The sequence below is a fragment of the Amblyomma maculatum genome, chromosome 3 (genome assembly GCF_055883805.1).
Source record: "Amblyomma maculatum isolate TAMU_Amacu chromosome 3, ASM5588380v1, whole genome shotgun sequence".
Taxonomy (NCBI): Eukaryota; Metazoa; Arthropoda; class Arachnida; order Ixodida; family Ixodidae; genus Amblyomma; species Amblyomma maculatum.
In genome coordinates this window covers 212,922,865-212,985,063 of record NC_139346.1, presented here as the reverse complement: position 1 = coordinate 212,985,063, position 62,199 = coordinate 212,922,865, and the positions used below count along the sequence as shown (strand labels likewise).

Here is a 62,199-nt window from a genome sequence, read left to right as displayed (position 1 = left end):
CCGCAAGAAACCCGGCAACCGTGCTCGGTGGATTACGCACGAGACCAGCAAATAGTTGTTCCTTAACGCCGTGCATGAGGTGGCGCACCTTTTTGTCTTCAGGCATGGCCGGGTCTGATCGTCGGAAGATCCAGGTCATGTCCTCCACATATGTGCTTACAGACTCATTCGGCATCCGCATACGAGACTGTAAGGCCCTTTCTGCACGTTCTTGCCGATCCGCGCTGGTATAGGTCTCAAGGATGCGTCGGCAGAACTCGCGCCACGATGTTAGGGCGGCTTCTCGGTTCTCGTACCACGTACGAGCGCCATCTTCCAGGCTGAAGAAGACGTTTCTAAGCTTGGCGGCGTCGTCCCACTGATTGAATGAGGCGACCCGTTCAAACCGGACAAGCCAGTCTTCAACGTCTTCGGTTTGACTGCCGTGGAAGGGCTGAGGCTGTCGTGGGTTCTGCGAAGTGTAGTAAACTGGAGCTTGCATGGCAAGTCGAGGGCGGTTGCGGTGCTGGACACCGACGGCCCGTGCTCAGGAGGCAGGCCTTGATTCCTCCGGCTAGCACGGTGCATAGGGGTGTCGACTGGCACAAAAGTTGAGTCCTGGGTGTGCGGAGGTGTGCAGACAATAGGGCTAACGTGCCTAAAAAAACGGAGTGAAGCTGTACCAGCAGCCAGCGTTCCGCACAGAGCGCGCGAGCAGACTTATGCGTCTTTTTCTCCCAGGAGCCACCTAAAATCTCGGGAACACCAGGTGGCACATATATATATATATATATATATATATATATATATATATATATATATATATATACATGAGGGACGTTCCGCGTCCACCATAGCGGTGGACGTAGAACGTCCCTTATTTCCCCTTCATTTGTCTGCGTGTAGCTTACGGGCGTCTCGGTTCTGGCAGTCTTGAAGCCATAGGTGGAGTAAGAAAGAGGGTTCTAGCACAGCTTTCGCCCTCGCTTTTGATCACGTTATACGTTACGCTGGCGGTAACACAGGACGTTCCACGTCCACCGCTATGGTTGAGAGTGGCGCTGGTGAACACTCTCAAGGTTCGTATACAGGCAACATTAATACCCAAGAAAGTAGCAGGTGGAACAGCGGCCGATATGCTCTGTTGGAAGAGCACCGGACGCGATATTCGGAGGTCGTGGGTTCGGTTCCCACCATCGGCACGTTGTTTTTCCTTCTACTTTGTGTTTAATTATCTTTCCCCTAAACAGTGTACATTACTAATTTATGTGATTGCCGAAATAAAAATTAAAAAAAAAGACAAAGTACAATCGCTAATGCTTTCCTTGGCCTCGCCGACTGTTGGCTTCTTTCCTTCATGAACAATAAACGTAGAACGACTGCGAAGATGCAAGGAGCGCGATCTCGTCACTGCCAAGCAGAATTCACTAAATAAATGCACTCGCAGAATGTGAAAGAGTAGTCGCTCGCCTTACTCGTAGCAGCATCCATCGCTACATGCGCAACAGTCGCGTAGCAGAATACAGCACTCAGGCTTTCGCCTTTCATCACTTAAGTCGCCAAAGTGTCCTCGAATTTTTTATGCATATTAAGTGCCAAACTGAAGACCCCTATTAACTCTGTTTTAGTCATTATGTCCTCGGAAAATGGGCCCCATAATAAAAGTGGCTATTTGCACAGTAGCGAAAAAAAATGACCCCAAGCAGGTGCAATCATGCATACAGTAACGCAAAGTTCGGCACGCCTGGCGCCCGCTTTATCAGGGATGAATTGGTTTTACCGTCACTGGCTTCTGCAGATTTTGTTTTATATTTTCTTTTATGATTTTAGCTCAAATCTAATTTATTTTGTGTCTATTATTTCTTGCTGTTCTAAATTTTATTGTGCAATAAGGTGCAGATTGCGTTTCCCCATGGCGTACTGCAATATTGTATGGTACACTGCTTTAATTCTCCGGAATTGTAGCCATACTGATGCGGGGCGTTCAAAAATAACCATGATTGCAGAAAATGCTGACCGAATGTAAGTGCCTCTCTGGATCATTTTATGCTTCACTACGATAAAAAAACAAAAGGATAAAAGAAGTGGTGGACAGGATGTCCCGTCCTGTCTACCACTTCTTTTGTTTGTGTGTTTTTTAGCGGACTACCCCCCTTCGTGGAAAAGATGAACGTTAACCAACTAGTCGAGCTTACCGCTCTACATAATTGGTCACACGGTTTTGTAATGTAATGTTTCATGACAAAACCTGCGCTGCACTGTCGTCTTGTGATCTGGTATTGCAACTGCGGCCCCTTTGACAGCGCTTTCGTGCTCGCTGTTTTCTTTTGCGGGATAGACTGGGCGCTGACCACCACCTCCGGTGGCCCAGACGCTGCCAACAGTGCTTCAGGTAGCCATCGTGAATGACCGGTTAAGGCTGGGCCTGCCGTCCCTATAGAACAAAATGTCTATCACCACTGGAAGTGCGGCAAAAATTATACACTGTCGCTATCGAAAGAGCTGACGCCCGCCACTAGTGCGTCAGCGAGGATTTTTCAGCGACCACTTCTACTGTAGGTAGTTCCCGAAAACTATAAGTTCGGCCAGCCAATTGTAACACATTGAAGGTAGCGCAAAAAAAAAGGACCAAGAGTAGAAGGACACACATATATTGCAGTAATATTGTCATCTCATAAGGAACGACTTCAGCGTGAAATCACGGAGGCTTTGTACATATCAAGACAAGGGAGTACATGCATAAGCGCACCGTCCATTGCTCTAACACAAGAGTAACTGGCATATCTAGACCACACATGTGAAACTAATCCTCCCGCCGCTTCCTTCACCTTTTTTGGTAACTCTTGTTTGCTTTCGTGTCTATGAGGCTATTTGTTTTTGCTTTTGCATCTTATCTTAGTTAATAAGCACCCCCACCAGCTGTATCGTGCCCTACACTTTAACTGTACTTGATGCTATCATGTTTGTTTTCTTCTGTTTCGGTTTCGTGAGATGGGTATTTATTCCGCGTTTTCCAAGAAAAAGTTTACATGTGAGAAAGCGCTCGTGGTGTGTCCTTCTACTCTTGGTCCTTGATTTTTGCAATGAATTATATTCAACTCGCCCAACTTTCAACCTTACTACAGCCAATTGTAAATTTCTCAATTAATCCTGACTGCTTGAAGGGCGGGGGAACTGGGGACCAGACAACTGTTTTGCGAAGTGAGTTCCAGGACGATTCATTCAGCTGGCCATTTTTAGCTTTGCGGACGTTCTTTCCTAGAGGCCGCTTCCTCAGAGGCCTTTTCTTCCGGGGAAGTTTTTACCTACACCCGTTCTTCGGTTGAGCTTCCGATAAGCTGCGATGTTTTGGCAGTCCTGCGGCCTGATTTGGAAGCAAACCCAGGAGCTGATGCAGAAAACGATCGAATAAGAAATGTATAAATCATGTCTTAATGTTAGTGTTATCGTTTCTGGGTTATTGTCATTGCTACCATTTAAAATACAAAGCATAAACAATTGAATGGTGAACCCGGGGGCCTTTATATATATATATATATATATATATATATATATATATATATATATATATATATATATATATAGGGCAAGAGTGGGAACATCTTTCTAACTACTGCCTGTATAAGCCACCGCGAATGGTACGTTTGAGAACTTGTGGCACATAACCATTGGCATTTCAGGTGCTAGGCAGAACCAAACTGCCTACAAAAATAACAGAGAAAGATTCACTGCCGCACGCTCACGCACAAACCAAAAAAAGAGAAATGAAAAAGTTTTAGGCGGCTCTTTGAAAAGGAATGCCGCGTATAATTCATTTCACTTTTGCACTTCTAGTACTCTGTCCTGACGCGTCACACTAGAAATACTAGCATAGCTTACGTTTCACGACCGAAATGACAACCTCCTTTTGCGACAGCAGTGAAAGCCGGTCACTGAAAGTTCCAGTGTGTGAGGAATAAATGTCCCCCTCCCACCCCTATCCCTCCCAAGCGTCTGCTGTTCTGAATCATTGTCCAGGTATCCCCGCTCCCGATACGGTTCAGAATTCTGTTGTGCTTATGTATCACCTTTCCCCTTCTCCTACTTCTTAATGTCCCTTTTGTTAGTGAAGGCGGAATGGGAGCCATGACAAGCTGAACATGCTTCCTTTTCCGATGAGTGGGAGCGCCAACAAAAGAACAAAAGCAAGGAAAGGAATCTGATCACAATTTCAACTTTTTTCTTAAAAACGGCTTGCATGTGGCTACATGGAGCCACCGGTAGCTTGGTACCGCGTTTGCTCGCTTAGCTTGCCTGCTTTCGTCATCTGAACCCTGAATATGGCAGCCATCGTGGTGGCGGCAGAAACGAAAGTCACTTAAAGTCATTTTTCTGAAATACTTAATATGCGCCCACTGTTATGTGCGCTCATCTTCTGCGGAAAAAGTTTATTTTGAAATTTCGTTTTCGTACAGGAAAAAAAAAAACGTGTTCAACTCGGCAGGCATCATCATTTCCAGGTATGCAACAGAAAGTGGCCGTTGTAATTTTCTTTAGAAAAGCTACGCGCATATTCGTAGGATAAGTTTTCACATTCCGCCGCGTGAAACCCTTGTTCTCTCGTTTGGTCGAGATAACTTCGTTCGCGGAAGAACATGTGCGCAGATACAGCATGCCATGCGCAACAGCAGGCGAGGAGATTGTGCGCATGTGCAGGACGTTACAGGAAAAGGCACAGCTACGCATGCCGCCCAATTTTACGAAGAAAATCACTGTGCAGAGGGAAACCCGGGCCTATCAGACTGTATGCATGACTGTATGCGGTGGGACAATTGAATTCAGGAAATAGGATTTGACGTTTACCTGACCGCCCAAAACTGTGCAAGAACAGTACTAGTGTGCTGCACATAAGCGACACATATACCATGCCCGTATCAGTTCGATGTTAGTGGTCAATTCTAAGCCGACAGGTGAAACCGCTGTAATAAAGTTAACATGCATAATTCATCATTGCAGCTCGCACCGGGGAAACGTCTACGTCCTATACCGCATAACTTCAACCCCGTTCGGGGACATTCTTGCCTACTTCGCCAATAGGGACATTTTTGCCGGGGAAGTTTCTTCCGGGGACATTTTTTCCGGGGACATTTGCTCCGGGGACGTTTTTACCGGATCCTGGTTACGAGCGCTCTATGCCAAAAAACGGGCATACTAACTTTTGACCACGTTTGACCTTTGATTGCAGGCGTGGCTATAAGCAAGGACAGCACTGTCAGTTAAGAAAAAGAGCTCTCCACCGGGAATCGAGCCAGTATCCCTCCGATATCCAGCCGAGTGCGCAAACCACAACACCACGCCGGGCTCGTCAGAAACAGATCGGCATTATAGACCTTTTCACAAATCGTCGTTTCAGTAGCGCCATTGGCCGATACGGGCGACGTCTAGCGTCGGAACAGGCTATGCCGCCATTTTGGACTGTGCTTGTAAAAGCTGAGCTTGAGCCGGACGGCCGCGCATCTGTTTTGTGCCCTTCAAGACGCAGTATTCGTACTGCTTCTTCCTTTCATTTCACCTCTGTTGTGCCGCATGACCTAATACGCGATTCATATGCTCGCATGAACGATCAGTGTGTAATGGCCAACGCAAACCCAGCCAGCGGATCCGGCGCTTCGTCGTCGGTATTGGTGTCAAACGCGTCGGGTTCGTCGAGGCCTGGCGAGCTAGTCAGCTGTAGGTATGTTTTATTTATTAACGCGAAAGCGTTACTTTGCTATGCTCACAAATTTCTGTCCGCAGACCGTGTCCGCAAAATCGTGTCCGCAGCAGTTGCGAGTAATTGAGAAGAGGTAGAGGTTAATGAGTGGTGTCAATTGATGGAGGGTGACGTAATGATGTGTCCGAAATAATAATTAGTTCAGTAAAATAATTAGGTAATTAATTAGAGGCAAAACACGCAAAATCGTTTCCGCAGCAGTTGTGCGTAATTGAGAAGTCGTAGAGGTTAATGAGTGGTGTCAATCGATAGAGGGGGACGTATTATGTGCAAAAAAAAGTTCAGCCAATAGAAAAAGAAAGTTAAGCCAGAAGAAAAAGGGCCTAGGAAGGGATTGGCGCCCAATTTGAAAGTACTAAAGACTAAAATGAATTCAAATTGCGCGCCAATCCCTTCCTATACCCTTTTTTTCCCGACTTCAGGTTGCGTGACATCACATCTTTCACGTCACCCTAATTTACTGATTTAATTATTTTAGTATTTGAGACATTCAAATGTAGCATCAAGCCATTCGCTAATGAGGCCATTTTCACTTTTACTTTTTCATTTTTTACCTCTAAATTGCTACCTAATTGACTTATTGGCTTAAGTAATTTTTCGCACACATTACATCGCCATCTATCGATTGACACCACTCATTAACCTCTACTACTTCTCAATTACAACTGCTGCGGACACGATTTTGCAAATGGCGCGCTAATCCCTTCCTATGCCCTTTTCCGGCTATACTTCCGGTTGCGTGACCTCACATCATCTGCGCCACATAACTCACTTTTTGTTTATTCATTTTCGTCATTGGTACTTTCAAATTGCACGCCAATCCCTTCCTATGCCCTTTTTCTGCTCTACTTCCGGTTGCGTGACGTCACATCATTGACATCACATTAATTCACTTCTTGTTTACTCATTTTAGTCTTCGGTACTTTCAAATTGCGCGCCAATTCCTTCCTATGCCCTTTTTAGGCTCTACTTCCGGTTGTGTGACGTCACATTCTTGATGTCGTCCTAATTGACTGTCTTAATTATTTACGTTAGTCTTTGGTACTTTCAAATTGCTCGCCAATCCCATTCTATGCCCTTTTTTGGCTCGACTTCAGGTTGCGTGACGTCACATCTTTGACGTCACCCTAATTGAATGTTTAATTAACTGTTTTAGTATTTGATACATTCAAATGTGGCACCAAGCCATTATTTAATGAGACCATTTCCGCCTTTACTTTTTTCATTTTTTTGCCTTTAATTAATTACCTAATTACCCTTTCGGCTTAATTATTTTCCGCAGACATTAATTACCCTCCATCGATTTACATGACTCATTAACCTCTACCACTTCTCAATTACTCGCAACTGCTGCGGACACGATTTTATGGACGCGGTCTGCGGACACGGTCTGCGGACACGGTCTGCGGACAGAAATCTATGAACATAGCGAAGTAACGCTTTCGCGTTAATATGAAGGACTAGCCCGAAAAAAAATGAAAGCCCAAGTGCAGCGCTGGCACAGCGTTCACGTCAGTCTTTATTCCGCCGACGAAGTGTCGTGAGCAAACCCGTGACCACGAACTCACTGTAAAATATTTGCGGTTGACTGCAGCTACCCATTGTCTTCGCAGATCGGGTGATGCAGACAATCGGTGCAGCATAAACATATCACATCTGCAGTGCTTTCGCGGAGTGCTGTGTTGTGGGCCCACTTCAGTCCCCAAAATCGTTCTCTTCCGCTGGTTGTTCGTACACCCATACACAGCACAGTGCTGGCCTGTAGACTTTCGATTGGCGTATGCAATTATTTACGAGGGTAAGTCATTCGCGACGAAAATAAATGCAAACATCGATGGATATCTACCGCTTCACAATGCAAGCGCGAGGCAAGTCACAGTCCAGCTCAAACAGGCAACATTGATGCATATTCTCGACGCCAGAACGTCAGAAGCGCCCCGTGAAAATGATAGTAGTGATGACAGTGACTATGCATTTAGTAATGATGATAATAGCCATGACAATGACGGTGCATTTAGTTTATAATGGCGATATAGTAAAGACAATAAGTAACAAGAACTGCAACCGAGACTAATAAAGCTTTCGCTTCGTCTAGATTTAGTAGGGTTAAACCACAGCATTTTTTTCAAATTCCATCTTGATTATCAGTACCACCTATTTAGCTTTGAATAAATTTCTTTTTTTTTTTTCCTTCTGCCTCTGATACTTTAGCTTTAGCGGCGTGGAGAGTCTTCCTGAGACACATCTGCACTCTGTTTATATACTCCGTTTCACAAGACATTTATAGCGCTATATGAAAGGTAAGAGCAATCTGGACCAATCAGGGCAGCGTGTGCTGCATAACTATGCTCATTTGCTCCAGTGCTGCCGTTGGCGATAGGAGCATATGAGTACAATTATTTATTTTATTTATTTACACATACTTCATCCCTTACTGATGCTATTGCAGGAGTGGGGTTAATAAAACACACAAACGGCAAGTTGCAAACATAATATATTTGCGCCCATAGCCTATATATGATACAGACGTTGTGAAATGCAAAAGAAAATGAAGCAATACTCAATAAAAACAACATATAAGAAAAATCATGCGGCATCGATGGCTGTTAAAAAAGTGCATAATGAATGAGACCGCATTGTCGCAGGAATTTAGTTCCAATGTTCAATTGATATGCGTTGGGAACGTGTGTTTTAAATGATCAGTACCAGCGAAATTTGGCTTTATGTCACGGATATGAAGTCTCCTGGTTGATCTGGGGACAACGAGGGTAAGGTACACATAAGGTGTTATATGGCAAACTGATTTAAAGATACAATGCAATAACTTTTTTTTTTTTTTTATGGTCGATATTTATTGCCTCAGGGCATCAGTAGGGTATGTGATGAAGGATGAATAAATGATTAAATGAATGGAAAAAGGTTGGCTGATTTTATGAAATCGAGAAGTGAGCGATGATGGGGTCCCTGCGTCCAAGTGACGTATTAGGCAGGATTAGTTGCTGAAAGGCCAGCTATGCTCAGGTGCCGGATTCGTGTTGGCTTGAGTGCCGGACAGTCCCACAGCAAGTGGTGGATGTCGGCCTCGACATCTTCGCTTTTACAGATCGGGCATCCTGGGCGAGGATATAAGTGTTGGAAGTATGACCACGTCCTAGTTACAGCTGGTGTAAGGGCAACACCGACCCGGATCCTCCTAAGCGCAACCTCCTCTGCACGGGTCAGACCGCGGGGAATGGGATATCGCACACGGAGGGATAAGTGCACGTGTGCGGCTCCGGAGGTGCTCCTTTCTTGACAAAAGGAGGGTAGCGTCGTCGACTTCGAGAAGCCGTGGGGTTGATGCTTCTTGGTTCACGAGGCGGGTTGCAAAATCAGCTTGACTTTGGGAAGGCACCAGATCCCGTGGGATCCACTCAATGCGTATTGATTGTGGGATGCGCGCCGCAAGCTGGTGGATGTCCTGCAAATTTTAGGGCAGCGGCTGACACGTAGGAGCAGACGTGCTGCTTGAAGTGCGTCAGTGCGGATGACAACGTGGGCTGTAGGAAGCATGGTTATAGAAGTCACGGAGCAGAGTGCCTCCTGAACTGCCACAAGCTCAGCGCAGAAAGATGTAAGTGGTTCCGAAAGCTGAAACGTAGTTGTCTGATTCAGGCTAGGTCTCCGTGGACAGTAGATTGCCGTTTTGGCTTCACAGCCTTGCAGGCTTCCATCTACGTACACTACTATGGAATCTTGAGGCAGGTGAGTATCTTGCTCTTCAAATTTCTGGCGTAGCAACGATGAAATAACTTCAACAATGAAAGATGAATATGCAGACTGTTTTAGGGTGAAAGCCTTTAATGGCTCATGCTGTCGTGGGGGCGTTCTGATTGGCCGAGGCAGGATGTCGTCATATAGGTCTCGACCAATCAGAGCATCACCACCACAGTATGCACGAATTTGCGGCTTATATGTCCATATGTAAATTAATGATCAATTATTAATACCTTTTGAATTACAAATTAATGTATAATTAAGTAATTCTTTATATTAATTAATAGTAATTAGTACCAGTTGCATAGCAGAATGCGGCACTCAGGCATTCGCCTTTCACTACTTTAGTCGCTAAAGTTCCTCGTAATTTTTGACGAAACTGACTGCCAAAATTTGCGAGCATTGACCATTTTGGCCGAGTCGCAGACACGCGGATGCACTTTTCTGTAACAAAAAAAGATTAATGCGAAATTTTGCGAAATCGTAGTTAGATCTAAAACGCAAGCGATACAGTACTGCTGTAAAAGCCTCGCGCCCGCGCCTCGCGGACTTCAGGGAGCAATTCAAATCCAGCGCGCACTCTTCCTGGTCACGTGACAAGACTACTTTTCATGTCTTCTGACTGTACACTGTCCATCCACAGCATTCTCGTGTCCCTCGTAAGTTCCGTTGCTTTGTACTCCGTGCTACTGCTACCACTGCTACTACTGGCGTTATATTTCTCGTCCAAAGCACGCTGGTGTAACTAGCGCCACACACAGCATCTTGCAGCGGCTACAAAGACGTGAAAATAGCATGGTTGGCTATTTTACCACCCATAAAAACAAGGGACGGCACGTTGGCAGGAGTTCGGCGAATACTGCATCACGGTGTTTGCCAGCTCGTGGTATTGGCGAGCCTTAAAGCTTTTTAGCTAATATTTGCTAATCATCGCCAAGAGACGATGCCAACAGTTGGAGTGAAAGCGGCCTTGCTGTTCGAAGCTTTGGGAAAAACATACAGTGAGTGTGATGTGCGCTCATGGTTACTCACGCTGCCGGATGTATTGAAACTTGTGCGGTTTGACATCTTGCATCACGTGTTCTCATACACGCGCTATGTGATTTGTGGTTGTAAAGTTTAATTCGCTGCTAAACTTAAGAAATCGCATAGGCTCACAGTTGTTCATACCGATTGAGCTGTTGCCTTTATTAATCGCGTTCATTCATTCAGGTGTTAAGTTGCTTTCTGCTCTAACTGTTCACTGTGATTTATTTTTCCGAATGTTTTGTGTGCAGCCGAGGAAGAATTCGCGGATCTGTGTTTTGAATATGGATTGGAGCTGGACGAAGTGGTACGTGGTGACATTGACACTTTCTTTATACATCCTTTGACGTCCCGTTTCGAATTGTACACTTCACATTCATATGAATTCATATCAGTGCGTGCGCGCTTTCTACTGTCGAACATTTTACTTTAAAAGAGAAGTTTAGTTCAAAACAGTTATATTTCATGCTTTCAAGTGAGATATCGAAATATACTTTCGAAAAGCTAAGGTTTCAGTACGAAAACTGCCGGCTTTCTATTTTCTCTCTTTTTTGTTTGTTTGTTTGACAGACAAGTGAAAAGCAGATGCTCTCCAAAGAGCAAGGTAGTTCGAAGGCGGAGGGTGCATCGGAAGAAATTATTTTTCGTGTTGACATCCCAGCAAATAGGTGAGATTTGTGATATTGTTGCTGTTCTTTTTGCTTGGTAATTTTCACTAATTGTTTTTTTAACACAGGTATGACCTATTGTGTCTCGAGGGACTTGTTAGGGCGCTTCTCATCTTCAAAGGAAAGTAAGTATGGTTTTTATTGGAGCTGCTGGCAGAAAAAAAAAAAAAAAAGAAAGCATTCAGACTCTTCCTTGTGAGCTGCAACAAGTTGGCTGGGGCTGCCAATTATGCCAAAAGTGTGCAACTGTTGCAGGATTGAACCTCCCCGCTACCAAGCCCTGCAACCAGCTGCAGACATGCTGCAAAAGCTATATGTTAAACCCAGCACAGGAAAAGTGCGGCCATATGTTGTGGCTGCCATTCTGCGTGACGTGACTTTCACTCAGGACCGATACAACAGCTTCATTGACCTCCAAGACAAGCTACATCAAAACATTGGCAGGTACTGTCACTTATCATACAACTCTCCTAATGCTTGTGGCCAAAGCCCTTGGCTGCTTTGTCATGGAAGTTCATTATCTCAACTGGCAGTAGTTAGTGCTGACTGCTGTTTCAACAGGTTGAAGCGTGCCTTTTGACTTTTGCAATAAAAGTGAATGTCTTGTGCATTCTGCAGTCATACATATAATGCTGTTTAGGTTGCCTCTGCATTACTTGCAATTCAATTGGAATTTATTAAAAGAATACGGAGCATTCTAGCCAAAGACATAGCACTCCCGCCTGATTACCTCCACTTGCCAAAACTACCTCAGCTCGGAATATGGAGAGTGCATTAGGAGAAATATGATGACCCTTTTTATGTAAATGATGTTCTTTGCAGAAGAGACGTTTATGGAGGTACAGTGTTGCAAGGCCATTCTTTTGCCTTTGTGTAGCTGGTAGAGTACAGACTGCAGAACAGTCATTTCTTTTTTTTCTACTGGCTTTATATCTTGTCATAAGCTGCCATTGCCATATTTGCTCCTTACTTTCCTTCTCGCAGGAGACGTACAATTGTATCCATAGGAACCCATGACCTGGACACAGTACAGGGTCCGTTCGTCTATGATGCACGGGACCCGAAAGAGATTCGCTTTGTGCCTCTGAATGACACCGTTGAGCACACAGCTGAAGAGTTGATGGACCTCTATGCAGTATGTATTCTTCAGCTGCTCTTTTTTTCTACATTTTTTTTTCTCTCTCTCTTCTGACGTAGACATTTTCTAGAATGAGACTTTGGTCACAAAGTTTGGTTTGCATATGATGGCTAGGTGCATGCTACATGAGATGCAGTGCTAGAAGCATGGAAAATTTTAGACATTAGTTTCACCTGCAAGAGATATTCACTGAATTTTACCTCCTTGTCAAACTCTTTCTTGTAAAATGGTGGAATTAAGAATGAAGATTTAGGAGATCCATTTTAGCAGAAGTGCATTAGCTGTTGATGTCTGCTGTCAGTTTAATAGCCATATCTCATGGCAGAAGAATAAAGACAGCTGCATCGTTGGTGTTCTGGAGTTCTTCAACATAAGAGAATGCCAGACCCACAGTTGCTGATCGTTCAGCCAATGTACAATGCCACTGGTGTTGTAAACAGCTGCCTTCTTCTACCCTTGACAATTTGCAGAGACTGGAGCTCCAGTGGGAGAAGTGCACCGCTGCTTGTGTGAGCTGTATACAGAAAAGCAATGTGCACACAGGAGACACGTAATGCATGAACTCAGAAAAGGCAGTGTGCCAGACATCTGAATAAGAAGTTTTTCCTTCCACCACAGAATTGCTGTCCCGGAAGAAAAAAAGCATTGAAAGCCTCTCATAAATTCATTATGGAAAACTTGTTTTCCAACCTATAGAACTACTAAGGTAATGCCAAAGAACTGTGAGTTGAGCTAGTTGGTGCATCAGCGCTGTTCCCGTCTACTCGCTTGTCCTATGTTTGTTGCGCTGTGTATTTAAAAAAAAAAGATAAGGTATTGCCACAAGGTGTTCCAACCTAGCATCATTTCTAGTGCCTCAGTTTGCAAGGCTCACCTTCGTCCGTGGTTGCTCAGTATTGAATGAAAGCAAGTTTTTTTAGTGTGTGCTATGGCATGTTTCTTCACACCTGTGGACATTCATATTGTGGCCTGGTTGTAACTTTCACTAAAATTCATTGGCTTGTTGAAACTTTCCTTGTGCAGAAGGATAGTCACCTGCGACATTACCTGCACATCATAAAGGACAAGCCAGTGTATCCAGTCATTGAAGATGCCAATGGAACTGTGCTATCACTTCCTCCCATCATCAATGGTGAGACTTGCATCTTGTTTCTTGTATGCATTGAATCAAGTCTTTGGGAGGGGCTCTCTTAAAACTCAGGCTATTAAGAGACATCCACATTTTTAAAATTCAATTTTCCATAAGAGCTTCATTTAGGTGTTGCCTGCTAGCTAAGATTTATTGGTGGTAAACTCTATTTAGAATAAGCATGGTTTTAGATTGTAATTTCTGTTAAGCTAATGAGAAGTTCATCATAAGTGGAATGCTGTGAGTATTAGGTTGTGTAATGCTGCTGTCATACAGCAGAATTTATTGCATACTTACCAACCCTTCTGATTTGCCTCGGGGTCTCCTGGTTTCTTCTCTGAACTTTCTCATTGTACAATCACTACTCTGTGCCTCCCGATAAGTTGCCTCTGCTCACGCAAGAACGGCTTTTGCAAAACTGGCACTGCGGAACCTTCAGCTGTATCACCATCAGCGGCCGCACTAGCACGAATAGTGTTAGTGGCTTAGGAGCATATCTAGAACAAATCAAGCCAAAGTAGCAGTGGCTGGTTGCATTTCATCGTAGTAATTAGAATAGTTCTATGTTTGCTGTTGCAGCCATACGGTTTCTGGTTGCAGCTGCTTATGTGTATGTTTAGGGTTATCTAGGCCGTCTGTGTGCAGTGCACAGTGTAAAGTTAGAATTTTCTTGTGCTTGAACTCAGGGCTGTACCAAAGCTCAAGAAGGAGTATTTGCAGATTTTTTTTATTTTGGCTTTTAACTTGTGAATTTTCTTGCTTTGTGACGTCAAGAGAAACTGAACGTTTTGCATTTCGCACAACGTGCGGATGTGATGTCAGCATGTCTCATGATGGCAAATGTGATTTGAAACTGAAACTAGAACTGAATTCCACTCTTAAGTGTGCAACACAACCCTCCAACATTTGCTGCTGGTGAAAGGCTATCAGTTTCAACCATGCCTTGGGCAAAGCTATCCTGGCAGAGTTTTGGAGCTAGCAAAGTCTACTTCTGCAAGGTTACTGCCTGGTATTTTGGGTGAACTCCTCGTCTGCCCCTCGTCGTTGGCATGAATAAAACATCTCCCGATTTTTGATCTCGCCATGTTGGGAGGTATGTTATTTCCAGCTTCAGTGAGCGACACTTACCCGTACTCATTTGTGTGATGCAACGTGACAAACTTTACTGACATTCATTGCAAATGCACTGAGCTCAAAGTAAGTTCAGTCAACTCACTTCATTTGGCTTGAAAACAGTTCTCATTACCCATTCAGTGAAAATGCCTGCACATTGCTATTGTTGGAAAATTGTTTGGAGCAGTGCCTGCATCATCTAGCCCGATCATGAGCAGTAGCAGTTGGGCTTGATGCGCATACCTGTTGCTTCTGTGTGCTATCTTCACTGCACTTAATTCACTTAATCCCAGACTTGAGGCCACTGTTGAATCGCACCGCTCCTGCTTTCTGAGGCATGTCAGCATGAACGTTCCGTGCTGATCCATATTCCATAGAAGATGCCCACAGTCCACATAATGCAGGTGAACTTGGGTATATAGAACCCAGATATATTAAATTATTATTTATCTCCAACAATCTGAAAAAGTATGTCACTAGTGAATGCATTTGTTGAATTCTTGTAAACAAAACATTTGATATATCAAACAGTGCTCTGTACCCCTGCAAGTTGCGCTTCTCCTCGTGGTGCTCCTGCGATCACTTTTACATATGTGGAGCGGTGTCAGGTGTGGCCTTGGTGCTGACAGAACTGCGTGATGGTAGGAATGTGGCACATGATTGGTGATAGCCTTAGCTCTGTCAGTGCCAATTGTTACACAAAAATACTTCTGTGCAGCAAAGCCAGCATGTGGTACAACTCTGGCCATGATATGAAGCTAAACTAGCTGACTAAAAACTACCAGCGACTCTCACACCAGGCTTCTATTGCTTGCCTTGTTGCCAAAAGCGTCTAGTTCGCAAGTAAAATTCCCTCAATCGAGGAGACAGTTGAAAGCACCACGCTACCCCCTTTCCACCCATCCCCAACCAGAACATCACTCCTCCTCCTCCTCGTTATTCATTGCCATGCTTTACATATCAAACTATTTCGTGATTCCCTTTGAGTTAGACATATTAAGGATAGACTTTATATCATCCTGCATTTCATTGTTGCATTGCCTGAGGAAATGGCTGTCATCAATGCATTGATCAGGCATTCTGCCTTACCAACTGTATCTGCAAATCATGCACATAAGTTTCAGGACCTCCAAATACACACTTAAGGCTGCCTTATTGCCACTTGTCTCTGCACACAAGGTCACTTCATTTTACAGTGTTAGCTTTCATAGCTTGTTATGGTTTCATGTCCTTGTCGGCATCCACAGCGCATACCTTGGCAGCACACCAAGGTACTATGTACTATGTTCCGATCATGTAAGGACATATTTTATCTTTCGAGGGAAGTTTTTGCAGCATTTGCACGTTTGGGGCTGGGCTGCCCATCTGTAGTTAGAAAGCATTCGCACGCAAGAGCACCTTTTGTCCAGCCTGGCATTGTAGCGAACTCGTCGTGACTTCGCAACATTACGCTTCCGCATTGGCTCAAGTCTATTCGATGTCTTGCTGATGAGACACTTCAGATGCTTGCAAGACCTATCCGTGTCCACATCTGCAGCAGGCAATATCAATAATATTGTGGATAATATTGTAGCGTGTGCAACAGCAGCCGCTAGGCGGCAGCTCATCGAGAGTCTCGTGCGCGGACTGGAAGAAGTGGTCTCGTGGCGTTTTTGAGAAGAAGCTGAAGTCGGCTGCTGTCTCTCAGTGCTCTCTGGACCTACTCTTCTGTGCCTTCTAGGTCAACCCCCCTATTAAAACCAACCTTCTGGTTACGGGCCTAACGGCTACGTGACACTGGTGGAGGTGAGGCCTTGAATTACATGTCTCGGGCCTCTCGCAGCCGCTCATCGAGTCCCAACCGGCTTCCGCTCGTGTCGACACCCGTTCATCGCTGCAGCCGTCGCCTCCGAGGTCTGGCGCCGGAGTTCGCTCCTCTACCTGAACCGACGCCAGCTGATCAGCAGTTCGAGACTTCTGTAATGGCACAGGCAAGTCAGCACCAGTTGCTGCTTCAGCAGCCTCGTACGCCCCCCAGTTTCCATGGCGCTACTGGGGAAGATGTCGACGACTGGATCGACCAGTTCGAGCGAGTGGCGCAATTCAATCAGTGGAGCCCTGCTCAGAAGCTGCACAATGTGTATTTCGCCCTTGAGGACTGCGCAAAAACATGGTATGAGAATAGGGAAGCCAGTCTTCAAAGCTGGGATTCCTTTCGCCAGCAGCTGCGGGACACTTTTTCCAGCCATGACCGCCGTGATCGCGCACGCCGCCTCCTAGAAGCTCGTGTGCAACTACCAAACGAGAGCGTGGCCATGTTCGCTGAGGACGTGACGCGTCTTTGCCGACGGGCTGATCCCGACATGACGGAATCAGCGAAGTTGCGCCACCTGATGCAGGGCGTAAAAGAACCCCTCTTCGCTGGTCTGGTTCGGAGTCCACCTCAAACCGTCGCGGACTTCATCAATGAAGCTACCCTCATTGAGCGAGCCCTGCAGCAAAGATACCGGCGCACGGAGTCTGCCTGTGGTCAGCCCTTCAGCAGTGTGGCCACATTCAACGGATCCACTGACGATCACTCTCTGCGTGAGCTGATCCGCGAGGTAGTTCGCGAGGAGCTCCTCAAGTTCAACCTTGGATCACCTAACCCGACTGCCGTGGCTGTCACCGAAGCCGTGCGGGAAGAAATACGTCAGACATTGTCCCCGCCTGAGCCACCGTCGGAGCCACGTTCTATGAACTACGCAGCGGCTCTTCGTCGGCCTGCAGGGCCTCCTGCGCAACAGCTTCGATTCGAAGCACAGCCGCCACCCACTTTGCAGCCACCGTTCTACCAACCGTCCTTCCAGCCGCCATACCAGCAGAGCCTCGTCATACAGCCGTCCGCTCCTCAGCCACTATACTACCAGCCTTCCTACCAGCCACCGCCCCAGCAGAGCCCCGTCATGCAGCCACCGGTTCGGAAGGCAGACGTCTGGCGCACTCCTCGCCAACGGCCGCTGTGCTACCACTGTGGAGAACCCGGCCACTTGTACCGTCGTTGTCCATACCGTGAGCTCGGTCTTCGGGGTTTTTCTCGGGATTCCCCGCGTCCCCGGGTCGGCGAACGCCCTCCAGAAATCGAGGAATACCTCGCAACCCATGCAACCTCCTCAAGCAGCCGTACACAGTCTTCTCCCGCGCGCTACTCGTCACCTAGCCGCCGTGATTTTAATGATGCGCCGAGGCGCCGGTCGCCAAGCCCACACCGGGGAAACTGAAGGCGGCGACCTCAGGGGGGCAGGTTGCTGACGAACGGAACCGATATCCCGAAGACCCCCCCGTGACGACTCAGTCCGATGCTGTGACCAGGATGCCGCCGCCGTCACATGAATCCGAAACTCCCAATCAACCTCAAGCCGATCAAGTTGTTAGCGCCGACCTTTCCGTTCTCGTCGACGGACACCCAGTAACAGCTTTGGTAGACACCGGAGCAGACTTCTCAATAATAAGCAAAAATTTCGCAGATCGGCTCTCTAAGGTGAAAACTGAATGGCTGGGGCCGCAAATTCGTACTGCTGGCGGTCACCTTATGACGCCGATCGGACGATGCACTGCCCGAGTAACCATCGCCGATTCAGCCTTTGTAGCCGTTTTTGTTATCCTGCCACACTGCTGCAAGGATCTCATACTCGGCATGGACTTTTTACGTGAGCATGGGGCGATTATTAATGTTCCTCGCCGTACTGTAACGTTTTCGACGCCTGAAACGATGACCGCTGACTCAGAAAGACGCCACGCACCTTTACGCATCGTTGACGCGGATGTATTCATGCCGCCGCGTTCGTCTGCTCTCGTCGCAGTCAGGTGCGACGATCAGTCTTGTGCTGCCGGTGTTGCCGAACAGAACATAGAGCTTCTGTTACATCATGGAGTCTGTGTCGCACGCGGTATAGTTCATCTGACTAATGGTCTAGCTCACGTACTGATTACGAACTTCGGGAACGAACGGCAACGCATCGCTAAAGGCACCACGGTAGCTTACTTTGAAGGTGTCGCAGAAGCAGCCCACGGCTGCTTTGTTCTTGAGACCAACACGTCTGCCAGCCAAACGCCCAACTTCAACCCTGATGTGAATCCCGCTCTATCACCGGCAGAGAAGGACAGACTCGTTGGGCTACTCTTTCAGTTTCAAGACTGCTTCTCATCCGCCTCCGCGGTTAAACAGACGCCCTTGACCAAGCACCGCATAATAACCGACGACCGCACCCGACCAGTCAGACAGAACCCCTACCGAGTGTCACCGCGGGAACGCGAAGTCATTGCTCAACAGGTCGACGAGATGTTAAATGACGGTGTCATCCAGCCATCGAGGAGTCCCTGGGCTTCGCCTGTTGTCCTCGTTAAGAAGAAAGACGGAAGTTTAAGGTTCTGTGTGGACTACCGCAAGCTCAATCAGGTCACAAAAAAAGACGTCTACCCGCTGCCACGCATTGATGACTCATTAGACCGGTTGCGCCACGCGCGCTACTTTTCATCGCTTGATCTCAAGAGCGGTTACTGGCAGATCGAAGTCGATGAACGTGATCGCGAGAAGACAGCGTTTGTCACGCCCGATGGACTTTATGAATTCAAAGTCCTACCTTTCGGATTGTGCTCCGCTCCAGCGACATTTCAGCGAATGATGGACGCAGTTCTATCTGGTCTTAAATGGCAGATGTGTCTAGTCTACCTGGACGACGTTGTTGTGTTTTCACCAACGTTCGAGGAACACCTCCAACGTCTCTCCGCTGTGCTACGGGCTATCAGATCTGCCGGCCTCACGTTAAAACCACAAAAGTGTCACTTTGGCTATGAAGAGCTCATGTTCTTGGGCCACGTCGTCAGCCATCGAGGAGTTCGTCCCGATCCCGCTAAAACAGCTGCCGTCACCAAATTCCCTACTCCATGTAACAAGAAGACAGTTCGCCGTTTCTTGGGCCTCTGCGCCTATTACCGCAGATTTATTGAAAACTTTTCACGCATTGCCGCTCCGTTGACACGTCTCACCCGGGATGATGTCACCTTCACCTGAACGGACGAACAGCAAAAGGCATTTGACGAGTTACGGCACCGCTTGCAGACAACACCTGTACTTGCCCATTTCGATGCGAATGCCGAGACTCTGGTCCACACAGATGCCAGCAACGTGGGTCTAGGCGCTGTACTCGTCCAGTGGCAAGACGGTGCCGAGCGAGTTATCGCATACGCAAGCCGGACTTTGTCCCGTGCCGAATCAAACTATTCAACCACCGAAAAAGAATGTCTGGCCGTTGTATGGGCGGTGATGAAATTTCGACCCTATCTTTATGGCCGGCACTTTCGGGTTGTGAGTGACCACCACTCTCTGTGCTGGTTAACAAACTTGCGAGACCCCTCCGGACGCCTTGCACGATGGAGCTTACGGCTACAGGAGTTCGACATGACCATCGTGTATAAGTCTGGACGTCAGCACAACGACGCTGACTGCTTGTCCCGTTCACCTGTCGAGGCTGCGCGGGAAGACGAAGAACCAGACTTTCCCCTTATCGCAGCCGTCGACGCGCTCACTGTTTCGCAGCAGCAACGTAATGATCCGGCTCTCGCACCACTTATTGATTTTCTAGAAGAGCGCACTACAGAAATTCCCCGTCTCTTCGCCAGAACGCATTCGTCGTTTTGCATGCGAAACAATGTTTTATACAAGATCAACTTCGCTCCGGCGGGAAGAGATTATCTCCTCGTCGTACCAGAGTCTCTTCGCGAAGAAATCTTACAGGCATGTCATGACGAGCCCACCGCGGGTCACCTGGGGTATGCTCGAACTCTGGCCCGAATTAAGAAGAGTTATTATTGGCCAAACCTTGCGGCCGCAGTACGCCATTACGTGAGAACATGCCATGATTGCCAGCGACGAAAAACACCGCCTGTGAAACCGGCCGGTTTACTACATCCTGTTCAAGTGCCAAGATACCCATTCGAACAAGTTGGCATGGATTTGTTGGGTCCTTTTCCAATTTCTGATTCCGGCAACAGGTGGATAATTGTCGCTACAGATTACCTTACGCGTTACGCTGAAACGAAGGCCCTCCAGCGTGGTACGGCAATCGAGGCAGCGAAATTTTTCATCGAACGCATAGTCCTCAGGCACGGCGCCCCGAGAGTTATAATAACGGACCGAGGCACTGCTTTCACTGCCAAGCTACTGGAATCTGTCATGCAGCTAAGCGGCACTACCCATCGCAGGTCAACAGCCTACCATCCACAAACTAATGGCTTGACAGAACGTCTGAACAAAACTCTCGCCGACATGATGTCCATGTACGTGGATGTTGAACATCGGTCTTGGGATGACGTCCTCCCGTACGTCACGTTCGCGTACAACACGGCGCAGCAGGAAACAACGCAAATGACGCCTTTCTCCTTATTGTATGGCCGTGAAGTTTCGACAATGCTCGAAGCCATGTTGCCCCACGACGGCCGTGACCTCGAAGTTGGCGCCGAGGAGTTCACTCAACGCGCAGAACAAGCGCGACAGCTGGCGAGGGCACGCATCCGGAACCAGCAAGGTCGAGACGCCCAGCGGTACGATCACCGCCACCGTGTAGTGACTTTCGAACCGGGCGACAGGGTGTGGCTCTGGACTCCGATTCGACGTCGGGGACTATCTGAAAAACTTCTGAAACAGTACTTTGGCCCATACAAAGTGCTCCGTCAGCTGAGCGACGTGACTTACGAAGTGCTTCCGGACGGCTTTTCTTCTACTCGTCGTCAGCAGAAATCCGAGGTTGCTCATGTCGTGCGCATGAAACCGTACTTTTCGCGAGAAAATTAGCGCACCGCCTACCGCATGTTTCTTGCTTTATTTTTTTTTCTTTCTGCTTTTGAATTCATCAAACTCGCATTTATTTTTTTAGAGAGGGGGGTAATGTAGCGTGTGCAACAGCAGCCGCTAGGCGGCAGCTCATCGAGAGTCTCGTGCGCGGACTGGAAGAAGTGGTCTCGTGGCGTTTTTGAGAAGAAGCTGAAGTCGGCTGCTGTCTCTCAGTGCTCTCTGGACCTACTCTTCTGTGCCTTCTAGGTCAACCCCCCTATTAAAACCAACCTTCTGGTTACGGGCCTAACGGCTACGTGACAATATTGATGCACTAAGAATACCAAGCCATCATTTTATGAGGCTGATGGCAGTAGGGTGTTGTTGCTGTAGTTTCATTTTCATACTCAATTTTAAAGTGCATATTAATTTTAGGTAGCTTTTTCAGAAAAAGGACACTTTAGAAGCGGGTAAGTACAGTGCATAGATGGGATTAAAAAAACAGGGATTAAGGGCAGCCTAAAATTCACCAGATCTTGGCTACGCTCAAGTCTGCTGATGCAGAAATGAAGTGTGGAGGCATCTTGTGCAATAATAAATACAAGAAAGCAAAGGAAAGAATTTAGTATGCCTATCCTGTGCCACACAGAATTGTGACTATCACAGATAGCACCTGTAAGTACTGTCTTTATGTCCTTGTTTGCTTTTACATCATTAGCCCTTTTTATTTCTTTGAATGCTTCTTCAGAGACACAGTCCAAATGGCCACCTCTTATAGGACGTAATGTTTTATGCCTTCGCTAAGAAATGCTTTTAATGCCTGCACTGATGCACGCATACTGTTTGAGAGGCATTTTGAGATGCTTGGCAGCTTCCAGTTGCTTACCGTCATACATGCACTAAACCCGACCACTTTTTGCAAGCTGCCTTAGATTCATTTCCGCATTGATAAAATCCTTTTTAGAAAAAGGGAAATGATGTAGCACACTTCTTTTAAATATATTGGGCACAGTAGATTTTGAAGGCAGATGTGATAGCAGCCATAGTCAAAGTTCACAGGATGCGGCAGCTATGTTACTTCTCGAAGGATGAAAGAGTTGTACAAGCTAGAAAGGAGTTACAGTAGTAAAGGGTTTTAAAATAGAGCACAATGTTTTTACACTTTGCCTGCATTGAAATGCAGCTATGACAAGTGTGCGCGTGTGTGATGTAGAGAGAAAAAAGAAAGGAAAGAAGTGGAAGTGCACAAGCCTGTAGGCTGGTACGAAAAGCACTCATGTCACTGCCTTGTGCTGAGACAAAAAGATGGAAATCAAGTGCCGCAGCTACCTGTGCCTGAAAGACGATGACGGCTGTGATCAGCAAGATGTTGCCATGTTCACGACCCGAGTCATCTCAGCAACCATGCTGCTGCCGCTACTGATGCTGAGACCCAAGGCAGAAAGAAAGGAAAATGTGTGGACCTGTTGACTGACACCAACTGGTCTGCTATCATGGCTACATGCAGACAGATGGAGGCTGAGAGACCGCTGAAGGGAAGGACTTAAAGAAAAGATGTGTGTTGCTGCAACTGCATCCACCAAAGTGACATCAGAGCAGCAGATACCCCAATCTTTCTTTTCAGCCGAGCACACATGTTGAGCCACCGCAGTAGACACATCATTCGAGACTCAGCTTGACGACGGCAAAATGTCTTTGTGGAAAGCAGCATTTTTGCATCTTTGAAGCATGAAACCACTCAGTAGTACTGCTTGGCATCGAAGACTTATTTGTGTGAATACTGAAGTTTTCGAGTATGAATCGAATAGAAAACAAAATGCAATTGAATGTCAAATTCAGCATCGAATATCTGATCAGTGAAAAAAAAAATGGAACGCTCTCTAGCGGTGGCTGACTATTTCGGCGGTTTTGGTTTCACCACGCTGACCCTATGAGCGTGACCACCATGCCTGCAGCGCACAAAAGACTGGAAGCATGCTAAGCACGCCTCCCATGATCTCTCATCTCACACGGGTCTCTCACGGGCCTCTCCAACCATGCTGCCGTGCCCTGCAGCTGAATCGGGGACACTTGACCTGTATTCCCAAGGAGCACGTCAGTCGCACTTTCGAGAAATGCGGGATACCGAACATGTTTAGAAGTACTGAAAATTGTACAGAAAGCTGTGTCTAGCAGGGGACTCTGACAGACTATACATGTTCCAGGCATCGATGATTATGAAAACTCCGGTCTGAGAAGAGGCTCACACGCCGTGCACCTGCGTGCAGTACAGGCGCGAGCGCGGCGCATGATGGCCGGCTGCTCGTGTGCTGCGGTCCCCTGTCTGAGCTATAAGCGACCTACTAGTTTTAGAACAGCCGAGGGGCTCTTTGGCTTCTGCGATTGGCAGAGTGGATGTAAGGAGCTTTTCTCACGGAGGACGAAATTCTCCGATCAAGCGTGTTGGCATAAGAAGGGGAGCGAAATAGGATCGGCACATGAAGGCTCATGGCACTATTCAACGCCTACTGCGGGATTGCATTGGACACGAAGACGCGGTGCGTGTAAGTTTCGCGGGGCAAACGCGATATGTAGGGCAAAAAATACTTCTGCTCGTCTTTACCCGCTCGCTTTATATGCGCGACCTCATATTATATGTATGCGGGTTTTTACGATATTAAAAAATTTTGCCTAGTATATGCACCAGATGGATCGCTCACTGTAGGTTTTTGTCTTCCCTGTAATAATTTCTCGTTTGTCACATGAGGTAAAATCCTCCTCTGAAATAAAAATGGTCAGGTTCCTTTGCCTACACTAAGATATGACAAAAAAAAAAATTGGAGGGGGCGCTTTGGACCACTAAAGTGCCGTGAGACGACGTGCGGTAGAAGCGGCTGAAGTGGATTCGACGCACACGACCTTTCTAGGTCTTTTTTCCTATCACACCATCGCTCTCTCCCCACAACTTATCGCACCGCCGCCTTCTTTCATGCCGTCACGTTGTTGCTACGATGCGCCATGATGTCAGCTGTGACGGTCTCCATGGCAACTGCTTTGGCATGAGGCTAGACAAGGAGAACTAAGATATGTTTCTTGTGTGCCCGGCGGGGCTTTCTGTTAATGTACTTGGCTGGTGAACGTAGAGGTTAGGATTTCGATTCCCACTGGAGTACGATTTTTTTCTTAGTTTAAATGGCGCGGCGTTCGAGGAAGCATCAAAGGAAAGGCGTAGGATGATTAACAGCTATTGTGTGGCAGGTTTTGCCGATGAACAGACGATGAGCCTTAAAATGCTGTTAGCATGTACTGCCAATGGTTATTATGGTGCTGCATTACCCTGCTAGCTGTAAATAAAATAAAATTTCATGTTTTTGCATTATTGAAATAGAGAAAAGCATCAAATATCTGGTGCTTGTAGTTCTGTTTCATCATAAACTTTTTGTTAGTTGAGAAACACAGCTTCAATGGGGGACTGTTTCCTGATCATTGAGGAGCAGTGTGTACCATTCGCATATGTTGGTGGAACATCACAACAGAGCTTGGTTATATCCGATGATAGCGTGAACCTGGCATGAATGTTTTGATGCCAGATTCAGATAGCAGACTGTAGGCACTTTTGACGAGTCAGTCATTGAGAATCAGCATGGAAATGAGATTGACTTGTGACACACACAAAGAGGTGAGTGGCTGGCCAAAGGTTTGGTGACACAGACTTTCCTTCCAGGGAACCACTCAAAAATTACACTGTCAACACGGAATGTGCTCATTGAGGTGACAGCTACCGATCTCCACAAGTCCAAGGTGGTCCTGGACACCATGGTCACCATGTTCAGTGAATACTGCAAGGAGCCTTTCATGTGAGCACTACTTCATTAATGGCATTGTGGAGTTGCATATGAAAAAGGATCCCATAATGGGGCTCATGTGCCTGTCCATCTTTATAGTAAATAAATTTTTGGTAAAAATCTGTTATAGTAAAGTGCGCCTGGCCTCGGCAACGACTCCCACGATATGACATCGCCGCTCGCGCACTGCTTCGAATCGCGAAGAAATCTTTTTTGTATTTGAAAACAGAAAAAGAACACAGAGTGGTCCTTTTATGTGGCTTTACCACCAGACTTAGCAGTGCTCAGGAGAGGCCTACTTTACGGAGTCTTTGGAGCCGTGAGGAAAAGCACGCAGCGCGTAGGAAAAAAAAAAGTAAAGCTGCCTACAAACACGGAAAGGGGGCCGCAGTCCATTCAAAAAGTAAGGGAGAGTAAAAGTGCAGCAAGAAATAGGGAAGAAGAAGAAACAGGCGAATATTCACCGTATTATGCAGCACAAACCATGAGGCAGCGGAGGCAAGAAGTGGAGGTGCAGCATGTGCGATCTTGCAGCACTTGACTGCCATGTGCATTAATCATTTTTTGCCTTTTAATAGACAGAAACAGCAAAAAAAAACACCGTGATTATGCAAGGCTTCGCTTTTCACATGAACTCAAACTTGGTTGTATTCGTAGCCACGTTGCCTTCATGCATAAGAGGTACTTCCATTAGATATAAAAAAAATTTGTAAGTGAAAAGTATTGCACAAAGAGATGTAAGAGAGAGATGAAAGCTATATCAGAGTGTTGTTGTTTTTTTGTTTTTTTTTTTAATTAAGCAACAAGACTTGTTCAGTAAGTGGCTTCAACTACCAGACAGCATCTTCAGGACCAGGTCATCACTAACAATTGATATAGTAAAGACCCTGATATAGTAAAGATTCTTGCTGGTCCCAATGACTTTACCAGGGTGCGCACAAGTCCTTGAAAACCTTGAAAACCGTTGCATTTGAAAAATTCGTTTTCAAGGCCCGTGAAAATCCTGAAATTTTTTTCTGCTCCTTGAAAATCCTTGAATTCCTAGTGTACTGCATGCAAATGGTTATTAATCAGAACAAAATGCAGTTAAAATATTTGTATTTTCAATAATGTGTTTCAGTATCTGTGTTTCAGGCGTTAAAAATCAGTTTGTGCTAATATAGCCAACGTTGCGCAATGGTTAGCCACATTGGAACCACTCGCTCTGAAGCCAACTTGAACCGATTCAATCCAATCCGATTTAGGCGCTCTGTTATCGTGGTTGATGGCATTGTATTTTTACGTTGGTTCTGCACCCGACTTGTTGCAGCTGAAGCAACCGACTGCAAAGCTAATGCCTGGCAAATGCAAATTTCAAGGCACGTGCCTTCACAACGACGCTAAGACTGGATTGCACCAGATACGATGAGTGAGCACCGCGCAAGATGCAGGTCTTGCAGCAAGACCTTCGATATAACCACCATGGACGAGTCGGCATTAAAGAGCCATATAAAGAGTACTAAGCATACTAGTGTCATGAAGATTGCAGTCAATAGCTCGGTGCAAAAGTATTTAGTTCCAAGTACGAGCCAACAGTCAGCCGTCCCGTCTCCTTCGCAATCGGAAAAGCTAGATGATGCTTGCAAGGCACACGAGCTGGTGATGAACGCAGAGATTCTGTAACGCAGAGCGATAGCTGGAATTTTACTGTTGCGGCAGGTGGGGCATGCCAGGGAGCTACAGCATTCCAGGGTCGTCACACTTGATTGCACCATGACAATAGACTCTGTTTCTCAGGACCGTTGTGCATAGCAGGCTGCTTTGCATTCATATTTAGCAGCAACCCAGTGCTTCTTCATTGCAAGGTAGAAATGCTCCTTTTTTGTGCAAAAAAACGAGGTTGTAAGAAAATCGTTGTTTTGTGTATGGGTTTTATCACTATACGAGGTCTGTTAGAAAAGTATTCTACCTTATATTTTTTTGCGAGCGCCTGATGGATATGAAACAAGTGCGCTTGCATCAGACTACTGTGGCGAGCAAAAAATTTTCAACTAACCTAAGCGTTTGATACTGAGATTAGCCCTCTTGCCTCATTTGTTTTCGAGGTTATGAGTGTTGTTTTTTGTATACATTTCTTTTTCTTGTCATGCATATAGTTTTTTTTTTAACCCTGAATAAAAACTGTACACTCCTCAGCAAATCTTCTAGTCCAACTCCTGGGCATAGGTTACTTTGAATAGTGCTGGAATGGAAATTCGGACATATTGTTTACAATATTTTAGTTTGTAGGGGACCAGAATGAGAATCTAAGCTTGCCAGTTTCAAAAGCCAAAATTTTGCTACACTTCTCTTTTTTTGTGTCATAAGAGGCAAACTTTTTGATGAAAGAGGCAATTTTCTCTGCTGCAATAATTGAAGTGTCTGCAACAAAACACCATTTTTCCTGCTACAAAACCTGAAATGGCTGCTACGTATTGTGCTACAAAAGCAATTATAAAAATCTTATTATCAGTTTCACCTCTGCTGAAAGTCTACCTTCATGAAGTGACGGAGTGAATGCAAGGAGGTGGAAGTTTAAAAACCTTTAAAGCATGTCATGTGCATAGCTTTAATTTTTTTTTCTTATAATATGGTTATGAATTGTGAAATCTCTCATTTCTTGAAAAGATGAATGTTATTAAGCATGCAACAAAAAATTACAAGACAGCGGTTAAGTCTTCTTTAGAGCTGAAATGGCGAAAGCCACTTTACAGGACTGTTTTCACTAACAGCATTGTAATTATCATCCTTACTACCATTATTATCATTATCACTAACTACAGTGCTATTATCATTATCACCAACTGCATCTTCATTCTCATCACAACTATCATCCTCACGGTAGAAAAGGAGAATTACAATCATTTTCTCACAAGCCCACCATGGTGTATTGGCTAGCTTGCTCAGCTGGAAATCGTAGGAATAGTGGCTCGATTTATGATGGAGATATTTTTCTTTATCATTTTATGCAGCGGACACACCCAGGGGACATACCTATTTAGAGGACGGACGTGAATGTCACTGTGAGCCTAGAGCCTTAAAACACACGTTCACGTTTTGCCAGGAGCTTATCATTCAGCTGTTGCACGCTGAGCTTTTGCCATGCAAAGCTTTGGATTGCAAATGAAATATGCTCATGAAAGTGTTTTCAACTTCTAAAACTTTCTATCGATAATTCGGAGGTTTCTGTAAACGCATAGCAGTGGTTCCGTAGGAACTCCCATCAGTCAGAGAGTCGGAAAAGTATTAAAAACTCAAGAATGGCATAGCTTCTGCTGCATTCTCAGGCTGTAAGTGACTTTATTTAGCACTTAACTCTGCATGTCAAGCTTAACATGACTACCCTTTTTTTTTTGTGTCTGATGAACGTTTGTACCTCATATGTTTTGCAGTGCCGAGAAAGTTCAAGTCATCATGCCTGATGGAACAACAACATTATATCCTGCAAGTTTCTTTTAAAGCATCCGCTTTCTGCTTTTGTCCCGTTTTAAGATTGTGGTCATTGAATGTTCAGCGATGTAAATATTTTGCTCAGCTTTATTTGCTTTATTCATTAATGCATGATGAAATGCTTCTGCAGTGAAATCTGTTAGCTTGCTTGCCTGCATTCTTTTTCCACTACCTGCCCTCAGAAGTTAAAACAAATTCGTTCATAAGAGAAGTCCATTAGTTGCAGGCAGTGAATGTGGGTTCTTGCCTGGAATTGCTGGTATTGCAAAATTTGTTTCCACTAGCTCAGGAACTGGAGGCCTTTCATAACTTTTGCATTTCTTATTACAACCGTGCTATCACCGTTGTTCTTGTGCAGGAGCTGAAGTATTGGGAACTGGATGTCCGTGCCAAGGATATAAATGAGCTACTGGGACTAAGGTGAGCTTGGCACTTGGTCATGTTTCTGCCTCCTTGTTTTTTCACAGCCCTGGATGATGGTGCAGTAGTTTCTAACAAAGGTCGCTTTTCGTTTGGCCTAGGGAGGCCACTGGCCGGGTGTTTCTGCCATTCCATTTTCGCAGCTTGGTACGGGCCTTTGGCAGTAGAATCTCCATGATACTTATCTAGTGGGCCTGTGAAAAATGTTTGCTTCATTGAAAGCAAACCATGTAGAAGCATGGTAAATGCATCATACAGGTCTGTTTGGAGCTGACAGGATGTATGTAAAGTTGTACGCCACGGCTCACGATGTTTACCACACAGCCAGTGGTCACAGTTTCAGCAATGTGTGGACAGGGCTTAGTGAATGCTCGAGGGTGCATGAAATTCTGCGCATTGTATTCAGTGCACTCTGGCCAGGCACCTGTACTAATTCTTATCATCAAAATCAATTGTACCAGATCTGATCTTATCTTCAAAATTCTGACCTAGATGTCTTGCTGGATTCAGTTTGTAATGGTGTGTACACATAAAGAACCCCAGGTGGTCGAAACTTCCGGAGCCCTTCACTACGGCATCTTTCATAGCCTGAATTGCTTTGGGACCCCACAAACTAAACCAATATTCAGTAGGAAGAGAAACTCATTGATAATATGCATACCAGTGAGGTTTCCAATTTTTAGCATCTAATTAAGGAGTTCTCTTTCACAAAGTTATGTTTTACTGGTTGTTATTGATTTATGATGACATTGCCTTAACTTTCCTGAAAACAAGCACAGGGCACAGACAGATTTCAAAGATCTCTTCCTAAAGAAACAGTGAAGTCTCATTAACTTGGCCTTCAAGGTACGAGGAAAAAGGAAGCCAGCCTCTTTCTCTCTGTGTCTGTTTTTTCCTGTGTGCGTCTTCTTGGCTGGTTAGTGTTTGTTCATTCAAATTATCGTATGTCCCAAGAAAACTGCCGAAATCCATTTGTGTCGCAGTTATTTTATCTAACAGATTCCTTAAATATGGTTGTCTATACATTCGATGAAAACTAAGCTACAGCGACAATATTTTGCTGTTTTGCCAAGTGATTTGCTGTGAACACGTCTGCAATGTTGAAGAATTGCTTCAAAATCATAAGATCCTTTGTGGCCTATTTTGAAGTGCAACACAGTAGCAGTGGTGTCTGTCCACAAATGGCCCCTCCACGTTTTAAGGATGCTTTATCACATGGGCTGTACCGACTATGCAGTGATGCATCATTAAATACTGAGGATTCAACGTACTTGAAGAGCTGAGTAATCACGGAGATGCAAGAGGGAGAAATATGTGTAGGCATTATAACGGTGCGACACCATCCCAAAATAAAACTCATTTCCACTAATTACCACCACCAACTAATTACCACACTATTACAAACTGCAAAGCTGCTGGTCTATATTTTGGCAATGGGGGGGGGGGCTTCCGATCATCATCCTGCTTGCTGTAGCGTGCACATCTAAAGGTGTGCGGCCACCACTGTTCCATGCATTTCAAGTTCAGGGAGATCTGTGGATACTCACTGGCATTGTAGGTTTTTGACATAGCTCCCCTTCCGAATTAACTACTGTGAGTCCGCTCGTATACAATTTCATGAGAGTTCGATACCATTGATTTACATGAGCGTCGGCTGGGACTGCGCTTGTAGTTCAAAAGCCGAATTTACAAATGAACAGGGGTTAAATTAATATGATTTTACTGTATAAAGCTTTCATGAATTGACATTTCTTTGCAACCGAGATTGCTTCTTGAATGTCTTCAAGGAAGGCTTCAGCAGTCAAGCCGGTAATATATTTTTAATAGGGGAGCTGGGAGAAACATTTTTTTTGTTTATTTACTCATTTTATTTATTTTTGATATGCTTGCAAAGGACTCGTTTAGTCTTATGTCTTTTCTCGCTAGAGCACCTTTCTCAAAAGAGCTAAACCACTAAAAAACCAGGCTGGACTTTCACTTTAATCTGTCGCAAAAATAAAGTAAAATATTAGTTTTCATTCTGGGATGCACTGAGTGTTATTCTTGAGGTCTCTTGCAGCAAAAGTGAGCAAGAGCTTTGTGGCTTGCTGGGCCGGATGAGCCTGCAGGCCAAGGTCACTGAAGGCGATCGACTGCATGTGGAGGTGCCCCCGACACGCCACGACGTGCTCCATGCGGCCGATGTGTACGAGGACGTAGCTGTTTCATATGGCTATGACAACCTGCCCCGAGAGATGCCACCCACCTGCACCACTGGGCGGCAACTTCCCATCAACAAGCTCACTGAACAGCTTCGCTTTGAGATGGCACACGCAGGGTTCACCGAAGCTCTGACCTTTGCCCTGGTAAGAAGTCGACTTGTTCTGCTCAATGGATGTGCTGCAAAAATGGCTTATGAACACGACTGATGGGAGATGGTCAAGGTTACTCACAGGCATCAGTCTTACCAAAATTACCATTGATTTAATGTGATTTGTGCGTATATAATGGTGTAACTGAGCATGCCTGGAGGTGCTCTATGCTTTGTTATGCGTCTTAGTGTATCACACACTGTTGCTTTTTCCTGGAAATTTGGAGAAGAAATGGCTCAGTAGAAGTTTTGTTACAGTTAACTCATGCAAGCATGTGTGTCATTTGCTGTTATGACTCTCAGTGCGCAAGCATTACCATGTTGGAAACAACCATAGTCATAGAATTTCATTTCTTCACTGCTTTAGTACCATTCTTATGTCGATGTCTTAAACTCCGAGATGTAGGAGAACTGGTCTTTGAACAACTAGTCAAGCTAGTTATGCACCTGTGCACCGCGTTTCTGCTCTCACTCACTGAAGAAGTGTAAAATAGAAAACTAATGAAGTCGAACATTTGGGGGTGAATGTCAAGCCATGAGCCAAAATAAAAGCATAGATTAAGAGTATTTAACACCGTGGTAGAATTACATGGCCTAATACAGTGATCCAGAAGCTTACCTAGTTGTAATAATGCCCTTCAAGTTTACTTTGCAGATTCAAGTGTAACAGACAACCTGTTTTCTCAGCATGAGTGGAAGTTGTGCGCACATTATACATATTGTGACATCCTTTATGCTCGTCGACGTTACAATTCTGATAGCTACCACATCTATCAATATCACTGATAGTGAGTAATTTGGCACTTCGTGTTAGATGCTATGGATTTATGCACTTATGTGTTATAGGAATACAGGCGATAAAGGAATAGTCCATTTGAAGAAATGGATGGGTAAGAGAAGATGTGTTAAATGTGGTCATTGAAATGGAAGGTGCAAGTATAGAAAAGAAAGATAGAAAGTGCTGTTGCCTTTTGTCTTCAATTTGGTTATGCGCAGTTCTTGTACTTTAATTTTTTTTTTTACCTGGATAGATCTGCAATAGCAAAGCAACAGATTAAGTACAGTTGCAGAAATTTGCACATAGGTTCCACGGTTCTGAAAATACTGAAAATGTATGTGAACTTTGCTGCCTCTGCACTTATACAGCAAGAATTACAGCCGAGAAACCTGTGCAGTGTCTGTACTTTGACAGTCTTGCCCCTCATTGTATGACATTGCTTGCTGGTGTAGCATGTGGCATGGCTACATGCTGCTCTTGTTACGAGGTCACACATATTAAACTCCATTACAAAACATTTTTCATTGCGGCAACGAGTTTTAGTTTAAGTGTCTTATGAAATGTCTAAAATTAATATTTTTCAGTGCTCAGAGCAAGACATAGCTGAGAAGATCCGCAAGCCTAAAGGCTGTGAAATTGCGGTACATGTTTCCAATCCAAAGACGCTTGAATTTCAGGTTTGTACATGTTGAGTCTGTTCTTTCTGTCTGTTACTATTTCTTTGTAAGGCTTTTTCCAGCTATACTGCACGTTTCAAGTTTCATATCTGCCTTTGGAGAGACAGAGGAATACCAACTGATGTGTTTCTCAAAAAGGGGACCGTGTTTCTTGAGTTTTAAATAAATAAATTGGTTCACAGGAAAGGAAAGGCACAGTATCTGTCAAAATTTTTTCTGTGGAAATCTGAACCACGCCATAAGGAAAGGGAGGAAGTTGGGAGTGGAAGTGGAAAGAGAGAAAGGGGAGCGGTAGTGGAGGGCTACGGAGCAATTTCGACCACCTGGGGATCTTTAATGTGCACTGATATCGCACAGCACATAGACGCCTTTTTGTTTCGCCCCCATCAAAATGCAGCTGCCAATGTTTTACTTCTCAGGCTTCAAATTTCCTTGGTGTGTATGTGCACTAGAGATGTGAGAAAATTGGCAGATTAAATTCAAGTGGTTGTAGTGTAGTGGTGTTGCATATTGTGAAAATTTGTTCTCGATAACTCGTGTTTCGCACAGAACACTAGCAAGAAGAAATTTTCATCAAGGAAATTGTGCGTGGTGTTCTTACATGGCGTGTACAGCTGAACCGCTTTACAATGAAGAGGCAAAAATATCATAAAATAGTGGTACGATGTGGTGGAATTTTGTAACTCAAAATTTGTTAAAACAGATGTAAGAAAAGTACAGTTTATCAGTGAAGGGCAGGTAACTCAGGCACCCCTTACTAATGAGGAAGAGAGATCTTTTAAAATGGTCGTGGTGACTCCGGAGATCACAAGAACGGAAGCACCAAGAGTCTTTTAAGTTGGCTTTTCTGCAAAACAACACCAGCTCACACTGGCAGCAAGTCAAACTCCAGCTGGAGTGACTTCCCCACATCACAGCCGTGTTCCTTGGAAAGTAGTATGCCAGAGCTAAAGCTATCATTTTCAACTTCTCCATGATTAGCTGACACAACCATGGGATGGTTACTGCATGCTACAAGCATCCACACTGCTGGTTCCGGGGTGCAAGATGGGTGAATAATGACTGTGTTCTGGTCGTTTAGCCAGTCCGGCTGTAGTTGGATACTAGTTAAGAACGAAGTGCCAGAAGCACCTCAAAGGAGGACCTTCAGTTGATGGAATTAAGCATTAAGTGATTTTCATGACACCAAGGTTAATCTAGATAAGTTGTGGTGAATATCCTCTTATCCGCCACACCCTGCAATGTCATACTAGCAGGGCTGAAAGGATCATCATGGCATCAGGAGAATTGGTCTATGCCATCCACTGGAGGGCCTCCTTTGAGGGGAGTTCACTACTTTGTTCCAACTGTATCTGAACAGAGCTACTCATGATGCTTTCATATATTTTTCATTGCACTTTTGGTGAACATATGTTGTTTGTACTTGCTATCGTATTATGTACTAATTATTTCCCTACTAACCTGATAAAATCACCGTGTTGATATTGCACTAGTATTAATAAATTAAAGTAAAAAGGCTTAAACAGTGGCATAAATGCTTGCCACACCACCATTAGTTGTTAAGGTAGCGTGGCAAAGTGTGCAGCATGCCTTTCAAACGAATTGTTTAGTGACAGAAAGTTATACAATTGATCATGGTCATATGGAACCCGGATATACCGAAATATTTTTATATCGAACAGTCTAAGATTCCCCCTGATGAAGCTGTGTAAAAGTAGAGCTATTTAGCACTACTGGATGCATATGTCGAACTTTCGTAAACAAAACATCTGCTGATGTATGTATTGGACAGTGCGACATGCCCCTGCAAGTGGCGCTTTGCCTAATGGCATTCTGGCAATTTTTTTTTGTATGCGGAGTAGTATCAGGCACAGCCACGTGAAGGCAAGGTAAAACTCTGTGACGTGAGGAATGTGGCATATGATTTGTGGTAGCCTCGTGTCTGGCAGCAGCTTTTTCTACACCACACTGCTGCCATGTGAAGACGGCAATAATCAATATGATGCTGGCCATGCAGCGAAACTAACTTGGCTGTTTAAAGGGTGCTTGCAGCTCTTACTAGGCTTTCCCTGCTTGCCCTACTGCTGAAATCGCTGCAAAAACCAGCTATACATCAATGTTTATGGATGATTATTGAGCTTACAATAAAGTGGTGAAACCATTAAGCTTTTCATACCCTATGCAGTGGCTAGTCACAAAGCAGCACCTGGGCAACTTCGATGTGAAACAGGCTAGGACTAGCGACTCCAGTTGTACCTAGAAAATAAGCCGGTCGGTCGGTCGGTCGGTCGGTCGGTCGGTCGGTCGGTCGGTCGGGGCCAGGCCGGGCAGGTCTGGGCAGAGCAGGGCGACCTCACTGACTGCAGTGTCGTATATATATTGATTTATCAACTACAGTATTTCAAAATCTCGTTGGAGTTTGATATACGTAGAATCAATTATATGTCCTCTTTTTGGCCAACTGCATTTGGTACATGAAGCAAAAGCTGAATGTGTTGGATAAAGATGCTTCAGAAGAGTTGCATGCTGAGAGTAATGTGTAATATGTAGCTGTGCTCTGTATGTTGTGGTTCGCCTGTAAATGGCAGCACATTTCCAGCTATTTAAAGGGACACTAAAGACACCCAAATATGCCATCAAAATCTAATGAATGGCATTTCGTGACATTGTTGCTGCATATCTGGCAGCAAAAAAGTCGAATTACTGCTGAGATATTGCGATAAGAAGTTGAGGTTCTTTTTGTTCCCGCCGGTCGAATTCAAACTGTTTTCTCCTACTACGTAGTAAGGCAGAATGATGCACACTATGATGCAAGAGGAGACTCCGTGGTTGCTGGCGAGCTGGCGTGGCCCGCGGCGTCGACTGGTTAGCATCCCTCAGGGGCCAACATGACAACAGCGCACTCGCAATCGACCATCGGCTCACAATAAGTGACGGCCACAGCTGAAATAAATAAAACGATGAAAAGAGTAATTTACTGAGCGATGGGCCGATAAAGGAAGAAAAAAAACATAGAGCACTTGTAATGCATAATACTTTATGTATTTCTCAAGCTTTTGCACACCTTCTTGCACTGCCTATAAACAAACAGAGCCCTCGGTCATCGGAATGTTTTCCGAAATGTTTACATACAAACAATTTTTAGTTACCAGCAAAATAGTGTCCTCCCTGCTGCGCTTGCCAGTTTTGAAGCTTCGTCGCACTTTTTTCCTTCAAGGTTTGTGCTACAGCTCCGTGTTCAGCGAAAATTATGTCCATGGTAGCAGAGCATGACCGAAGAGCCGACGCCCCTAAATTTGGCAGCGCTGTGAAATTCCACATGTTAAAATGGTTGCAGTGCACAGTAGAGTGCACTTAGGCACCCAGAACATTAGTTGCAAGTCGTGAGAGCAGGCAGCATGCTTCGATGGTCAAGAAACATGAAGTTTGAAACATGAAGCTCCATTATAAATACGGCCGTGACATAATATGCAGAAATATTTCCCGCCTTCCTATGCCTTGGCGTGGCCGAGTGGTTAGCGCGGAACGTTATGGAGCAAGCAGTAGTGAGTTTGAATCCCGCTGGTATTATCGCTTTTTTTTTCTACAAATTAATTTTTTTAACCTTTTTTAATGTATTTGTGGTGCTTCATTATTTTTTAGTTTTTACTTTTTATCCGAGGCCCTTTTTTCGCCGGGTGACCAGCGCAGTAGGCAAGGATGCAATAGGGGAACTATGACATTTGGAATAAGACTGACGCTCTACTTGGTATGAGCGGCAGGTATGCCCCTTTTGTTTACGATGCCTGCAAATAGCATGTTAAAGCTTTTGTTGCCACAGTTTGTGGGTCGAATGAGCCATAATTTAGTGAACAATTGAATGATAATGCGTTTTTCTTTCGGCATGTAACATATGCATGCTTTTCGTGGCCTGCGTAGCTGCAGTCGAGCGGTCAGGTCAGGGTTAACGGGAGCTCGCAGTCGAAGCGGTGACGGCGGCACGCATGAAGTGCCTGAGCCGGAACATAATCGAAACTGAAGTGGGCGCCTGTGGCGCCTCCAAGTGTATTTTTGTATTTGCCTTGCAACGTTTACGTTGCCTTTTCGCCATCGTTTACGTATAATAAAAGCATGTTATCATATTTGAGACAAAACCTACTACTGCATTCAAACGGGCAACGTAATTCACATTTGTCAGCCTCCGGGATCTCTAGCGCGTCACGTGATTTGTAGTTGTGAGTCTCGGCCGTTTTAGCTGTAGTGGCGATACCTGTATTTCTGTTCTTCCTCTTTACTACCTTATAACAGCTCTGTTTTCAGTAAGAGTGGATTTTTTGAAATCAGGAATTGGCATTCTATCGATGCAAGCCCACTTCATTTTTCTCTTTAGCGTCCCTTTAATCTGTGTTTTCAATGTGTCTTTCTTCTATGCAGGTAGCCCGAACTACATTGTTGCCAGGACTATTGAAAACATTGAATGCAAACAAAAAGATGCCTCTTCCACTCAAGCTGTTTGAAATCTCGGATGTCGTGTTCAAGGATGACAATGATGGTATGATTTCACATGTTATGTTATGTTACAGTACAGCATGAATTATCTTGGTCCAGTGGTATTATAACATTCTGTGGCCCTAAGTATGCTACAAGTGCACGCGAATGGGCTAAGAAAGCAAAAAGAGCCAGCGTGCCCATTTGAGCTACTTCATTTGTTGCTATTGAAACATTGCCCTTGGCTTTCTCGTCAATACAAATAACATTAAAAATAGTTAAACCTGTGAGAAATAGCTGTAGAAGAGTGTCATATAAGTAGAACCCACATGATACATTCCTGGGGGCTCTGTTTTTCTTCCTGTAACATTTTCTTGAACCAATCCCATCCAAAGTTCCTCTAGAAACCGAAACCCATGCAATACACACTCGGCTGTCTTTACTGCATAATGACAGCATTCCCTCATGCTATATCTTGTGTGTCCTTTCATGATAGCACTTTACCTTGTGCCAGCATTCTGACAACATAGGTATAGTGCACCTGGAATGGTGACAGCTTGTCAGCCAATGCGAAACCCCATCAGTGCTTCGCTGCCATTGTTTCTTGCAGATTTTTATATACTCCACATACACCTTGGCCATGCACGCTTATAGGTGGTGTAAGCCTTGTTCGAGGTGTCAATGTAGTTTCATCACTGCTGTGGCACGAAGATAAAGAACCAAAGGCATGAAAACGAAGCCATGCCACGGTAAACACTGCGAGGTGGTGCTTTGTCTGGTGTAGTTGTGTGGGTTAGCTTCAAGGCATGTTTCTATCATGTACATTTCCCTTGTCTCCTGCAGCTTGAAAGCATACATCTTAGGTTCCTGTAGAACGAGGACAGTGTAGGGTTAAAGCAGTCATCGCAGAAATGGAGTTTTGTTTAAAGGGGGGTCACTACAGTCCAAGGGCTTTGCTTCTAAGCACTGTAACGGTGTTCCTGGAAGCACTCTTGTAATGCTGAAGCTCAAGGAGGGTGACGAGGAGATTTCTGACTACCTGCGAGGTTATGAATTATGAACGCTGGTGATGCGTAGCAAGCCGTTACAGAACTTAGAAGCAAACCCCCTTGGGCTGTATATTTTTGGCAAAGACTATACATATTTCCATGCTTTCTGGCAACTATGTTTTCTGTCCATTTTGTAAAACACACAACAGCTGGCTTTTTTACTCTATTGCTTCCTCAATTTAATAGCCATGCTGAACACGGTTTCTGCTGAAGAAAGTTTTTTACATTCATACAAAGTTTACTATGTGCTCCTGTTCATGAATGTTCTACACCTGTGTTTTCTTGTACTGAACTTCTGAGCGGCACTGTAAAGAATACAGGCCTCTTTGAAGTGAAATGTGGCTGTGGACTACCTTTGAGCTTCTCATTACCTACTACTTCTTCCGGTGGTGATGTTTCCTTGTTCAGAGATTGGAGCTGTGAACCAGCGCCACCTGTGTGCCCTGTACTGTGCCAAGACAACAGGCTTTGAGATTGTGCATGGCCTGCTTGACCGCACCATGCAACTTCTGAGTGTCCCCTTCGGCGATGGGCCTGAACAGTACCACCTGCGCCCCATAGAAGGTGAGGCCTATTTAGTCTTGCTAAACTGTGCAAAAGCCTACTTGAACCAACATACTTTCTGCTCTTGGGCATTTGGTGTGAAATGGTGAAGAACTGAGTGGTGTTTAGTGTTTCGATCCAGTCATAGAGGGCATCACATATCTGGCAAAGTTCGACCTCACAAGTCATAATGGGCTGCACTGCCTGAAACCTCGAGCCAAGGAATTTGTAAGCACAGAGTGAGGCAGCCCAGAGAGACAAGCGCAGACATTACAAGTAGCTTGTAGGAATGGTTGGTCTTCCTGTACACATGTAACCATGAAACCAGGTAGTGACAGAACTTATTAGGAGAACGTAAGGCAAAAGCAAAGTTGAAGGAAAACAGATCAAACTTTATACCTGTGCTCATGTTAAAGAAAGGTAAAGTAATAGCTTCAGGATGTTTTTTTTTTAATTATGAGATAGTGTTAGTAACAACTATAGTTTGTCATTAGCTATAGTAATTCAAGAGTAGCCATACGGTTTCAAAGGAAAGCCATGCGGCTCTCAGAAGTATTGCAGTGGAAGAAAAACTCCCTCCTGTGATTAAAGTGTACTCCACCTTGATGGATTCCCTTGAACACTTTGCACGGAAACAGTGTTATGCACACTTTCACTTGTACTTGCCAAACATGGGCAATACGACGAGCCAAATGATTTGTTAACCAGAACATAAACGTTGGAAGTTATTGATCGTGCTGCTTGTCACCTTTCAGCAGCTGCTGTGCTACAGATTACTAGCCATGTGCCAACAAGCAATTCTGCCTTTACCCATGAGGTGTTTTTGTTCAAGCAAAAGCCTGTTCCTTTTAGCTCATCATTTGCGGGTACATGATACGCAATGCCAAAAGGCTGATGCTTGACTTCTTCCTAGCACAAATGATTTGCAGTGAATGGGTGCTGTGATTGTAGAACACTCAATAGTAACTAACGTTTTACTAACGTTGGGCATCTATGCCTTAAGGATAACACTGGAGGTTTTTTTAATGTTTCGAATTGATAATCAGATCACATTCTTTAGACTCCCCTCTCACTGGTGCAAAAAGCATATTTAAATACAGACCTCTTGCGTGCTTGCAAACAAATAAGGTGGCACGGCAGTTGCTCAGAGCTCGTGGTAGGCAAGAGACCAGGGAGGCATTAAGAGAGTGTTTTGGAGGCTTACAGGCACATTACTTTCTTTTAATGGCACTGAATGTTTAGTGCTTTGAGCTTAGCAATTCTGCTTGAAGTAGACAGGGGCATGTTGACGATGGTATTGTATTTTGCAAAATGCTTCGACAATGTGTATTGGATGTTTAAAAATGAACAAAAATCATTTTCTCTCTTGTTAATCTTATCGGCAGAATCATGTAATCTTTCTGTGACAGGTCTAACTACAGTAGAGACCACTTACAACATAAACGCTATTATGCGGGACTGGATATAATAAGGTTTTTGCCAGCCACCGGTCCACCTCTCATAGAACTTAATGTGAAGTCCGCTTAAAACGTGATCGCACGAAGCAAAATATCAGTTTTAGTGCGGTTTCAAAATCTGCTCACTGATGGCACAGAACAGCAGGTGTACTTTCCTGCACGGCACTGGGCTTCTCTACGTGCCTCAGCGCATCACACATTGTGTTCAGAGTGCAACACACAAGTGCACACTTCACACGTGCGCACTCCTCATTTTTTTCTGTGGTCTCCACGCGTGTTGCACAATAGCTACACTTTTCCCTGTGTTGGTTTTCCACTTTTCTTATTTCCATGTGTCGGGGTGGCACCACATTTCCTTGCCATAACCCCTCAAATGCTTTCCTTCACTTGAACATCACCCTTTTCGTAAAAGAGTCAGCAAAACACTCATGGTTGCGTCTCCAGACAGCGCCATATTTCTTGTGTGGTGGCAAACTGTGAAATGTTGGGGCGCTGCTGGAACAGACGTTCAGCTAGCTTCCTGTGCACCAGACAATTGGCGCAAGGTGGTATTTTCACAATGACAAAAGCAGCCCTGCAAAAGAAAATGGAGGTACGATGTTGTAGGCTGCCACAGCAGTACGCGAAACGTGAATTGAGGATTCCTCTGTCAGCCTTACAGCAAGGTTTATGTCCAACCAAAAGGTCTCGTTCTGAGACACCTTGCCTTCTTTGCGGGAATGCAAAGAAGGTAATTATTATTATTTATTATTTTGTTTTACCAGCCACCTGTGGAAAAAACCTTGGCAGAGCTCTCTGTCACTAAGGACTGGGACTGCAAAGCATAGAAAGTGCGCGGGAGAAAAAAATGCTGCTCCAGTAAATGCCGAGGACAACTAAAATTACAAAAAATATTCTTAGCAAGGTGGTGCTATGGCATTAGCCATTTAGCACACTCCGCGCCTCCATTTGAAACCTGAGGAGGATGAGAAATTTCGCTTGTGGAGGACACTCGACCAGGTAGAGGAGAGAAAATTCCTAGAGAGGGTATGGAAAGTGAAGAAAGTAAGGCACTTGCTTGTGATCTGCTGTTATGCTGTTTATTGAGTGCTCTGAAAAAAGCTTGCAGTCACACACTCGGGGGATGGGGCCTCACACCAACTATAACATCATAAATTTTCAACTTGAGGGTGGTTAGGACCTCTTTAGGAACAAAATCTGAATAATAACAAACTCAGTCTGTGGTAATACTTATGCATTGCAGAAAACTTTAGCATTTGATCAAGGTAACTGGACAAACTTTTGTCTGCCATGTTGTCTTTATGATGGCTGCTGAAAATTCTAAGCCTGCTCATACCCTTGACAATGTAAATTGACTTGAACTCAGTTCTAAGGCACAGTAATCAATGCAGCCATAATTTCTACTTTGAGCATACTTTACATTCCTTGTGTGCTTTTCATAATGTCTTTGTGCCATGCTTAGTTCTGCTTCCAAGGCTCCAGAACTGCTGCAAGGTGTAAAGTTCATGATCTAAAATTTTCCTCACTTGAAATTTGAATTTTTTTTTTAATTTCACATCAAGCGCTGCTTTTTATGTTGGATCACTTTTCTTGAAACAGCTATGTGGTAATTGTCATTGTGGAAATGGGGCTAGTACTATGATAGAAGAGACATGTGAGCTAGTTGGTACGGTGACATAGTGAATAAAGAGCACTAAAGACGAGGACAAAGAGCAAAGAAGCAAACAGGATGTCCTTTAGTGCTGTTTATTCATTACGTCATTAGTACTATGACTAGTATGTACTGTGTACTTGCTTTCCTAATTCTTTAATTAACACTGAACTTTCATAACTCATTAGTGTTTGAGGATGCCGCATAAGCATATCGAGCAATATCGGTTGCCAAAGTAAGTTTTGCTTGCAACCTTCTGAATGTTTGACCATGGGAGCAGTGATTTATGTTGAGAAACACTGATTGTGAGCATGCTTTTCAGATGCCACCTTCTTCCCGGGCCGATGCGCCGAAGTTGTGGTGCGGGGCAAGGCTTTGGGCACCATTGGTGTGCTGCACCCAGAAGTAATAGCAGCCTTCGATCTTGCTCTTCCATGTTCGGCTCTAGAAATCAACATTGAACCATTCGTCTAGCCTTGGTGGACAGCAGTTTCATGTAGCGATACAAATGCTCTTCGAATAGAATATGATGGACTATTTCTGGGTTGCACAATGTATTGGGATTTAGTAAAGCATTCAACCACTTTTACGCCATTTTAGGAAATGCACCGCCTCTGTGAAAGGTCACTTTTCTACTTATTGCAATGACTGGTCCATATTTGGCTTAACTGCCTTATTATGATGCAGTAATGTTGAATAAATGCGTGTATACTAAGAATTTATTGTGAATTAAAGAACTTGGCAGATATGTGAGACTGCTTGGATTTATTGGTGGAAGGTGTGCTTACTGGTGAGCTGGTTCCCCCTGTGCAGATCGTACACATCTCAAGTCAATGTAGACTTCCAATTTCTGATGGCGCTGTGCCTTTCTACTGCATCTCATTACCCCATGCAGTAGATGCCTGGCTTCATTACGCTCTCAGTAGTATTCACCTGCAAAAATGCCTTATGTGCTGCAATAGCTGGAAACAAGTGCTCCTGTAGGCGCCATTATTACATGCCTATGTGTCCAACAGCAGCATCACAAGGTCGGAGGCGGGGTACAGGCTGTTCCACATACAGGGCTGAAGGGTAGGGTTGTCCCCATGTTGGGCGGCAGTGGTTTTGCTGACCACCTCTACCAACCAACCGACAACCACCGCTCACATTTTAGGATGCTATACTCGGGGGTGACTTTCTGTGACTATGCGGTAAAAGCTACGAGGGAGAGGCAACGGCTTCCACAAGCGCACTGTTTGCACGCATGCATGGACCAGAGACGCCTGCCAGATAGCTGTTGGTAATCACGAATGATCGCGGTATGCATGGTGGTATGTGACCTTCAGAGCACTGATACCGATCATGCTGCAACGCTTGGGGCGTGCAGAGTCGTTTTCTGCAGTAAAATATCATTAATTGGACCCCCCATTAATTCCGAAATTCAGATAATTCAAACTAGAAGCGCAGTCCCGGTTTACATCCATGTAAGTCAATGGTGTCAGGCACGCATTAATTCGGCCGTGGCGGGCTTGCATCGGTTAATTTAGACGGGGTCTCACATTGAGGTAAAACCCGTGAAGCAACCGATTGTCCCCTGTGATCGTCCAAATAGACGTCCCTGACTGAATTTTATGGAGAAGCGATGGCTTCACGTCTCGGGCTTGTGCGCTGTGGCAGGCACAATGACTCATCAGAAATCCCCCATCATTGCCCAGCAGCATAGTTTCAGTTTCGCTTCTTATTCACGCTATCCCACCGCTGCCATCAGATGTGCACATCGGCCAGTCACGCTGTTTCATACACTGCAGCATGCATCTCTGGCCTTTTAATCATATTTTGGGACGTAGTCTCCTATAATATAGGAGGCTATTTTTGCAATGGTGTTACGCCATTGTTAAGCCGATTCATGTTTTTCTTCTGTATGCATGTGCTACCTCCGCTTTTTGCGTATGCTGAACCGTTGTGGTTTGAGGATGTCTCACCGCAACAGTGATAGTCTTTGCAGTGAAGCATCCTCAGAACTTAACGGGGCTGTTTTTGTAACCAGGCACCGCTGCTACTGCATTGCTCTGTGACATGCAATTTCGCAGCTGTGCTTTTGGAGCTGTGCGCATGCAAGATAAAGTAAAGTACAAGTGAAATCCACTAAAAATCGTTGTTGCTGCTTAGCTTTCATCTCAAATTTACAGATAACCATATTGCAGGTGTTCTTTATAAAATTGCTATGATGTAAACCATTTTTTACAGCCCTAATCGATTTTATTGTATTCACAGTGTGGCTGCCACTTTTTTCTTTTGATTGATTTCATTATCATTTATGTTTGAACAGCTGTATTTTCCTCTTCATGCAATAATACCATTAATGCAGTGCCTACTTGCCTGGAGCATTTACTCTTTCAGAACCTTTCATTTTTACCATGGTGTGATGCCATTGAACATCCCATATTTGGGCAAAATGTAAATCACAGGCACTCTAGTGCTAGCGAATTGTTAACGCATAGACTGAGCCAACAAAACATTTGAAGTCTGTCCATTCGCTGGAGATGGGTTTGAAAAGAAAAGATGTTGTATACTGCCGCTCTCGCTCCCCTTACCTCAAATATTCACCACTCAATTTTCTAGAGAGCCCCACTGAAGAGGTTCAGGGGAAACCACAGCGTGGGGAAAGGGGAAATCGGGGACATAGCAGGTTTTATCGAGGCATTAATGGTGCACATTTCACTTGAGATTCTAGCGTCTAATGTTGTGGCTGACAAAGAGAATGTGCTTGTCTTTCATTTTCAACTTTGATTTGAAAGCACAATGGTGGAACAGCTGCACCGTTTGCGCCAAGTTGTGCCAAATGGCAAATTATTTATTTATTTGCAATACTGCCAGTCTCTAGTTGAGACCATAGCAGGTGGGCATTACATTCATAATATCGAAAAAATGACAATGATATATGGTACATGCTGCAACAGAATATAGTTATTGCTCATTTTTGCATCACACCTGCACCAGAAGGTCCTCGAAAAACAAACTGAAGCCAGTGCTTTTAAAGGTCGACCGGGCCTCATTTCTTGTACGACTGTATTGCAGAAAGTAGGTTTATGGAAATATCCGAAATTTCGAATAGTTGGTGAACAGAATTTGTTGTCTGATTTGATTTGTACCGTGCATTTCCATTCAACGTTTTGAATAAATATTCGAAAATCAAGATGTTCCTGTTCCCCAGAACTAGTAGAAAATTATGGCATTTCTAAACAGTGCTCACTAGCTTGACGTTTGTTATCACACAATCACCAGCATGTGGCAAGAGTGCACGTATGCAGTAGTAGAAGACTTTGCATGAAAGAAATTCATTGGCAGCCATTGTGAGAACTGCCAGCTATGGCTACACCATGCTTGCGGGTTAGAAAATGAAAGTGCAGCACTTTGTGGAGCATCATTACATCATGCCATGGTGCAGCCGACAATGCGGTAACGCGTTCAGTTCGGTAATAAAGAATCTCAACAGGCTCTTGCCCTTTTTGGTTCTTATGATGCGCTGCGCACATGGAAACAGCTCGTAGCTGAGTGGGTGTAGCTGCAGCACACAAGAACACTGGTGGGGTCTTTTCTCTTAGAATGCTCCTATAGGTCATTTCAAATAAGAAACAATGTATTTGAAATCCAGGCCTCAGAGCCAGATCACTGTGGTGTATTCTGCAGTATAGTTTCGTTTTTGTGCATTCGGTTCTGTGTGTTTGCTTCAGTGCACTAATGAGATAGCATCAGCACTAGCAATAAAATTCACGCTGCCGCATAAGCCCATGAGCATCATTTGGAGTCCATTATTCAGGGCAAGTACAGCACTTGTCTGTGTTGCCACGTACGATGTGTGGTCTTCTCGCTTTTATTTTTTTCTGCACACTTCAAACGATTTTGCACTCTTGTCATTTGCTGTTTAGCAGAGCTGCAGCTCAGTCTTGCAAAAAGACATTTTGGCCATTGCTAGCTCATTACTTTTGTACTATTGTGTTAAAAATAAATGGGAACAGCACGGTGTCTATGCGCTCTGCTCTTTGACTTTCTAGTCTGGCTTGTACCTGGGTGGGAACAAAAACCTATGAGGCCACATAAGACTCCTTAAGAGGGAATTTGATGGTCTATTGTTTTCAGCTGCATTTTCCTTGTGTGTTTGCGTCAGTGTCATTGCTGCCTTTGTTAGGACATCACCTGACACCCATTGGTGGCAGAGAAAAAAAAAGAAAGAGAGAGAAAAGGCTCTTTAATGAAAACAGATTTTAGCCAGCGTTAATGTTCACTGACATGCTACTCTGCATGGGGTAGGGAGATCAGGGAATAAAGATGGAAGAAGGGTTAGAAAAGAGTGCATTCTTGGAAGAAAATATGGGTGGATGGCTTTTGGATAAGACCAAAGTGCTTGTATAGCGGGATAATCAAGTTGGTGGGTAATTTAGAGTTTAGCATACCAATAGCATTTAAATAGGCAAATAAGAATGTCATTGCACTGTGCTGCTGTCAGTAGCATTCTAAAGGACCTGATATAGAATTCACTGTGAGCGGCACTTGGATGACAGACTGCATGCGTTGTTCATAGTTCGCACGTTCGTTGGCGTACGCTGGACATTCGCGGAGAATATGGAGTACAGTCTCAATTGAGCCACAGTTTTCACAAAACGGACTGTCTGCTTGCTTCAATCAGTGCCTTAGACTGTTCGTAAAGGCACCATTGAGACGAAGACGATATTGTTTCTAAATAACATGGAAGCCTGAGTGGTAGTCTTGATTTAAGATGGGGGTCAATGGAAGGGAGGAAGGGATAATGATGACTTGGCAAGTTCTAGAGGCAGTTCTCATCCTGGGTATATCGCTTGGCGAATTGAGACGCATCTGATTTTGTGAACTAGATACGCTTATAGTTGTGATGTGATGTAGTAGACCTTTGCGGGCAGCTTCGTCTGCTTTCTTGTTGGCCAGGATGTCGCAGGGAGCTGGAAGGTATTGAAAAGTTATGTGACCTTCAGTAACAGCAAGGGGTGCAGGTGTCACCAATGTCATAAGAAATCAGCTGGTGATTAGTGCTCTTCAATAAGGTTGACATGGTTTGTAGCGCGTCTTGCGAGTCCGTGAAAATTACCCATCGCTCTGGGTTATGGCGCAAAATATAGGAGAGAGTTTTTTTTATTCCGTATAGCTCTGCTGTGGTGGAGGATGTTCTACACCGTAGACGCCATGACAGCATTTGACCTAAGGAGTGCACATAAAGTCCGCATGATGAGGGGCCGTGGGAAGTTGAACCATCAGTGAAGATGTGTGTATCTTCCGAATATTGCTCAGCTAAGTATGTCAGAGCAGCTTGTAGCAGTGCAGCCTGCGGCATCTTATTCCTTTGCAGTGACAGCCAGTGCACTGCAGATATTTAGTGCAGAGATTTAGTGTCATGGGAACTCAAACGCTTTTGCATGAACACACAGTCGTCCGTGTGAAAATAATGAATGATTCTAGGGTATTATTTTACCACTCAGGTACAAGCTCAACAAGAAATTTGAACAGCGGAGCGCGCATGCTGCGCACGTTTGTTTGTTTGTTTTTTTTTTTTTTTTATTCCCCACAGGTCTGTAGAATGCGACCGGACCCCGGTAAAATCCATGCGGACCGGAGCTCCCTATTTATCAGTCAATGAATATTCGGAGTTTTATCGCCCTTTGTTTGCATTTCCGCCGTTTCGTTAAACGTTTTACGTCCACTAAAAATGATTCTACTAGAAAGATGTACTTTTACGTGAGCCCTGGGAGAATGCCCTGTCCGGCACGCAGACGACCGACCTTGGATGGTTAGCGTGACGGCGGATGGCGTGGCTTACATTTCAAGGAGCTCCGATCCACTGCGATATCTAGCTCAATGGATAGGCGCTCCACTGCTGAACCAAAGGACGCAAGTTCAAACCCTGCCTCTGAAAGTAAAAAAGAGATGAAAAGCAAGAGTCACGCTTGTGTTGTGTGATGTCAGTGCGAAGAACCTCACGTGGTCGAAATGTGCGGAATTCACTACGGCGTCCCTCATAGCGCGCTCGCGTGCGTCCGGGAAAGCGCTTTACCCGCAGATTTTAGAGAGCTTGCACGAAGCAATCTATGTTGGTAGTGCGCCGTGTTGTTGACAGCAGACGACGCAGTCGCCGCGTGTGCAACTCAGCTGAATTTGCATAGTCGCGCATAGTGCTCACAAGTAGTGCTAGTGTGATGGTGAACCGTGCTGTGTTTGGCTGTAACAGCCGAACCCAAATCAAAGCGCGGGATCAATATTTCCAATGGGTTCTTCGGAATTCCAAGAATACGCCTGCGCTAGTGCGAGAATTAAAAGGGGGTCTCTGAGCGATGCCGAGTGTGGCTCTCACGAACCGACTGACGCGAGATCGACGCCTATCCGAGCAAGCGCCGAACTATTCTTAAGAATTAGAAAGTCCGAATCCGTAGTTCAGTCGTCCACACATGTGATTGACTCAGATTTTCGTGTTAGTGAACTGTCTCGCTGCGTTTGTGCAGTGGTATAGGGCGCTCGACTGCTGTGCCCAAGGATGCAGGATCCATTCGCTGCCGCAGCTTTTTGATGGAGGCGAAAAGCAAGGCGTCCGTGTGATGTGCGATGTCAGTGAAGGGAACCCCAGGTGGTAGATATTTCTTGAGCCTTCCAATACGGCGTCTCACATAGCCTGAGTCGCTTTGAGGCGTTAAACCAAATTTCTAGGGATCCCTGCAGTGTAGTAGACGTCGCCATCTGTCGTGACATAAGTTTTAAGGCGGGGGTCCCACGGTGGCCATCTTGGAATTAGTTCAAATTCTGCCACCAGGCTACGCCACTGATTCAGGACTGAGAAAGTGCCTATCGGCCTTACCCCCCAGTTGGCCGAGGGGCCCAACCATTGCTTTGTAGAGAAGCTTTCTTTTGTTGGAGGGTGGGTTTTCAAAGCCCCATTCTTCTCCCAGCCGTGCGCAGGGGGAAGCGTTCACCTGTTCTTAGCTTGACTACTGCGGATAGCAGGACTGCGGGGTGCTAGCTTGCCTTACCACGGCTGAACTTGAGCGGCGACGCGGACCGCCGCCGCTCGATTCGGCCATGACCGAATGTGCGTAACGTAAATGAAAAGTACCACCTCGTTTTGTTGTTCACTGTTCTGGATAGAGTGGAAGCTTGAGCGAGTTGATGATACATAGTCGATATATGTTCAGGATAGCTCAAGTGTATACCAAAAATGGAAAGGTGCGATATGATGGAAGATATTTATGTGGCCTTTGTATACTATACTTTGACTCACAAAAGATTTGCACCACTGCTAAAGGCAGGGGCTCCCTGGCCCATTCAAATGCGCACTGTAATAGGTAATTGTGCTCCGACGCACCCCTCGAATCGGCAAGGGCGGCAGTGGGAGCACAATTGCCTATTATAGGTGGTGTGGATAGTGGTTATTCAAACAAAAGGAAGGAAAAGAGTGCTGCCGGCCCCTTCAACTGCTATCTAAAATCTGAAGCGCCCAAGCTGCAGCCGGCGGGAAAGCAAAATGATGGGGAGAGGAAAGCGAGGGGAAGTGCAGAGGGGAGCTATAACAAGAAATTACAGGGGGAGCTTTGTACATTAGTTACAAAGTACAAAAACAAAAAGGGAAACGCGTTTGCCTCGCTCGCGCGCAAGTGTCCAAGTGCTCTTGGTCCATGGCGCCCAGGCCTTTCACAGTACTAAAAACATTTTGTGAGACGAAGTATACATCTTTGGTGGTTTCGTCATGAACTCTGGCTGAAATCGACACCTGTATTGTCTTTCCTTTGATACCCATCTTTTGAGCTGTTATCGCTTTTGAAGTTATGGCATTTATAGTAGGATATTCTTGCGAGCTCTCTGGTGCAGAACTACTTTTATCAAACGTTATTGCAAATAATAAAATTGCAATAAAGTCGGTTTCAATCAACAGTAATCATTTTCTTTTTTTCTTTTTTTTTTTAGTTCGGGCTTTTCTAACCATAGAAACTGACGTTGGTAACCTAATGAGCTGAGAAAAGGGCGATGGCCAATTTCATTTTACCTTAGAGAGGACAGTCGGCATTGCGAAATAGGTGTGAAATACCTACCAAAAGGGTAAGCACCACGCAGCTGCCACAATTCATTCAGGCTAAATTTTGGGGGAAATGAATTGGAGAGGGGAGGGTAGCAGACAGTTATGAGGCAATGTCGCCAGTAGAAGCGGGTTAGTTTCGCAAGCGCGTTAGACCGCTCCTTCTCGACCCTTCCCCTTTGAATCTCCTCTGTACTCTTCATTGGTTAGATGTACGTCTTTGCTGCATTGCGAATCCAGTGTACTTTCTATATATTTATTTACTTATTTATTTATTCACTACCAGCATCACCTGCTTTCATAACAAGAATAGAACGGCAATCACTCGTGCTAACCACGGTAAAATGCATAACTGGCTGCCACTGAGGCATTCTTTGGAGTGAAAGGATTCGTTTCTGTGGTTGTATGTGCAACAAAAGAATAATGCAAGACGCCCTTCGGTTACTTACTGCCCCTAGAATTTGTCCGGACATGTACTTCCTCGCGCTGCCCTGATGTGGCCATTTGGCGTGCTGAACAACTTTTTTTTTTCTTTTTCTTTTTGAGCCCAGCTCTTTGGCGCCCGTTCCTGCGTTTCGCGTCGCCGTCTGCGTTGTCCCTCGTAACCAGCTCCGCAGCCAGGGCAGCGCACGCTCCTGCCACCATTCGCCGCTGCGTGTCCCCCCCCCCCCCCCCCCCCCTACCTTTTTCCTTTGTGGCGGCGACGGTGTTTTCCGGTGTAAGTGGATCGCGGTGCATACATCCTAAGCCGAAACGCAGACCCACGTTGACTTGACTCGCTAGCGGCGTCAGCGGCATCAGTCAGTCGCTGCTATCTCTTCGCTGCGCAACGCTCCTACAGGTCCATACGCTGCATTACGCGAACTCCTGATCCACAAAGCTTCCTTCATGACAGTCAAGAACTGTTAGTGGAGTGTTTCTTGAAGAAATACGTGTGAAAAATAAAATAAAAAAGTTGTCTTTGCCTCAATCTATCGAAAAGCTGGAACAGCCAATGAGATATGCTCAAATTTCGCATTAGGAAGTAACGTAATCGTTGGTAATTTTTCTGTTGTAATAAAATTAGAAAAAAAAACGCGCGCGCTGATATATGTGGGTGTGCGTACTTTCCTTTTCATAACGCGCTGACCGCTTTCTTTTTTCCCTGGTGGGGGGGGGGGGGGGGGGAGGCATTTCCATTGAAACACACGAGGCTATATAGTGTTGACGGTAAGCTAACCGCCCCTCCCCCTCCCCCATTTTTGTTTTTATTTAGAATAGCAGCTTGGGCGTGTTGCTTATGCATCTTGAGGTGACAGCGCGGAACGTGGACGGGAGCACAAGGTCAGAAGACGACACAACGAATAGATTGATGTTTTAGATTGAGCTCCTTGTGCTATATACAGCAACATGAGCAGGTGGGCTGAAGGCGAATGCACCAGCGCTGGTAGTAAGCGTACATTGGTAATGGTACTCCAGCTACAATAACTACCGCGAGCTCTAGTTTCAAGTCAGTCTGCGCTCTTGTTGCGACATTTTTAGCTATAAGGTGCGTTGAGAAAGCGGACTGCCATACTAGCAGCACTCGAGAGCGTGAGTGCAACATATTTCTGAAATATATTCAAAATATATGTAATGCCTCCCTGAGGGGTAATGTAAATAAAATAAATAAATAAACATATTCTGAGCAATAAGACGACCAGAATAGTGCGACATCACGAGCAGTTATCTAAATATGCGCCGCTTTGCAACTAGCACATGTGTTTCTTGACAATGATTTCATAATTTGAAATTTGCCAGCCCCGGAATTCTTTTGACATGTCTGGGGATCGTACAATAAGATGCCCTTTTTGGTTCGTCTGCGGTTCCAATGAAGAAGGGGGGGGGGGGGGGGGGGGGATCGTCCCATTTAGACAAGTACTGGCGAACCTACACCGTTTGCAAACATTGTCCCCACGAATGTGTGAAGGGTTTGTTTCATCATTAATGGAAAAAAGAAAAACAGCCCGAGGAAACAGTACGGGAAATCGAAGAACTGACAAACATGGATGTCAATCCTCACATTCCTTCTGTAGGTAAACCCTCGTAACTGCCATAAATAAAGCGGGTACTCCAAAGCACTTTCCACGCGCCGCGACGTCAACGCCGCCGTCACGGCAGGCGTCGCAAAAGGGGAATGCACCTGCATGTTCGTGGTGCTGGCTCGCTCACCCTCTCGCGCGGACTGAGAAAATTTGAAAACCGTGAAGAAAACTATTCTGTGAAGAAAAGAAGCAGGGGGAGCTAAGTGGACTTCAGGACGAGAAGAACGGAGTAGGGGACAGTAGGGGAACGGAGTAGGGGAGTAGGGGGACAGGGGGGGGGGGGGGGTCGCTAGTTTTCGACGCGTGTAGCACGCGCCAGATATCTGGCAGGGACAGATCACAGCATCAGAGCTCGCGATGCACGCAGGCGCTGCGCGCATGCGCAGACCGGCTTTGGCTGACGCGTGCGACGACGTTAGCGCGGCAGTGCATGACGCATGTGTGTTTGGAGTCGGGGCTTATGTATTCCAGTAGTTCCCTTCACCCCACGCCACTTCTACCCCCAACATGACGCAATTTTGGATGTACTTTGGGGAAGTGGTATGCCTTTATACTTTCTTCAATAGCCACACTGAGAGAAAAAACTTGACGAATGCTAAGCAGCACAGGCATCGGAATGTATTCATTTTCATGTTAGACAAAACATTTTTCCAGTGCATGCCCAGATTATTTTGGTCAATTCTGGTCAATCTAGTCTGAATTTACTAGCTTTTGTAGGCTTACAAAAAGCGGCTATGAGCTTTAGGCACACTGTCTCTCTGCAATGCTGTTTCTTGGGCTAGTTGGTGGAGTTTGCTCATTTTGACAAAGCGCAAAAAAGAGGCAGGGATGGTCGAGAGACATGGGACAAAGCGCTTTGCCTGTCCCTCGTGCCTGTATATTTTTAGCCCTTGCCCAAAATGACCAGTCCCTGTCCTTCTCTCCTCCTCTATCATGAGATCAATCATGGTGGCAATTCGTTGACCTCACCCCAATGTTTTGTTGTTTCACTATGCCATGCAGCGTTTCAGCAGGATAAGAGTTGAACAATGGCAAAGCTGGTTCAGGGCCCCTTGTTGCACCTAACCCTTATCCTCCTTTTTTTGTCCACACAAGAACTCCTTAGAATGACTTTCCAATCAGTCGGCTGAAGTATGCTCGCGAACGCTCAAGATGCAAGTTGATAGACCCTTGAAGCAATTTCTCTAAACCAAGAAAATGGCAGATGCTGCGAATATTTATGCAGTTTCTTCTGCGGCGATGCTGTTTCAAGTCATTTTGTTTTTTGGACATTATGTTTCCATTCCCTCCCATTTATTTCCGATTTTATCATTGCAAAGGAGTGGAAATTTGTTTTCCTATCACTAAAAAAAAAAAAAAAAAAGTTGTCTGCAAGGCGTGGTCGCCATTTGTTATCTGTGCACAGCAAAAATGGGTGATGTTCGCTACACGTGGGAACGAAGCTATAGCGATAACTCGGCGCGGTCAACTGTGGGTTTCACCGCAAGGTCTCGACATACAGCTGTCTACATCGAATTGACGTGGTATTGTTATCAAAAATCATTTCGAAACGGATTGAACAGGTTCAGCCCAGTTCGTGAATGCACCTTCGTGCAAGACTCAGGCTCCTATCTCCTGAGGGAAGCAGCAACTGCTGCCTTGGTAGATATTGCCGCGTGTCTTCTGCGTGTTTGCTTGGAATTGCTTTCGCACTGCTAGCTGTGCTACTATGCTTATATTTCTGAATCTTTTTGAGTAAGACCACGTGGCTCCTTGATGCTAAGCAGTAAGGATTACAACTAGCGTTAGTCTTTCGTTTTATTTTCTTTTACTGCTTTGCATGTTTGTTATCGGAAATGCTTTCAGTAAAAAAAGAAAAATGCCGCTGGTGACCTCGACGTCAAAACTGCGCGCCGAATCAGACTGTCATGTGATTTCCGCTCCACACATCGTCGCATATTTCATTTCGGTGGTGTCAATCGATATTCAGCCATTCGGAGGCAAAAATTCTGAGCCTCCTCTACTTACTTTACTAAAACTAACTGACGTGTTCGAAGGTGTGAAGAAAACGATGTCCTATGTCAAAACCAAACGCGACGTTTATTTACTTTTTTTTTTTCCGGTACAAAACCGGAATGAGGTGCAAGAAACACCCAAAAAGCTTGGAATATCACTGCGATGACTAATCGGGGATGACCATGTGCGCTTGTAAAGGGAGGCTGTCATTGTGCTAATAAATACGTTCGATTTTTTTCATTGCGGCAGTCTAAAAACAGTGGCGATGTGCGTGTGCCGCGATGGATATCAGTACTCTGTTCTGCACGACCGCCCGATACAGACACGCGCTTCATTCCGTCAACCCACCACATGCACTAAATGTCCGCGAAAGCGTTTACGGTGCATTGCATAATAATAATAATAATAATAATAATAATAATAATAATAATAATAATAATAATAATAATAATAATAATAATAATAATAATAATAATAATAATAATAATAATAATAATAATATTAAAACAGACCCCGGGCCTTGAAACATGAATCCACGGCTTCGAGGCTTACTATTTTGAGCATAGCGTAGACGCACAGAGAAGTAGAGAGTGCCGGCTGTGCACGCGCATTAGCCCTACTTGGCCCCACTAATGCCACTGCGTGTGCGCCGAAGGAATCCGGTAATTCGGTTTACATGTAGGCTAGCACTTTTCTCTTGTCACAGTGAAATGCGCCCAGCTGCCCTCTCGGCGTCACTTTGTTTATGTTACGCTGTCTGCAGTCGAAACTTCTCTATTTCCACGCAGCGTAGTGTGGTGAACTGTCCCACCTTTGCGAAGATGTCCATACACGCTTCGTAAGTGACCAAATACAATTAGACAGACGTACAACGGCTGTTACGTTTCATTACGGTGATTATCGGTGATGACGTCTGGTTTTTGATTATCTATGAGCACATATTTGTAATGTTTATAAGCATGAAAAGCACTGAACCAAAACAGTGTACATTCTCATTTCAGCTAACGCTCGACATTCGGTTCAGCAGCGTCGAATTCCTTCGTTTCTTTTTTTTTTTTCATCTGTACTCCGTATGCGACGTCGTCCTTTTGCAGTTGTATTTCTTGTAGCGGCTGCGAAGCTACATTCAAAACGGTGCTTTCCGAGAGGACAGCTGCACCTAAGCACACGTGTGCCACTGAAAGCTCTAGGGAACAGAGCACGCACCAACGGAGATGTGAAGGAGACAACCACTCGATACCGCCGGCCGAAACTATTTATTTTGGTCTACTGTCCTATTCCTTTTTCGACCAATATTTGAGAGTCGCATGACGCACATAGCATCTAAACGGTGGATCATACGCGTGGTATGCCAGCTGGCGTATCGTGATGTCATGTGCGAGCATTTTGCCAGCACACCATGCAGCATAACGTGGCGATATCCGTAGCACTCGCTGTCAAACACATAATGTCTACATTTTGCGAGAAATACCACTGGACCAACTGCGCGCACGGATGAAGAACCTCGTCCAAGCAACCTGCAATCTGTCAAGGCATGTCTTAATTTTGATAAATTTGCACTTTTGTCGCCAGCCGAAAAGCAAGCCCGATACATGTAAATTTACCGGAAGATTCTGCGCATTCTGTTTGGATTTTGCTAGCCGTGTCACTTGCTATCCGAGCCTGAAGCGCCTGGTGAAATACGAATGCGTGAGGGAAAAGTACAGGGCCAGAAGCATATTCAGAAAAGCACAAAATAGCGCAAAGCCCCTCAGCGATTGGGCGTGAAGGTTAGCGGCTTAGCACTGCAGGCGAGCGTCCACTGTTCGCACACAATGCAGGGGTGCAAAGGGTGATGCGGTGACCATGTGCAGGCTCTTCGTGCGAGCGAATAGCCCCCGCATAAACCACAGTGTATGCGCGCAAAACATGTGCACGCACGTAGTGTGCGTGTCATGTCTTGTCACCTAAAAAAAGCTTTCACTCCGTGGTCCTTCCCTAATGAACTGTTTGTGTTTCCACTTTGAGTAGATGCGTCTCCTTGTGCTAGGAACCAGCGGTGTCTCGCACCACGTTCTCAATCGAGTGGTGCCTCCAGGTATCCATTCATTCCTTTCACTCCACTGACACTCCCTGCTTTCTATATCATGAATTGTAGCCTCTGCATCAGTTGAGAGAGTTGTCGAAATTCTTCCTCTATGGGATGTTTGAAACCGGATCTGCTGCAGAAAGAAGTTGTTTCGACAGGCAATGAATTTTTGAAAAGTGTGACACTCGCCTCACAAACAGCAATGCAAATAGCAACAAGCAAGACACTTCACAGCACAAAAGTAGTATAGGTGGGTTGCTGAAACCTAGAAGTCAGCAGAGCAAAACCCCTTCACCATGGCAGCCAAACCTGTTTTGAGGGCAGAAGTTGGGTGCAGCGCAGAATACTTCTATGTCCAGCCTGATGTCATGCGCGAACGTGTTGAGCAGAATTCCTTCACTATTGAGAGCCTGGAGGAGGTAGGGGCAGGGGAGGTGTTATGAATGGCACTCACAAACGGAGGGGTTCTTAATCCCATAATTGCGATAAGAAGAAGAGGGGTGCAGGAAATGTACGTGGCCATTATTACCACAATAGACGTCTCCTGCACTGCACCTGTTTTGTGCCCCCAAAACAGGTTTGGCCGCCATGGTGAAGGGGTTTTTGCACTGCAGAGAAGCTGACTTCTAGGTTTCTTGACTAGCTTCAGTACTTTGAAGGAGTGTAGTCACGCGCGCCTCTCCTGGCAATTGAATGAACTCACACTTTTGCTGCTTTTACCTAGATGGCGCTAGCAGTGAAAAACCTTTAATGACCGAATACAGGTGCAAATACTAATTATCACCATGGTTTGTGCTTCTTATTTTAACTTTATTTTACAGTAATACAATATTAAAAAAAAAGCCAACTCAAACAAGGCTCACGTTGTTGAGTATGACGGCCTTCTCCATTGAATGTCGTGTACGAAAAATTGATTATATTTGAAGGCTCAGTATAATCGTGCTAATTGTATAAAGCGCAATTTGCGATCAGGGTTCACAAATAACGACTATTCTAGTTTCGCCATGCATGATTCCTAGGCTGTAGAATGAGCGGTTTTTCTGGTCAAGCTATGCGATGTGAGGCAGTATTACGGAAATCTTCAAATTGGAAAGGTAATTGAAAACGAACTAGCGAATAAATTTCGATGAAACTTCGTACACTCAACTATTATAATGTGCGCCCGAAGTGGTAAAAATTTTACTGCTGTGCACGTTGATAAAGCGCAGATATTCGTGCCCAAAATAGCCAAACTTTACCATGTTTAAAAGGCTGCCGATCAAAGACTGATTAAATTAAAACTAATTACGCTTCAGGTTTCATAATATAAGTACCCATTCTATGTGTAGGCCAAAGGAAACTGTTCTAAGTGCAGCAGTTTCTTCAGCGAACTAATCCGAAGTAGGGTATATCAACGACGCTAGCGAATTTGTCATCTGCAAAACCACCTCTCATGCAGTTGATAACGTTGACACACTAAAGCAGCGCACATCATTTGACAGAGAGTATATTAAGCTTTCGAATGATGCTTACATTGTGATGTTCGAAAAAGAACAACGCGCAGAATGCTCACGCAAACATTGCCTAAAATGGCACATTCGCGCTGCCGGAGTGGGACCCCCGCCTTAAGTATCTGCCAGTAAGATGTTCGAATCTATCCCATAATAAAGTTTCCACCAGCGGTAGCATTTTCAGTTTTTGTTTTTCGATCCCTTTGCTGATCATGTGACATATTTCAAGTCACTTCGACGCGTCCCTGAAGTTCAACAAAATTTTACTCTGTTTCAATTTCTCTCCGACGCTAGACAACTCTGTATTGGTGCTCTCCTAGGCCATCAAATGGGTGCACATGAACGCGTCATTGCTTATATATATGTCAGCCGACGCAGACGATGCGCGCTGCCGATGAGATGAATTGTAAACATCGATGGTCCACTTAGGGGCATTTTTGTTTTCCGTCGTCGACGGATCCGGCGTCATTTAAAATGGCGAGTTTCTCTAAAGTCCTTTGTGACAACCTAAACAGCCACCTGAGTTAACGCTGAAATATCTAGCAACAGCGCTTCAGTTGTACAGGAACTCGATTAATTGCGGTCTGTCCGAACCAGTCGGCTTCGGTTTGAACCGCGATGCAACAACTGTGTTGCCGCGAAGGAAAGCACGACGTCGGGTTCCTCGTCATTACTGTTGGAGGACTCCAGAAATTCCTTAAAAATGTCTTCGACGATGTTGTCATTCACGACCTCTCGAGGCACGAAAATAGAAGCGCCGCGAGAACTTGCAGCTCGCGGGGCACGGGAGCAGACAAGGTTCGATTGGAAAATGTCGCACCAGCGATGTGTGGCGCTGCGCCTGAATCAGAAAACTGGAACTGTACCTCGCCAGCACTTGACTGGCACCGGTGGAACTTTTTTTAGAATTGGTGCCGAGAACCAGTTCTGAATGGAACGAACCTACTATCTTCGGTGCTAATGAATCTAGCTTAATTTTTGTTTTGCGTTGCGGAGACGTCTAATGGAACGCCGATTGTTCGTGCTAGTTTCCTTAATTGTTTTGGTAAATAGCTTTTCATGGCCCTATCCTTTAATGTCTGTCAAGAGTTATAGTCTGATAAAACTAAAATCTGCAATAACCGCCATACGCAATTCCTCCGCTACTGGTGGTAGTTGCCTAAATAAAAAAGCTAACCACCACACCAGCATAATATAAGCTCAAGAATTTTGATGCTTCTGTCTCGTTGGGTGTAGTAAAAGTTCAAAAACTGATTGGGTGTACTTCAGCGGAGTAATACGCACGCCAGAAATCATTGCCCATAGTTGTCAACCACTGCTCTTCCTTTAATTTGTATCCTACTAATTAGTAGCAGTATGCTGTTCTCGTCTTCCGGCGGTACAAACTGACCTAGAATATCACTAAATAAATGACTGTGCTGAAAGCCTCTACTTATCACTATATATATGCGCGCGCGTGTCTTGTTTAGCCGACAAATGAATTAGCAGCTTTGTTTAATCATTCGCATATGGCGCTTACCGAAAACCATGCAGTACGCTCTCTTGAAATCAGGAACGAATGCCAAAAGATACATGCAACTGTTGCATAACATCACCGCGGTACAGTTTCATGCGGTGCATCGACCACGTACTTATCAGTTGTTGCCTCGGCAGACATCGTGGTCGTCTGCTTCCTCACTCTCGGAAGCATTGCCCGAACCATCGGGCGGCGGGCTTGGGGACGGGCTCGCCAGCGGATCAAACTTATAATGGTTCTGTGGACCTGCATTGGCAGCAATATGGTCCTTCCATAAATCATCAATGTTGCTTGAGAACGGCCAGGACGGAAACGACGATGACGGCGATGTCATGGCCAGCACGGACACATGTGATGTGTCATCATCACCATCATCAGCCTGATTATACCCACTGCAGGTCGAAGGCCTCTCCCATATTTCTCCACTTAACCCGGTTCTGTGCTAGCTGCATCCACTTGACCCCTGCGAACTTCTTAATCTCATCCGCCCACCTAACTTTCTGCCGCCCCCTGCTACGCTTTCCTTCCCTTGGAATTCAGTTTGTTACCCTCAGCGACCATCGGTTATCCTCTCTTCGCACTACATGTCCTGCCCATGTCCATTTCTTCTTCTTAATTTCCACTAGAATGTCGGTAACTTCAGTTATTTCTCTGACCCACTCTGCACGCTTTTTATCTCTTAATGTTACCCCTACCATTTTTCGTTCCATAGCCCTCTGGGTTGTCCTCATGTGATGTGTACGCACGTATTTTTCACAGCAGACGAATGCTTGCGCCTTCGCGTCAGAAGTTTTTGGGGTCACGTGATCGCTTGTTGCGCGCGCGCGTCGTCGACGTCATGCCACAGTTCATGCTGCTAACATTGGAAACCGAAACTGACCAATGATAAATCGCGGTGTAATTAATTATTCGTGGCGCGCTGAAGCTTTTTATGCCACATTGTATGATCACTGGGTACCAAGGCTTATCTTATCAAGCAAAGCCATAAAACCAGAACAGGAAATGTTGGTGTCTCTACCTCTACTACTCCTTTAATTTCGCCTATTATTCCCGCCGCATCTCTGGCTTTCCGGCGTTTTATTTTTATCGGCATGGAACCTCACATTTTCTCTGTGGGCACAATCGTCGCTCCACTGTACCCACCTATTCATTTCCCTTAGCTATATATCGGAAGCCGGCTTGCGATTCCGTCTTCGGCATGGTCACATTATACGACGCTCGCTCATCCTCCTCCGGCGCTAATCTCGCCGAATTGGACTCTCGCTGAAACTCCTTTGCGCTTATCGCGTGCTTCGTGATCTGGCCTGCGAAACCTTGCTTGGTTCTACGATATCCACCAATACCGGCACTGAAATGTAAAACGAAAGCCTTTTAAACTCCTAACCACCCGGCTGGCGGAAGAGACCTCCGGGACGCAAGACCTCCCGGCCAGCATCAGAAGCGGCACGCCCCCCCCCCCCCCCCCCCCCCCTTTCCGTAGTCCTGCAAGCCACAATGGGTCAACGCGGACCAGTCGTTTTCTGTCGGAAATAAATTGTTTTTCTATTCCATTAACTGGTTCATGAGTGGAGTGAACAGGAAGTGTCCGCAGCGAGTGGCACAAAAATCCCGTCGGGCCTCGCCGGCTGCCATAGCAACGGCGGCGCCAGCCGTTGTCGAGCAACCGAGGTGGATTGGGACGAGGGCCCTACGGCATGCACGTGGCTTAGCGCAGCCGATGTTCTGAGGCGAGGAAGAGTTGGGAGGGTGCCTTCAGAAAAGGAATGGAGTGGGCGCCGTCAGAGAAACAGTACAGAAGGCATCGCGGGGAATCGGGCGTCGCGACAGCGATTTCGCCTTGATACATCCAAGTGTCTGCTGAAATTTTTAATGCTGTTCTCAAGCTCTGCCATGCATCCGCATCCAGCCTAGACACGGTAATACGCTCTTGTCGCCGGAGGGCAGCGCTCTTTGACAGGGGCGGACAAAGAGAAAGACAGTTGTGCTGGTCGACACTTGTCGCTGGATGTTTATTCCTCGCGACGTTATTTTCTTTAAATGATGTTTATAGGTCTTGATGTCACGTTTCGCTGAAGTATATGTCTTCTTTGAAACAGAGAGGGATCCAGAGCGAAACAGGTCATCAGGATGTAGGCGAAGGAAGGAGGGGGCAGTTAAAGGGGCCACGCCTTTCATTTTAGCGACACCAGTAGTGATTCTCCACAGTGCGAGTTTGTGAGTTTAATTTCTCTAAATACCCAGCAGGCCTGGGAAATGGCAGGAGAACGCATTCGTCATTCTCATTCCAGTCTCATGTCTTGTTGCACCGCTGTTCAGCTCGCCCAACAGTGTTTTTCTGAATGTATCGTTTTTGTAGATAGATCCCGATTTCTTTAGAGCTCTGTAAAATTGTCTGCGGCTAACGGCGTTTCCACTGGCAAGTTTATGCGAAGTGGGACTGTAATGAGAATAAAGCGCATTACCAGTGATTGGACTATGTGAACAGTTTTGCTCTCAAACCAAGGCAATTCTGGGGCTACAGTGATAGCCTTTGAAATCTGCCCTGTTTCTGTGGATCGGTTAGTGTCAGTGGTGCTTTGAAACAGTGGCGCTGTAGAACAGGAGGCTGTGTTCATGCTTAGAGAGCTGCTTGCTTTAGATATGGGACATGAACCCCATCCTTGGCCTAGAGCAGTAGGGAATCAGCATCTGACCAACACTGACCAGCAATGAACATCTTGGAGTGAAAGGAGCACAACTTCAAGCAAACCCAGTAACGGTCATGATTGCAAGCGGCAAGGAAAATTTGGGTCGAGCAGGTGGTTGGGGAAGGAGGCTCCGCATTGGATTATGCTGGATTCGAAGCGAAGCCGTACAAGTATGGCACGGGGGGGCTAGGGGCACGCGGGGCAGCTTCAGAAGGCGCTGCGGTCGTTAGCGGAGGAATGTGCATCAGAGGGTCTTGCTCTGTCCCCGAAGCGGCTT

The 62,199-nt window shown here is 45.3% G+C and overlaps 2 protein-coding genes across 2 annotated transcripts in view; one reads left to right on the top strand and one right to left on the bottom strand.

Annotated features, from left to right (window-relative positions):
• The first annotated feature begins 10,166 nt into the window (after window positions 1–10,166).
• Window positions 10,167–42,783, top strand: beta-PheRS (phenylalanine--tRNA ligase beta subunit). The gene is made up of 15 exons (XM_084599549.1): window positions 10,167–10,488; window positions 10,765–10,820; window positions 11,084–11,181; window positions 11,250–11,306; window positions 11,437–11,625; window positions 12,166–12,316; window positions 13,343–13,451; window positions 25,055–25,187; window positions 28,586–28,637; window positions 29,002–29,063; window positions 31,123–31,408; window positions 32,776–32,868; window positions 37,282–37,399; window positions 38,793–38,948; window positions 42,358–42,783. Exons 1-15 carry the CDS (start codon window positions 10,431–10,433, stop codon window positions 42,507–42,509), a joined length of 1,770 nt encoding a protein of 589 aa, XP_084455675.1. The 5' UTR covers window positions 10,167–10,430; the 3' UTR covers window positions 42,510–42,783.
• An 18,440-nt stretch (window positions 42,784–61,223) lies between these two features.
• LOC146197644 (metabotropic glutamate receptor 2-like) overlaps window positions 61,224–62,199 on the bottom strand; it is a 20,026-nt gene continuing 19,050 nt past the window's right edge. Inside the window, exon 10 of the mRNA XM_084597218.1 lies at window positions 61,224–62,199. This exon is cut by the window's right edge and continues 177 nt beyond it. Coding sequence (XP_084453344.1) covers window positions 62,167–62,199 — 33 coding nt within the window. The 3' untranslated portion in view covers window positions 61,224–62,166.

Excerpts from the sequence above, each read along its gene's own strand:
- beta-PheRS (XM_084599549.1), top strand. The coding sequence starts at position 10,431 with ATGCCAACAGTTGGAGTGAAAGCGGCCTTGCTGTTCGAAGCTTTGGGA. Across the intron at positions 10,489-10,764 it reads AGCTTTGGGAAAAACATACA|CCGAGGAAGAATTCGCGGAT; the intron begins GTGAGTGTGATG and ends TTTTGTGTGCAG. Across the intron at positions 12,317-13,342 it reads AGTTGATGGACCTCTATGCA|AAGGATAGTCACCTGCGACA; the intron begins GTATGTATTCTT and ends TTCCTTGTGCAG.